A 72,089-nucleotide genomic window follows, 5' to 3' on the forward strand; every position below is an offset into this window, starting at 1 on the left:
CGGCGAGTGAAACTTTCCGCATCGCCAGCACATCACCGGGCTGCTCGTTCGCTGAGAACATCGCTGGAGAATAGTTGCTTTTCCCGGGCCTTCCTCAGAACTGGGCACTACGGATGCCATTTTGAATTTCGGTGCAGGGTGTCATCGACTGCACACATGTGGCCATCAGTGCACCCATCATAAACCAGGAGTGTTTGTCAACCGCAAGGGCTTCCATTCTCTCAATGTGCAGATGGTCTGTAACCATAGGAAAAATCATCATGCATGTGTGCACCAAATTTCCTGGTAGCCCCTGTCATGTATCCTACATGGTTACTGTTTGTACTATTACGAGGTGTGCCACCAGAGGGCACCGCAGTGGGAGACTTGTCAGTTACCTGTACAGGTGTGCCAGGCCTAGTATAAAAGGCAGGCTACCAGGTGTGATCCTCACTCTGGAGTTATCAATAAAGGACTAAGGTCACTACAGTTCAAATACAACACATTGCCTTGTAGAATCATTATCAGAGCATCTAAAGACATAACAATTCGCGACGAGATTACGGACCTTCATGCAAAAATGGCTACCCTTGGAACATTGCAGCAGTTCGCCGATGGTGATGATTGGGACGCCTTTGTGGAGAGGCTTGACCATTTCTTCACAGCAAACGACCTTGCAGGTGACAATCCGGCCACACTGGCTAGTGCAGAGTTATCCTGCTAACCAGTTGTGGGCCCACTGTCAATGGCAGCATCAGGGACTTGCTGGCACCAACGAAGACAATGACCAATACATACGAGGAGCTTGTAACGCTGATCCAAGAACAAATCAAAGCCCAAAGATAGCATCCTCACAGCCAGACACCAGTTTTACACACATCGACGGACCGAAGGCTCGGAAATCGCGAAATATGCTACAGACCTCAGGAGGCTGGCGGCACCGTGTGATTTTGGCGACCACCTCACCGAAGTGCTGCGGGATATCTTTGTCATTGGAATCGGCCATGAGGGCCTTCTTCATAAGCTACTGTCTGCGGACACCACAGTCACCCTGCAGAAGGCCATCTCCGTGAACCAGGCATTCATGACCTCGACCTGCGACTAGGCAGATGACTCATCCTCAGGACTGAAACCCGGCAAGTACTGTGCATAGAGTGGCGTCTTTTTGAGGCTGGACTGTAGAATGTGAATCTACTCAGGGAAGAGAGAACAGGCCCCCGAGTCCCTTAACTCAGAGTCCGCCGAGGGGGGCTAACCGAGTAGCTCCATGCTGGCATTGTGGAGGGAATCACAGGGCTCACCAGTGCCACTTTAAAGACTATGTGTGTAAAGGCTGCAGCACAAAGGGCCACTTCCAGCAAACATGTAAAATAAATATGACTCACTGTGTTGATCAACAGTCTGCAGATGGCCATGAATCCAGCGCGGATTATGAAACGATAGTCAGAGAGGCAGCTCAGCCCCACAATGAGGTATATGGCATGTTTACCTGCACCACCGAGCGTTCCCCATTGAGGATGGAAGTCGAGATAAATGGTGTTCCAGTCTTCATGGAAGTGGACACGGGGGCGAGCCAATCAGTAATGAATCAAGACGCCTTTGAGAGTCTATGGGACAATCAAGCTGAATGACCCAAGTTGGTCCTGGTTCAGGAAAAGCTGCGCATCTACACCAATAAACTGATCCAGTCATTGGTAGTGCAGATGTAAAGGTACTCCATGATGGCGCAGTGCACAAGTTACCTCTGTGGATTGTTGCAGGTGATGGACCAATGCTACTCGGAAGAAGGTGGATGGAGAAGATCCATTGGACCTGGGAAGATTTCATCCCTCCACCGATCAACGTCCTCCGTGCTCAGAAGCAAAGCAAGCCCTCACCTGAGGGTGGTCCCAGCACCAGAGAGCAGACCAGCACAGCACCCGAGGCACAGCATGACTGCGTGGAGATGATCCAGCTGAGATGACCCAAACGCACCTTTCAGGCTACAGTGGCAAGACTCCGGAGGAAGAAAATCGGATCCAAAGGTGACTTCCCAGCTTCGGTGGCAAAACCCAGGGAGAAGATAATCACCACAGTCGAAGTCGTGGATGGAGGAAAGTTGGCGCCCAAACCACGAGGTGATGCGCTGAAGAAAAAGCTGGCAGCAGCCAGACCCACTAAGTGCAGCGCTGACAGAGCAACACGTGGCACCAAACGGAGAGGAGAATTGGGGTAAAGATCGCAAGGCTCTCTAAAAGGAGGCCTACAACCCACCACACTTAAAGGGACAGTTCCACATTCTCAATCAATGTAAGAGCAACTGTGAGTTAGATGTAAAATGTGCAATTGATGATCAGAGTTGTGTACATGCAATAAGCAAAGAAAAGTTGTGCGATCGCGATCGGAGCTACAGGTTATTTACAATGAGTAATGAAAAGTTGTGCGATGTAGGATTTCAACTGCATACAGCCAATGCAGCAGGCAAACACCCATCGGGAGCACACATGTCCAGCAAGCTACCCGATGTAGTAACCTGCATCCCTAGGACCAAAGTTATGCACTATGGAGTGTGGCCACAGGCAGCCAATACATACAAGCTGCAGAGCAAGCGATCTCAGGAGGGCAACGGCACCAGTATCGATACCCTGCCCCTGATCGGCTCCACCTCTCAGGCACCCGATGGCACCAACCGCCACGAGCCTGAAAGAGCAAACTGTGCCAAGGCGCAGCCCCCAGACCCAAGGCCGTACCCGGGAAAAAAGGGTCACCTGCAACAGTTCTCCCAAATGGGACTGGGACTAGCCAGGATCCCAAACCAAATAACACCCAGGCAAGCGAGTCAGCAGTTCCCTGTGCACTGCTAGACGACTGCTCCTCAGGGAGCATAGAAACATAGAAACAGAGAAAATAGGTGCAGGAGTAGGCCATTCGGCCCTTCTAGCTTGCACCACCATTCAATGAGTTAATGGCTGAACATGCAACTTCAGTACCCCATTCCTGTTTTCTCGCCATAACCCTTGATCCCCCTAGTAGTAAGGACTTCATCTAACTCCTTTTTGAATATATTTAGTGAATTGGCCTCAACAACTTTCTGTGGTAGAGAATTCCACAGGTTCACCACTCTCTGGGTGAAGAAGTTTCTCCTCATCTCGGTCCTAAATGGCTTACCCCTTATCCTTAGACTGTGACCCCTGGTTCTGGACTTCCCCACATTGGGAACATTCTTCCTGCATCTAACCTGTCTGAACCCATCAGAATTTTAAACGTTTCTATGAGGCCCCCTCTCATTCTTCTGAACTCCAGTGAATACAAGCCCAGTTGATCCAGTCTTTCTTGATAGGTCAGTCCCGCCATCCCGGGAATCAGTCTGGTGAACCTTTGCTGCACTCCCTCAATAGCCAGAATGTCCTTCTTCAAGTTAGGAGACCAAAACTGTACACAATACTCCAGGTGTGGCCTCACCAATGCCCTGTACAACTGTAGCAACACCTCCCTGCCCCTGTACTCAAATCCCCTCGCTATGAAGGCCAACATGCCATTTGCTTTCTTAACCGCCTGCTGTACCTGCATGCCAACCTTCAATGACTGATGTACCATGACACCCAGGTCTTGTTGCACCTCCCCTTTTCCTAATCTGTCACCATTCAGATAATAGTCTGTCTCTCTGTTTTTACCACCAAAGTGGATAACCTCACATTTACCCACATTGTACTTCATCTGCCATGCATTTGCCCACTCACCTAATCTATCCAAGTCACTCTGCAGCCTCATAGCATCCTCCTCGCAGCTCACACTGCCACCCAACTTAGTGTCATCCGCAAATTTGGAGATACTACATTTAATCCCCTCGTCTAAATCATTAATGTACAGTGTAAACAGCTGGGGCCCCAGCACAGAACCTTGCGGTACCCCACTAGTCACTGCCTGCCATTCTGAAAAGTACCCATTTACTCCTACTCTTTGCTTCCTGTCTGACAACCAGTTCTCAATCCATGTCAGCACACTACCTCAAATCCCATGTGCTTTAACTTTGCACATTAATCTCTTGTGTGGGACCTTGTCGAAAGCCTTCTGAAAGTCCAAATATACCACATCAACTGGTTCTCCCTTGTCCACTCTACTGGAAACATCCTCAAAAAATTCCAGAAGATTTGTCAAGCATGATTTCCCTTTCACAAATCCATGCTGACTTGGACCTATCATGTCACCTCTTTCCAAATGCGCTGCTATGACATCCTTAATAATTGATTCCATCATTTAATCCACTACTGAGGTCAGGCTGACCGGTCTATAATTCCCTATTTTCTCTCTCCCTCCTTTTTTAAAAAGTGGGGTTACATTGGCTACCCTCCACTCGATAGGAACTGATCCAGAGTCAATGGAATGTTGGAAAATGACTGTCAATGCATCCGCTATTTCCAAGGCCACCTCCTTAAGTACTCTGGGATGCAGTCCATCAGGCCCTGGGGATTTATTGGCCTTCAATCCCATCAATTTTCCCAACATAATTTCCCGACTAATAAGTATTTCCCTCAGTTCCTTTTATATCCGGAAGGTTGTTTGTGTCCTCCTTAGTGAATACCGAACCAAAGTCAATTGGTCTGCCATTTCTTTGTTCCCTGTTATGACTTCCCCTGATTCTGACTGTAGAGGACCTACGTTTGTCTTTACTAACCTTTTTCTCTTTACATATCTATAGAAACTTTTGCAATCCGTCTTAATGTTCCCTGCAAGCTTCTTCTCGTACTCCATTTCCCCTGCCCTAATCAAACCCTTTGTCCTCCTCTGCTGAGTTCTAAATTTCTCCCAGTCCCCGGGTTCGCTGCTATTTCTGGCCAATTTGTATGCCACTTCCTTGGCTTTAATACTATCCCTGATTTCCCTAGATAGCCACGGAGCAGCAGCAACCCGGGGTGCAAAGAAAGGACAGGGAGGTCACAGGCATCTGTGAACCTGCCCGACACTAAAAGCCCTGAGAGCAGGCAACTTGAGCCAACCAGGTTCCCATTGCCAGCACTGGGCACCATGCCGCCACCAGACTACCTGGACACCATCCAGCAGTCCTGGCACTAGTTTGTCCTCTCGCACCGGCGCTGACCCCAGCACTGACTCCAAGAATATTTCAAGCATGTACCACTAATGCAACACTGTAAATGCAAATTTTTTGGGGGGGGCTTGAATGTATATGAATATAATGAGCTAACGGCACCATCTGTATGTCAGTGGGGGGCGGAGGGCGGGGGAGAGAATGGAGTGGTCATGGACACACAAACAGAAACCACCAGCACTCTACTGCTAACGAAACACCACCCACTCACCCAAGATGAAAAATGACTCGCCAAAGGTCAACCAGATAGAGCTAAGGCCAGAGCACAATCAATGTAGAGGCGATTTGCACTAAAGGCTTGGGGGAGAGTGATGTCATGGATCTTACACGGTTACTGTTTGTACTATTACAAGGTGTACCACCAAAGGGCACTGCAGTGGGAGACTTGTAGGTTACCTGTAGAGGTGTACCAGGCCTAGTATAAAAGGCAGGCCACCAGGTGTGATCCTCACTCTGGAGTTATCAATAAAGGACTAAGGTCACTACAGTTCAAGTGCAACACATTGTCTCGTGGAGTCATTATCAGAGCATCTAAAGACATAACAGCTCCCATGACTCTTTCGTCCTTTGCCAGTCCAGCCACCCTCAGCTCTTTGCACCTCCAAACAGATTTTCCAGCTAGCTGCTTGGAGGCAAGTGCTTTCCACTGAAGACATGGCTCATGACACTCTTGAGGAGGCCAAGTACTGAGACCAAGGAGATGAAAGCCACATCTCCATCAGATGTGTCATAGAGCAGACAATAGGCTTGCTCAAATTGCGCTTCAGATGCCTTGACAGATCTAGAGGAGCTCTTCAGTATGCACCAGCCAGAGTCTCCAGAATCATCATGGTCTGCTGCGCCCTGCACAACATAGCGCAGCAGCGAGGATTAGCGCTGCATGATGAGCAAGGTCTGAGCGCACAGCCTCTTCAGAGGAGGAGGAGCATCAGCTGGAAGACGAGGAGGAGCAGGAGCTGGAGGAACCTGCGATGCTGATAGCACCAGCACTCGAGCACATTGCTGCACAGGAGGCCGGGGATGGCCTCATCATGGCCATATTTACTTAACTTTACATAGTTCATCCTGGCTGCCACATGCTTCGACAGGTTGGCAACACCACATAGCCACACCATTAAACTTCCTTACAATGGCCAATCCATTCCTTTCAGTCACCACCATTGCTGGAAGTAACGCTATGTCTGACCTGTCACTCCAACTAACTAAGCCACCTCCAAAGGTGCACACAAATTTGTCCAAATCTGGAAAGTTTTGAAAATAAAGACATTTATGGTTCACATGAATTAACTCAAACTTCTCATTAACATTGAAGTGACTACCGTTGTGAATCTACTTGTGTGGCTCCTTCCTCTTTTGAGTGCTTCTACGAGGTGTTTTGTGGCTTCAGCAGAGGTAGAGGCAGTCTCCTCACTTCCCTGCAGCGACTGCATGAACACTTTTGGCAGTCATCCTCTGGATTTGGGAGCCTGTGATGACCCCGCCAAAGTCTGCTCCTCCTGCAACTGTGCTGGGGCAGACTCTGCCTTCGCTGTCCGGGGAGGCATCTGGGCTCTGACTGAGGGGTGGCAATGGGGGAGAAATGTGAGCGCTTGGAGAGGAGTCCCCACTTCCATGTCCCCTTTCACATTTATCCCTCTCGTGGGCCACACACACTTCCCTGCTGGCATGGACCTAGAGAGTGCCCTGCTGCACATCATAGAATCATAGAAAATTACGACTCAGAAGGACCCATTCGGCCCATCGTGTCTGTACCAGTCAGTGGGGCCATGAGAACCACTTCTACACTGACATCCTTCCTAGAGAGGAGTTCCATTAGCCTCTGCCATCTATTCTCCATAGATAGACACCTATCCTCCATAGATAGCCATCTATGTTCCATAGAGACCATGTACTCCTGTGAGTGACGCATTAGCTGCTCCATGCTGGTGGCCATCTTATCCATGGAGGAGACAACAGTCGCTATCACTTGCGACATGGTGGTGCTCATGTTGGAGATAGACTTCTCCATTCTTTGAACATTTGCATACATCGCACTCGCAAAACCTGTCAAAACCTCCTGCACTTGCTCCTGCAACTCCAGGATCGCCTTCTTCCTGGATGGCCTCCAAGGCTCAGCATCTAAATGCAGTTGAGCAGAGCTAGGAGCGTCCTGTGCCCTCCAATGAGGATTTCCACTGCTGCCCTTGTCTCCACCATCTGCTCTTACTCACTTGTGACTTGTGAGACAACAGGTGATAACACTATGTTATCTCACGAGTGACCCATTGAGGTGTGCATTTCTGCTACCACGGGCTGGGACTTGCCTGTGGGGGGATTGAGGCTGCAGCTCCAGCTCGGTCGGCGCTGCTCTCTGGGGACCCGGGACCTGGGTGCGCTTATGTCTGATGATGGTGCACCCTTAGAGGCTGGGCGCTCCTCTGAGGAGTCGTCTTCCTCTGGCTCTTAGACAGTGCCGGGGGTTCTTGATCGACCTGTGGGAGAGTAAAGAGATGAGTTAGAGATGTTATATGTAGATTGGGTACAGAAACCATTATACACATGATGACGATTGTGGTGTATGTAGCACACAATTCACTGACTCCACACGGTCTGGTGTAAGTCTAACTGCTGTGACCTTCGTCCTTTATTGTTCAGCTCCAGAGTGCCTCCCAGGTGTGGTGGTCAGCCTTATATAGCCCTTGTTACAGGTACTACCAGGGTGTCCCACCGCAGCGCCCTCTGTGGTGTGGCATAGTACTTACATTACATTTAAGGTACTGGGACGATACACACATCATTACATAACATCACCTTCCCCCCGCCCACCTGGACGCAGGACAACGATACACACATCATTACATAACATCACACTTGTCCAACGGAAGGCAGGTGGGTATAGACAGTGCGTTAGTATGGTACATATTATCTGGTACATTAACTGGTTATTGACCGGTAGCGGAACCTTGATTTCCTTGTTAGCTGTTATCATTAATTGTACTTCATCCATTATTTTACACAAATACAGTGGCCATTCAGCATAAAAAAAGTAATTCTTATTATAAATTCACTATCTCACATTAACATAGCTCATTTTAGATTCACTCTGCCAAACAGAAGTCCTTTGGGGACCACCTCTTTGTAAGGCCCTTTTAAGACTCCCGGGTGCATTTCCTCTTTAAGGCGCCATCTTTGATGCAGGAGGATGCCACGAGGCTTCTCCTTGGGCGCCGCCATCTTTGATGCTCTGCAGCTCCGACACGATGCCGCCGCCATCTTCTTCTCCGCCGCTCCGAATGCCCTCCGCCGTCACAGCCTCCGCTCCCCTCCGCTGCCACCTGACTTGCCGCCTCTCCTGCGGCCGCCTTGGCCTCTCCAGCGGCCGCACTTGCCGCGTCCCCCGTGGCCTCCCCTGCGGCTGCCATGGCCGCCGCCGCCCGACGCTACCAGCTCCTCGGCGGGGCCCGCCCAACGGCCTCTTCCTCTGCAGGGCCCTTCCGAACCGCCGGCCCCTGGATCCCTCGGCACCCCGCCCACTCACCCCCCCCCCCCCCCCCCCCCACTAGGCCCCTCTGTGCAGGGCTGCTTGCCTGTGGGGGGCTGAGGTTGCAGGATCTGTGTGTGAGGTCCGGGCCTAGGACTTGCCTGTGGGGATTAAGGCTGCAGGATCTGTGTGTGAGGTCCAGGCCTGGGACTTGCCTGTGGTGGGATTGAGGCTGCAGCTCCAGCTCGGTCGGTGCTGCTCTCTGGGGACCCGGGACACGGCAGCACCCCGGGGAGCAGCAGCCTGTGGAGGAATGAAGTCTTCCCAGCTCCCACGGACCTTCCCCATCCACCTCCGGTCGAGGAGTGTCGGCCCATCGCCTGCAACGACCCACAAAGGTAAAGTGTGCGTCTCGTCCCCGTGGGATACCTGCACCATCGCTCTGCCGAGAACCGGTATTAGTTCCCTGGTGTAGGTACGCAGCTTCGCCGTGACTGGGACCAGCTTGGGTCGTGCAGCTGGGTTAATCCACAGTTTATCAAAAGTTCACCGACTCATCAACGACGGACCCGAGCCCGTGTCCACCTCCATACTCACAGGGACTCCGTTGATTTTTACTTCACTTATCACTGGGGGCGAATCGTCGGTACACGTATACAGTCCAAGCACCTCATCTTCTTCGACCTGCTCCTCGCTGAACAGTGGATCATCCCCCATCTCCTCAGCCACACGGTGAGTCTGATTTCTTTTACACATACGCTGAAGGTGGCCTTTAACGTGACAGGTATTGCACGTGTATTCCGCAAACCTGCACCGGTGAGCCCCATGGCTTCCTCCACAGCGCCAGCATGGTGCTACTTGATTGACCCCCCTCAGCGGACTCTGAGCTCCAGGATCCCGAGGTCTGTGCTCTCTGCCCCGGGCAAAGCCACGTTCTGCAGTTTTGTCCGTGGTGGGCGCTACCCTGTGGACAGTGCCTGCCGGGTTCGAGACTGTGTGGATCATTTGCTTGGTGCTGCAAGTCGAGGTCATATATGCCCGGCTGATGGCGATGGCCTTTGTCAGAGTGACTGTGGGTTCCGTGGCCAGCAGCTTGTGAAGGAGGCCCTCGTGGCCAATCCCCATAACGAAAACGTCCCGCAAAGCCTCGTCAAGGTGTGCCCCAAAATCACACGGCGCCACGAGTCTCCTGAGGTCCGCAGTATATTTGGTGATATCCTGGCCCTCAGATCTGCAGTGATGGTAAAATTTGTATCTGGCCGTGAGGATACTCTCCTTCGGTTTCAACTGGTCACGAATGAGTTCAGTCAGCTCCTCGTATGACTTGTCCCTGGCGCTCCCAGGTGCCAGCAAATTCCTGACAAGACAGTAAACCTCATCTCCACAACTGGAGAGCAATATCGCCTTACGCTTCTCTCTCATTGCGTATGTGTCCTCCGTCAGGTCATTTGCTGTGAAGTAGTACTCGAGCCTTTCCATAAAGGCCTCCCAATCATTGCCCACGGTAAAATCCTTTAGCGAGTCCAGAGTAGCCATGGTTGCGTGGAGTTCGTCCGCTTCCTCGTTGCCAATGTGGTGTATGTAGCACACAAATCACTGACTCCACACGGTCTGGTGTAAGTCTAACTGCTGTGACCTTCGTCCTTTATTGTTCAGCTCCAGAGTGCCTCCCAGGTGTGGTGGTCAGCCTTATATAGCACCTGTTACAGGTACTGCCAGGGTTTCCCACCGCAGCGCCCTCTGTGGTGTGGCATAGTACTTACATTACATTTAAGGTACTGGGACGATACACACATCATTACATAACATCGATTCAGTAGATGCTGACATCAGTCCCCATGTAAGCGACTGCTGTATGCCATGTAGCTGTATGATATGTAATTCTGTCACCAGGTTGCTGAGATGTCCCCTCTCTCCGTTTCCCGCCTCCAGCTGCTCGACAACTTCCAACAGCTCCAATGCAGCTTCCTGATGGCATTCCACTGCCAGTTCTCTCCCTCTCCCTCTTATTGTGGGCTCTCTGTTCATGCAAGGAGGGAAAGAAGAGAAGGTTAAGTGAGAGTGATGGAATAATTGTAAGGAATGGATGGGTTACATCTGTAGAGGATGACTATGATGGAGTGGGGTGGCAATTCCAAGTAGCCTCCTTGGGTATTGTTAGTTGGTGTAATTGCACTAGGATGAGGTTGAGTGTGAGGGGTGGCTAGTGAGATGGGGATGTGATAATGCAGATAGAGAGAGGGATGGGTAGCAGTGCAAGGTATGTTGGTGTGAGTAAGGATGTGCAGGCATAGGGTTAGAAAGTCAGAGAGATGGGGATGTGATGAGAGGCACAGCAGCATGAAGGTGAGTGTGGCTTTGTACGAATGTTTTGTGATATCTAGTGAGATCATTGAAGCATTTGTGGCACTGCACCCAGGTCCTCCTGATGACATGCCTGCTATTGACCTCCTCTGCATGCTGTTTTGATCTGCTGGGGAGGTCTCTTCCGACCATCAGCAGGGAAGAGGACATCCTTGCATGCTCTGACGCCCTCCACAAGTAGATTGAGGGAATCATTAGAGAACCTGGGTGCAGCCCTCTGCCTCCATGCAGTCATCTTTGCTGGTCTGGGCAGCAGTGGAATTGTGCAGTGCACTGACTGCACACTCCGAGATGAACCTTTAAATGCAATGTAGCCCCTTTAAATATCCCGCTGAAAACGCATTATTGATGATGTCACCAGGCCCACATCATTTAATTGGGCTGGGTAATGCACAGGGAGAGCTTAATAGGCCCAATTAACGTAAAGTCACTCTGTGGAGGGGGATGGAATCGGCAATGGGCTCGCGATCTGTCATGGCGACCGCCCACACTGGACCTGCCCAGGTAGGTAAAATTCTGGCCTGTTTCTCTCTCCATAGTTGCTCCCGGACCTGCTGAGTATTTTCAACATTTTTCTGTCTTCTCAGAGGCCTTCCTTTACCATCCAAAGCCTTGCAAGCATTCAGCAGCACACCCTGCACACTTGAACTACTTTTTAAATGTATTGCACCAAACTACTACTTAACTAAAATATTTTTTTAAAGTACGATAGCTGAAATTCAACCTTACGCGAAAGATGTGCATGTCCCTTTAAGGAGCCCTGCCAGCGTCTCTGCAGGCATGTTCTTCTGTGGATGGGCCATTGTGTCCCGTGGCGGAAGTGAGGCAGATGCCATTTTTTTCAACATTTTTCAAAATTTTTTTAACGGCTGCTACTACAGCATGGAATTTCTAGGCCCTTGTCCTTGTGTGAAAAGTGCAATTTTAAAAAATTGCCGACAAATAAACTTTCTTTGGACCAAACTGTTAAAATATGTATGGCCCTGAAATTCGTCTCGAGTGGTGGCGCAAAGCAGGTGATATCTATTGGCCGCCCATTATACATAGCACCTGATATTCAGTTCCATCAACTGTAGGGAAATCAACAGATTTGTCAAACATTGAAATCTTTATTTTCAGGACTTTGCATTCTTGGACAGATTTGTGAGCACCTTTGGAAGTGGCTTAGTGAGTTGCAGTGAATGATGAGACATAAGGGTACCCCGCCCACACTGGTGATGAGCGTAAAAGGAATGGGTTGGACATTGCAGGGATGCTTAATGGAGCTGGTGCCAACCTCGCGCCTCATGTGGCAGTCAGGTTGTACAGCGTGAAGTGAAATAAATGTGGTCATGCTGAGACCATCACTGGCCCCCCAAGCAGCAATGTGCCCTGTGTACTGTGCAGCATCAGGTGATTGTGGAGCAGGTTGGTGTTGTTGGTGGTGATGCTGGGGTGTTTAGTGATGTTGGTGTTGGTGATCGTGGTGGGATTCTGAGGACCAAGGTGAGATATTTTCAAGGGTACCGATGCTGCTGGAATAGATGGCAGGTGAGGTTGAGATGACTGAAGCGCCCTGTCAATGGTGAAAGAGGTTGCTCCAAGGAGGTGACAGCGAATAGAGAGTTCACTGCAAACACTTCCAAAGTGCATACAGTCTCTTCCAAAACCTGAAGGCTTCAGTTTCTGACATTGGAAAGCGAACAACTGTGAAATGGAAACTTTTATACCACTTCTGAAGCTGTCAACTAGCCAAAGCAGTAGTGAGTCACTGAGAACCCCACAAACGTACCTGGCGTGAAACCCGAGGGATGGCAAAGCCATCAAAAGCTTGGTAAAATTGTAAGTGCCTGCTTTTAAGCCCCTTAACTAGCATTTAAGTACCTTTTAATGATATTAATTATCTGTCCCACCGCTTGCTGTCGGGTCTGCTATCCAAACATACATCTGACAGCTGAGAAACTCACACGGAGGCGGGTTCAGAGCGGGATCCGGACGCGCTGTCAATCAGGGCCATTTTGACAGCGGGCCCACCTCCAAACCCGAACTCACAGGGTTGCTAAAATTTGGCCCATGTGTGATTTTTTTTCCCCAAGTTGTGAGATTATAGTTAATTTCCTTATTAATTAATTCATTGATTTGCTTATTAATACTTACTTTATGCAAACACACATATGTAATTATAATTAGCTCAAAAAGCAAAGCAACCCATCATAAGCAGCTTAGCAGCAAGGTTGGGTGGGGAAATATGCTAACTTGGCTGACTTTAATAAAGAACACACACATCTTATCAGCATAGACAATTGAGCATTGATACTGAACAGTGTAGTGAGACCTTGGAAATCACGAGGCTATGAAAGTTTGAAAATAATAGGGCACAAATGGCTTGCTATTTGTACAGCAGCAGAAACCAGACTGATAGGGTAGCAAAACAGACAGATACGGAAGGGGTCTGAATATAACTTAAAAAATGAATGCTTTATACTTTGTTTTTAAAATAGCTCAGCTACTGTGGGAACCCACAAAAGAATTAACCTAGGCAAGGTCAGGTGACATATGAGACCCAATGGACAGAAAGAAGAAGGTTGAGTGTAAGTCAGTGATTGGTTCAGTAAGACTCCATGGGCTGGATTTTCGGTGTGTTGCTGCTTCTGTTTTCACCCCGGAGGGGCGGTAATAGCAGTGGAAAGCATTTCTGGGCTCGCGGCCAGCTTCCAGCGCCCTGCCGGAACATTTGATGCCGGGTTTGCGGGATCGTGAAGCAGTACCGCCCGGGAGAGGCAAACCGGTGTGCTACGCCCCTGTTTGCGACACCGGCTCGATATTTGGCTTGCGCCGATCCATAGCACCACATAGCGCACCCTCGTGGGACTGCCTGTGAAATCTGCCGGTCTGAGCTGTACTGGCCGCAATGAGTGAAGTAATGGCAATCTGAGGTAAGTGTGATTGTTTTTTATTTTTTTATTTTTACGATTGATGTTGATGTGGAGTCAGTAATGTATTGGGAATGTTTTTGATGTATTTCTTTCAGATTTTTTTTTCCACGGAAGTTTCTCTTAAGGCACTCTGAGGCCGACTGTTTAGCTCTGGATTTTCAGTTGCTCAGTCGGCCTAGCACCCTAAAAGAAGTGTGCAATGCCTCCCTTAGCGCTACGCTCCACACTCAGAGCCCAGCTGGTGAATTTTGCGGCTGGAGACGCAAACCATTTCCCGATGCAAAATGCCTGGATTAACGCCGCAACAGAGGCACAACCGAATTTCCAACCCCCGAAGATTTGGATGGAAAGAAAAGGAGGTCCCAGCAAGGGGCCTGACACCTACAGGTGAGAATAGCAGACCCAGAGGACAGTGTCAGAGGGTGTGAGACAACTCCTACCGTGACTTTTACCCAAGGTATAATGGGGTAGTATGACTATGCTTTATGCTTTGTTATGGCTGCTTAAGACATTGTAAGGGATGTTGATCCTTGCTTGTACTGAATAAAACCAAGAAATAAAGTTTTAATCTCTGCTACTAATTTGGGTCAATGTCAAATATTTTAGGATCAAAGATCTCACAAAGAGAATCTTACAAGGTTCCCCGCCAAGAAAGCCGGCCTGATTGACAGGCTTGGCTGCCTGTTGGGCAAGGAAGGCTTTGGAAACGACCGTAGCCGAGGAGCAGGTAAGTTTAGTGGTGGTGGGGAGGGGGGCATGCGTAGAGCGTTATTGGGGGGGGGGGGTCGGTGGAGATCGTGGGGGGGGGGGCGGTTTATGGAAGATCGAAGGGATCGATACTGGGCAGTTCGGGGGGGAGATTGCGGAGGGTGGTTTACAGGTTAGCTTGTTGGGCTAGGGGAAACACCTCTGCTCCTCCTGGCCCACAAGCTGTCCTGTAAAGGCACTTACCTTACGGATCCAGCACTTCCCACCTCCTATTACCTGCTGGGTTTCCCAAGGCCTGGGACACCTGGACGACAGCAGTAAAAAATACAAACCTTGTTAAAATGAAGGCAAACAGCCTCCTTAAAAGGTTTCACGACTGACCCGATTTCTGAGAGACTCCCGCCCCTTGTCCCGACTCTGTTATAACCGGAAGTAGGCAGGTTCCAGGTGGCTTGGGTTCCTGTTTGAAATTTTTTACATTTTTTACAGTTTTACTTCCCATCCAGCCATTTTTGGGATTAAAATTACCCCCAATGTTTCAGGGTCGATTCTGAGGAAAGGTCATCGACCTGAAATATTAATTCTGTTTTTCTCTCCACAGATGTGACCTGACCTGCTGAGTACATCCAGCATTTTCTGTTTTTATTTCACATTTCAGCCTTCTGCAGTATTTTGCTTTTGAGCTATTATTTGTGAACCTTGATGGTGAATGTCAGTGAGATAATCGACTGTGAGGAAACCTCCATGGTGCTCAGTCTTGTCCTCCCTTGCTGCTCACACACTCACACTTACCAGCAGAGTCATTGGGTTGTGATTAGGAACAGAAACACAGCTCAATTTTTTTTTCTTTCCCCACCACCTTCCCCCTCAATAACCAGGGGGCACTGAGCCCAACCTTAATGGCCATTTTGTTGCGCCCAATAAGATCAACTACCTTAGGATGGGCTGGTGATCAATTCCAGTACCTTCCTGAATTGTGTGCCTCAGCTACTGACTGGATCGCCTGGGCCACTGTAGGAGCTCACATTCTGTACAGTAAACAGGGCCGGTACTTGCCAGTCTGCCCCCTCAGAGCAGGACGCTGCGTAATTTGCACTGCACTAAGGTAGACGGGAGTTGCGAACAGATTTTTGTTGCATTCCAAATATGTGGCCAACAGCAATGAATCAGAAATGAATTGTTGTGGGCAATTTCACTGACCTGCATCATATGGGATAGAATTCTATTTACGAAAACATACGAACATATGAAAAATGATGGACAGGAAAAGACCATCTGGTCCATCAAGACTGTCCCACACAATTGTGATACCTTGTGTATCACAACATATACACTCCACCCCACCCGGAACCATGTGATCTCTTGGGAGAGGCAAAAAAATAGATAGAAAATCCAGGCCAATTTGGGAAAAAACATCTGCGAAATTCCTCTCCGACCCATCTAGGCCATCAAAATTAGTCCAGGAAATCACTCTGGCCATTAAGTTCCCTGCAGTACCTACCTTCTGTAAGAGGTAATCTCCGCCGCAGCCAGAAACATATCCAGTTTTTGCTTGAAGAAATTCAGTGAATCTGCATCCACCACATGAGAGGGCAGCTTGTTCCAGAGGTCTACTATTCTCTGAGAAAAGAACTACCTCCTGACATCTAATGTAGATCTAGCCTTATACAACTTAAATTTGTGCACCCCTGGTCCTGCCTAACCTATTTAATTGAAATAAACTGTCAGCTGGAACACTGTAAATTCCCTTCATTATCTTATAAACCTCAATCATTATCCCCCCTAAGTCTACGCTGCTCTAAGGTAAAGAGTTCCTACACTTTTAACCTATCTTGATAACTAATATATATGGCCGACCAATACTCCCGAGAATTTCGCACCGTTTCCAGTCATCAGACAACCGAGGTGAATCACCTGCAGGTTACGAACATTTTATTGGCACTACTATCCCTTTTATTAATGGTTATTTAAAGAGAAACAACTTTAAGTACAGAAAAATAAATGTCAATTTGCTTAAGAGTCAGAGTGACCTGAGTACATAACCAGAAACAATTGAGTAATTCATGAAAATTGATTTTGTTAATGGAGCTCAGTGCTCAGAACGGGCATATTTTATTCAAATAATGGGTAGAAAGTTAAAAATACATTTCAATACCAATTTACTCTGTCTACTGAAAAGGTATTTACTGTTTGTTAGTAATAAGTATTTTATAATCAACATAATCTGCATGTATAAATTGGACCTACTTAGTTTAATTCATCCATATTCTGCTTCACAGCAGAACAAATTAGCCTTCAACATTTTATTTAAACTGAATTATTAAATGTGATTAAGTGAGTGGGGAATAGCATTGTTATAATTTACATATTTATGTATGTAAAGCATACAAGGTAGCATAACTGAGTAATATATTAATCTTATTAGTAGAATAAATATTCAGTCCAAGCATGGAGGACAATTCTGAGTCATCAAAGAGACCAATTGAAGGCTCACAGAAAGTGTAATTGTGAATCGGAGCCTAAATCCAACCACAATGGTTTCTTGTGCAAATCTATAAATTTGTAGGTGTCAGTGTCTGGAATTAGAGGGAAATTGCTCATCCGAAACCTGGTTTTCTTCAGATGAATAGTTTTGGTTGCACTGTTGGCTGGGAGGGCAACATTATTTCCGAAAAAATATGTGTGCTGCCAAGTCCCACAAACAGTAATTAGTTGAACGACCAGTTAGTCTGTTTTGATGGGGTTGAAGGTTATGGCTCTGGAAGTGGGTCAAAGGCTGAGGTTGAGAGAGAAGAGATCTGTGTGCAGCAAATTGTGAAGATGTTGGATTGCAGGAGTAAGTTTTTTTCTGTGACATGTTTCTATTTAGAATTTTCCTCTTATTGTGCTTGGGTAGACAGGATTTCTTGGGGCACAGGGCTGCATATAATGACATTACAAGTCCCGGCCAGAATGGAGATGATTGGATAATTCACCTGTCAATCACTGCTGTAAGTAATTGGGGTTGATTTTACACACACAATTTGTATTATGTAACTATCCTTCACTGATTGCATTTTGTTGGAGAAATAATCCTGCTTTTATTGGGAGATGCATGAGAAGCAAGGCAAACATCGCCTCTTCAGAGGAGGAAGAAAGAGGAGGAGCAACAGCTGAAAGACGAGGAAGAGGAGCAGGAACCTGAGGTAGAGATGGCACCAGGCGACCATTGCTGCCCGGGAAGCCCAGGATGGCCTGATTTAACTTGCTCCAATCCACCAATATCGCTGCCACATGTTGTGCTAAGTCCTCTCTCCCAACATCGTAAAGCAACCCTACAATGACCAATCTATTCCTTTCACCCAAAACCCCATTGCTCAAGGTCATGTAATGTCTCACCATTCACTTCGTCACAAAGCCACTTCCAAGATAGCAGGCAAAAATGGGCAAAACTGGAAAGTAGTGAAAATAAAGACATTTATATGTGTTATAATAGTAACGGAACCTTAACAATAACCTTGCTTTTATACACCCATGTGCATGCACTTGTGCATCTAGGATTGTGTCATTTTTCATTTCCGAGTGCTTCTATGAGGTGCAACCTCTGTGGCTTCAGCAGAGGTAGAGGCTCATTTCCCTGCTGCGACTGCTTAGACACTTTTGACGGATGTCCTCTGGGCTTGAAGCCTGTGAGGGCCCCGCCAATGTCTGCTCCTCTTGTGCCTGTGCAGGGGAAGACTCGGCCATTGGGAACCGAGGCAGTATGTGGGGCTCTGACTGAGGGGGAATCAATGGGGGAGAAGTGAGTGTGCTTTGAGAGGAGCCCCCACTTCAATGTCCCCTCTCACCATCATCCCTCTCAAGGGCCACCCACATTTCCTTGCTAACAAGGAGCTGGAGAGCACCTTGCTGCATGACAGTGGGGCCATGAGGACCCAAGTCTACGTTTAGATCTCTCCTAGAGAGGAGGTCTATCAGCCTCTGCCATCTGTTCTCCATGGCAAGCTTGTGCTCATGTGAGTGTCGCATTAGCTGCTCCATGCAAGTGGCCATCCTTTCCATGGAACAGCACATCGTCACCATCGCCTGCGACATGGTGGTGCTCATGTTGGAGATGGACTCCTCTATTCTCCGCACATTTGCAGACATCGCAGTTGCAAAACCTGCCAGAGTCTCCTGCATTTCTTGCTGCCTCCAAGATCTTTCTCTGTGGCACCCGAGGCTCAGCGTCTGCATGCAGCTGAACAGAGTTTGGAGCGTCCTGCGCCCTCCAGCGAGGAGTCTCCACTGCTGTCCCTGTCAACACCATTTGCTCTTGCTCACTTGTGAAGTGTGAGACACCAGGTGACAACACTACTTTATCTCTCACAGGACCCACTGAGGTGTGTGTATCTGCGCTGGTACTGGTTGTGCTTGGGCCTGGTGACGGTGTACCCTCAGAGGCTGGAGACTCCTCTGAGGAGTTGTGTTCCTCCTCTGGCTGGGCAGTGGAAGGGGGTCTCTTGATGGACCTGTGGGAGAGTAAAAAGATGATTTAGAAGTGTTATATTAAGAATGGGTAATGATACCATTATGCACATGATGAATATTCACTGGCTGTTGACATCAGTTACCATATGAGTGACTGCTGTATGCCATGTGGCTGTATGAGATGTCATTCTGTCACCAGGTGGCTGGGATGTCCCCCTTTCTCCATCTCCCACCGTCAGCAGCTCTGCCACTCCTGAGATCTCCAGGGCCTCCTCCTCTGCTGCAGTTAGTTGGGAGAAGAACGGAGGGCCACCTTTGGTTCTCTCCCTGTCCCTCTTATTGTGGAATATTTTCTCCTGCAAGGGGGAGAAAGAAGAGAAGTTTGAGTGAGAGTGATGGAATGAGTATAAGGAATGGATGGGTTACATTTGCAGAGGATGACTATGAGGGAGTGGGGTGCCAATGCCAAATGACCTCCTTCTGCGGTGTTACTTGCTTTAGGATGAGGGTGAGTGTGAGGGATGGTTAGTCGGATAGGGATGTAAGTACATAGAGAGAGAGGGATGGGTGGACTTGGAAGGTATGTTGGTGTGAGGAATGATGTGAAGGAGTAGGGTTGGGAAGGCTGAGTGATGGGGATGTGATGGCATGAACATCAGAGTGAAGGTGAGGATGGCATTGCACTCACCTTTCCTGACTTCATCAGATCATTGAATTTCTTCCAGCACTGTATCCAGGTCTCTCTCACAACCTCCCTGCTGCTGACCTCCTCCGCTATTTCGAGCCAGGCCCGTTTTGTCTCTTCGGGCGGTCTTTTGCGCCCATCTGCTGGGAAGAGGACCTCTCTGCGAGCTCATACTGCCTCCACCAGATTATGCAGCGAGGCATCTGTAAACTGGGATGCAGCCCTCTACCTTTGGGTATTCATGTTTTTATATTTGCAAAATAAATCCAAACTCTACAATGATGGCTACACACTCCTTTATCAAGCTTCAAATGACTTAGAATGGTTACAGCATGGAAGGAAGTCATTCACCTGTTCGAGACAGTGCCGGCTCTCTGCAGGAGCACTTCATCTAGACCCACTCCCCCGCCCTTTCCCTGAAGCTCTGCAATTCTTTTTCCTTTAAGTACTTATCCAATTCCCTTTTGAAAGCCACAATTGAATTTGCCTTCACCACCCTTTCAGGCAGTGCATTCCAGATCCTGACCACTCGCTGCGTAAACAAGTTTTCCCTCATGTCGCCTTTGGTTCTTCTGCCAATCACCTTAAATCTGTGTCCTCTGGTTCTCGACCCGTCCGCCAATGGGAACAGTTTCTCTCTATCTATTCTGTCTAGACCCCTCCATGATTTTGAACACCTCTATCAAATCTCCTCTCAACCTTCTCTGCTCTAAGGAGAACAACTCCAACTTCTCCAGTCTATCCACATAACTGAAGTCCCATCTCCCTGTTACCATTCTTGTAAATCTTTTCTGCATATGATCCTCCCTGCCTGAGTGCTGTGCTGTACCCAGGCAATCCTTTCGCCCAATGCAACAAAAGGAAAATCTCCCCTTTATGTTTATTTTGTTATGAGTTTTTCCAGCATTTTATACTGTTATTTTAGATTTACAGCATCCGCTCTCACAATGAAGAAGAAGATAAATAAGAGGAAGAAACAGAAGCGGGAGAAGCCGAGGATGAGGAAGCAGAAGAGGAGGAAGCAGAAGGAAGGATGCAACTCACTCAACACCTTTCTGGTCGGGATATCCGGGATGGAATCGTCCGCCTCCGGTCCCAGTGATCACAATCCTAGTTCCCCTTTCAACGTTAGTCTCATACCTTACCTTCCCTCTGTTACTGACAAATTCAGTATCCTCTTGGCCACCATGTTGAAATAAAAGCCACCACAAAGCAAACTTTCCAATCCAACTTTATACATTTATCCATCCAATATGATATCACAATATCAACTCTTCACCCTTATGCATTCCCTTAGTGACTGGGAACTAAATATTCCAGGATATTTAAGTTTTAGAAGAGATAGAAAATGAGGAGGAGTAGCCCTAATAATAAAGGATGAGATAAAGACAATACAGAGAAAGGATCTTAGCTCCAAAAATCAAGAAGTAGAATCAGTTTGGGTGGAGCTAAGAAACAGTAAGGGGCAGAAAACATTGGTGGGAGTTGTTTATATGCCCCCAAACAGTAGTGGTAATGTAGGGCACTGTATAAATCAGGAAATTAGAGGTGCATGTAACAAGGGTAATACAGTAATCATGGGGGACTTTAATCTACATATGGATTGGGCAAAACAAATTTGCACTAAGTGTGAAGGATGAATTCATGGAATGTATACAAGATGGTTTTCTAGATCAGTATGTTGAGGAACCAACTAGAGAACAGGCTATTTTAGATCTAGTATTGTGCAATGAGAAAGGGTTAATTAACAACCTTTTAGTAAAGAGTGACCATATATGATAAAATTTTATATTAAGTTTGAAAGTGATTTAGTTAAATCCAAAACTAGGGTCTTAAATCTAAACAAAGCAAACTACGTTGGTATGAGGGGAGAGTTGGCTAAGGTAGATTGGGAAACTATGTTAAAAGGTATGATGGCGAACATTTAAAGAATTAATACATAATTTACAACAAACATACATTCCTTTAAGGTGCAAAAACCCCAGAGGAAAAGTGGTCCAACCGTGGCAAACAAGAGAAGTTAAAGATACCATTAGATCAAAAGAAAAGGTTTATAATGCTGTCAAAAAGAGCAGTAACCCTGAGGATTGGGAAGAGTTCAGAATTCAGCAAAGGAGGACCAAGAAATTGATAAAGAAAGGGAAAATATGTGAGTAAACTAGCGAGAAACATAAAAACAGATTGTAAAAGCTTACTTATAGGTATGTAAAAAGAATAAGATTAACAAAATTAAATGTGGGTCCCTTACAGGCTGAGATAGGAGAAGTTATAATGGGGAATAAGGAAATGGCAGAGAAATTAAACAAATACTTTGTGTCTGTATTCATGGAAGAAGACACGGAAACCATCCTGGAAGTGATGGAGAACCAAGGGTCCAGCGAGAATGAGGACCTGAAAGAAATTAGTATTAGTAAAAAAGTAGTACTGGAGAAATTAATGGGACTGAAAACCGATAAATCCCCTGGAACTGATGGCCTATGTCCTAGGGTTTTGAAAGAGGTGGCTATAGAGATAGTGGATGCATTGGTTGTCATCTTCCAAAATTCCATAGATTCTAGAATGGTTCCTGCGGACCAGTTAGCCTGACATCAGTAGTAGGGAAAATGCTAGAATATTATTAAGGACGTGGTAACAGGGAACTTAGAAAATAATAACAGGATTGGGTAAAGTCAACACGGATTTATGAAAGGGAAATTGTGTTTGATAAATCTGTCAGTGATTTTTGAGGTTGTAACTAGCAGAATCGATAAGGGGAACCAGTGGATATAATGTATTTGGATTTTCAGAAGGCATTCGATAAGGTGCCACACAAGAGGTTATTAAATTAGGACTCATGGGATTGCGGGTAATAGACTAGTATGGATTGAGGATTGGTTAACGGACAGAAAATAGAGAGTAGGAATAAACGGGTAATTTTTGGGTTGGCAGGCTGTAACTAGTGGGGGACCGCAAGTGCTTGGGCCTCAGCTATTCACAATCTATATCAATGATTTGGATGAGAGAGCCAAATGTAATATATCCAAAGCTAGGTGGGACTGTAAATTGTGGGGAGGATGCAAAGGGACTTCAAGGGGATATAGACAGGCTAAGTGAGTGGGCAAGAACATGGCAAATAGAATATAATGTGGAGAACTGTAAAGTTATCTACTATCATCGGAAAAATAGAAAAGCAAAGTACTTTTTAAATGGTGAGAGATTGGGAAAAGTTGGTGTTCAGAGGGACCTGGGTGTCCTTGTATATGAATCACTGAAAGGTAACATGTAGGTACTGCAAGCAATTAAGAAAGCAAATGGTATGTTGGCCTTTATTACAAGACGATTTGAGAATAAGAGTAAAGGGGGCCGAAATTGTCCCTTTCCTTAAGGCCTGTTACCACTGGAAATCAGCAGCCACGCTGCGGAATGGAATGGCCGCAGATTTTTCGTGGAATGGCCGGCGATCGTCCAATTGCCCTGCTGCGATTTCCTAGCACTACTGGCCAACACTCCTAAGTGCGTCATCAGAGCGCGCACCGCCGAGGTCCTGGGCCGGAAGCCACATTCTGCTCAAAAACTTTTGCGACCACTCGACGGTGCCAAGGTTAGGTTCTTTTGGTCGGTGCCTAGTTCCTGATACACACAAGCAGTGTTCCTTAAAGGTGTATTGGTTTTTGCTGCATTTGTGTCGGCGACTGTTTGAGAACCAGTGCGAGCATACTATGTATACTGTGCGATTGCTTGTGAGTGCTGTAGGTGCCTCTACCTGCAGAACAGGGAACCGACATCGAGGAGGCTGGGCTTGGGCTGGGCAGTGCTGGCAGGCCAATGCCTCCTGCACATTGTGCTTGCCACCGAGGCATGCAGGAGAAGGCAGCGCCGGGTCCAATGACAGCAGAGGCAGCGGGCAAGGGCCGCAGCAATCATAGCGGCCCAGCATGGCGAGAGCCAGGGAGATGGCGACAGAGGTGAGGCCAGAGAGCTGCCACAGGAGGGTCCTCAGCAATGGCATCCCCTAAGGAGGAGAGTGAAGTATGTGGACCACACACCAGATACTGGGCCAGCAGGCCAGGAGACAGCCTGCAGCGGAGGCAGATTCTGTACAGCAGCAGCCTGCAGAAGCAGAGGACCCAGCAGACCAGCAGGGAGAAGCCAATGAGGTACAAGACACAGCAGGATGGCTGCACAGACGTAGGGGCAGAAGGTCAAAGGGTGTTCCATCATCAATTCTTCTACAGGAACCTAAATGATGATCAAGGCCTGAGCAGACTACAATTCCTCAAGGGCATAGTCATGGAGCTCTGCAATCTCCTGCAGACTTGGAGTCACAAACACGGGTGAGGACAGTCCTGAGCGTGGCATCTAAGATTACAATCGCCCTGAACGTTTATGCCACTGGGTCCTTCCAAGCTGCCACTGCAGACATCTCCAGCATCTCGCAGTTTGCAGCCTGCACATCCATACGGGAAGTCACAAATGCTCTGTATAGGAGGAGGGCCGATTACATCCCCTTCCCTATGAGCAGGGACAAGCAGTTGGTGCAGCAGACTAGATTCCTGTGCATTGCGGGCTTCCCCAAGGTCCAGGGGGTCAATGATTGCACCCATATCGGTCTGAGGGCACTCAAACACACTCCCGAACTATTCCGAAACCGCAAGGGATTTCACTCCCTCAATGTTCAACGGGTATGCGATCACAACCACAAAATTATGTAAATGGATACCCAGTTTCCTGGCAGCAGCCACGATTCATTCATACTGCTGCAGATCGGTGTGCCAGGCCTCTTCACTGATCCGAATCAAGAATGTGGCTGGCTCCTCGGTGACAATGGCAATACACTGAGCACTTGGCTCATGACTCCTCTGCGCAACCCTAGAACTGCTGCGCAGCTCACATACAATGAAAGTCTGATGGCCACCAGGGCCATCATCGAACACTTAATTGGGATTCTGAAGCAGAGGTTCCGTTGTCTGGACCATTCAGGCGGTGTGCTGCAATACTCGCCTGAGCATGTCTCCATATTCGTGATGGTGTGCTGCATGCTCCATAACCTGGCCATCATGAGGGCGCAGCCATTGGAGGCCGAGGCAGCAGTGGCACCTGCGGAGGAGGAGGAGGAGCAGGAGGCACATGAGGAGGAGGAGGAGGAGGAGCAAGGTGCGGGTGGGCAACCACACAGGAGGCGGTGTCGCCATTGTGACCCTGCAAGAGAAGCACAAAACCATCTCACATCTGCATGGTTCACATAACTGAAAGCCCAGTTGAGTCTGCAACCTATGACCCCTCTCACACATCATTCCCGCACATTTAAATGAGAGACCTATTCAAAAATTTCCAAAACAAAATAAAGATTTATTACACCTCAAACAATGGGTGCACTAAGCATCAACATTATCAATTATCACCCTTGTGCAACTCCTTATTACCGCTCTTACGCAGACCTATCGTTACACTACGCCGTAGTGTCTCCCCTGTGGCTGCCTCACGGCTTTGGGAAGGCAGCTGTGTGTCTGTAGAGGAAGCTACAGATGTCCTTCTCGGATGCCCTCGACCAGCTCTGGCCCTGGAAGGGTTGGCTGCAGACTGGGCCTTCAGTCAGAAATGGCTGGGGCGATTCCATGCTTGGTAGTGATGGAGTAGTGACAGGTCTCGGCTCAGGGCTGCTGGGAATCTGAGAGCCCACATCAGTATCCTGGTCGGTGCCACTCCCCCGCGGCAGCACCCCACCTCCCCCACCAAGCTGCTGGAACACAGGTCGGTGGAGTGGGGTGGCACCGTTAGGCCCCCAGTGGACCCTAGTGGACCCAGCCATGATGGCAGCAGTCAGATCTCGTGTTGCCTCCAGCTGAGAGCAGTCACACTCTTGAAACTACTAGAGATGGCAGCAGTCAGACGCTCCATCTGTGGCCCAGGGCAGCGGCTATCCTCTCCAAAGAAACACAGCCACACTCGTTCCCTCGTGCCTGTGCTGCAATGGCAGCTGTCACCTCGCCCAAGAGATGCGTCCTCGCAGCTGGATCCGCATGGTCACTCTGGGAGTCCACTATCGTCTGCACACTGGCAATGATGGTCCCCATGGTGCGCACAGAGTTTTCCACAATGCGGGAGGCGGACTCCTCCACGCTCCTGACCACTTGTGACAGCCTCTCAGGCACCCCTTGCGTTGCTGCCAAGAGCTCCAATTGCATGGCCTCCACCCTTTGTTCATAAGTCCCAACATCGATGGGTGCGTCTGAGTCCTCCTCAGCAGGACAGGGCTGCACACTCTCCCCCTGAAGAGATGGCACCCGAGGTTCCCTTTTCCCATCACCCAGTGCAGACCCATCTCCTAAATCTATACCCGACTGCGTACTTCCAGTATCTGAGCTGGCGCGCATGACTGTATGAAGCAGTGACGCGATGGTACAGGCACAGCTCTCCCCCTCTCCATCTCCCTTATCGGACATACCACCAAAATCATCCAGGGCCTCATGTGTGTCCTCCTGACTCTGGCTGCCAGTCGTGATAAGGGTGTCTGTCTCGCTTTGGCTGACATTCGGGCTCTCATCTGCAATGATAAATGTGTGCCGTGAGGGTGAGGTGGTGCATTGCACCATGCAGCAAGCAGCTTGCACACAAGCATAAACAATTGCCAGGTAGCCGATTGTACGGTCAGGGAGAGATGGCATTGTACAAAGGCCTTCACTTACCCATGCTGCCCCCAGAGGCATCAGAATGACCAGCAGCCACAGGGAATCCAACATGTGCGCCCACTAGCAGCTGCACCCTCTCCTCCAGATCAGTCAGCTTGACATTTTCGGACTCACCCCACCAGTGTCTTGTTGCTGGGCACGGTTCTGCGCCACCTTGGCCTGCAAAACAAAGAAGGGTTGGTAACTTGGAGTTTACTGAGGCCTCGGCAATTAGTGCAAGTGTGGGTCCATTACATGCAGCTGTGAATCTCACATGCAAAGGAGCTTCCATTGTGAGTGTGCACACATACATGCCTTAGCAATCAAATGCTGCTTCAGCTGCTATATAGTGTTGGTGAGAAAGATGTTAAGGTGAAGGAGAGTCTTGCAGATGTAAGGTGAGGAGTTAGGGGAACCTGTGCTCACTTTCATCAGTTTAATAAGGTCGGTGAGCCTTTACCTGCATTGGGTTGTGGTGCGCTGGTGAATGGAGGTCCCTGAAACCTCCTCTGCAATCTCCCTCCAGGCATTTAGGAAGACACTCCTCATTGGTCGTCCACCAGTATCTGGGAAGAGTAGCCGCCTCCTTCCCTCCACAGCTTGCATCAGGCTTTCCAGCTCAGCACCGTGGAAGCGGCTGGCCCTCCTCAAAGGTCCCCCTTGCAACCATCTCCTCTGAAGCAACTAAGACCAAAGTCAAGACACAGCCGAGCTTTAAGAAGGCCAGAAGCAGCTGCATCGTTAGGATTAAGTGGTTAGACGGGATTTCGCGGTGCAAACGTCACTCCGCTGTCACACCGCTGAAACCAGCCCATTACCCCAGTCATTACCACTCCGCTCCGTTTAGCTGCCGAAAAAGCAGAATTTCGCTCTTAACACCGCCGCATCCATATCGGCGGTAAGGGATGCTAAAATGCGGTAGGTGCGCCCCGTTTCCAGGAGAGGGCAATTTCAGCCTCAAGATATCTTACTACAATTATATAGGGCCCTGGTGAGATCACACTGGGAGTATTGTGTACAGTTTTGGTCTCCTTACCTAAGGAAGTATATACTTGCCATAGAGGGAGTGCAACGAAGGTTCACCAGACTGATTCCTGGGATAGGGGGATTGTCCTATAAGGAGAGATTGAGTGGACTAGGCCTATATTCACTAGAGTTTAGAAGAATGAGGGGTGATCTCATTGAAACATACACAATTTTTACAGGGCTTGACAGGGTAGATGCAGGGAGGATGTTTCCTCTGGCTGGGGAGTTTAGAACCAAGGGTCACAGTCTCAGAATAATGGGTCGGCCATTTAGGACTGAGGTGAGGAGTAATTTCTTCACTCAGAGGGTTGTGAATCTTTGGGGAATTCTCTACCCCAGAGGGCTGTGGAGGCTCAGTTGTTGAATATATTCAAGACAGTGATCGATAGATTTTTGGATATTAAGAAAATCAATCAGGGATATGGGAACAGTGCAGGAAAGTGGGGTTGATGTAGAAGATCAGCCATTATCTTACTGAATGGCCTACTCCTGCTCCTATTTCTTATGTTCTTATGAAACATTTCCTTTAATTGGGGAATTAAAAGTGAACCTCTGTTTAAACAACAGATCACGAAAACTGCAGTGCTTTATGGCCTATCCTACTAATGTCACACAGTGCTACCCCAGTGGCTGCAGCATGGTTGATGGAAGGCTGCTGACATTCAGAGGAGGACATTGCAAATGGCCTTGCTGGTCCACCTTGAGGAGCTGGTGACTGGGAGTGTCAAATAAATCTGCTTCTTCTTCTTCACTCTTCTATCCCTCTTCTTGGCCAACCACTGGCTGAACAGACTGCATTTCTTGGGTGTGTGAAATGAGAAAGGCACAAGGGTGGAGCTGTGGGGAGGGGAGGGTGTGAAAGCAAGAGGTACATGCCAAAAGGAGGATAACATATGAGGATATCAGCATCTTGTATCCTTTCTGACCCGCTATTGGCTAGGGACTCAGCCATGCCCCTGCCAAGAATGGCCTGCATCGTCTCCTCCAAGGGCATGAGGTGAGGCTAGGAATGGGAGTTGTGCCTCATGATTGATACAGATTTTTGATAGGTGAGTGATTGTAGGGGGGCGGAGGGCAGTCGAGCATTGAGCAGTGTGTGAGGCTAGTGGTGCAGTTAGGGGACGGCTCATGGTCTGAGGTCATGCAGCTTCTTTGGGCACTGGAGCCAGGTGGTGGGGGCAACACTGCTGGCAGTGACGACCTCAGTGATGTGGTCCCACATTGTTCTTTCTGGAGGGCCAGTCTTGCAGTGTTGACCCCCTGCACAAAGCTGGAGTGCTGTGTGCGAGACCTTGTGTGCCCCTTCCCTGGCTTGCTGAGCCATTTGTGTTAGTGCTGAAGCACTTTCCGTGCAGAAGTCAATTCAGCTTTAAGAGCTGAAGACTCCCATTTGGGAATTTTTAATTTTTACATGTTTTTTGCAAGTCAGTAAGGGCTGAAAAATGAATTTTTCCACTTGATTTTAATTGTTATTGTTTCTGAACACATTTCTCCTTTAATTCATAGCCCTTTTAATTGCCCACAATTCCTTGCGAACTCCACAGCCTCACTCCCAGAGGCTGTAAGAAGCTGTAACGCCGCTCTTGGATGGGAACTTGGAGTCAGATGCCTCCACTAACGTCAGTAAGAGGGCGTTACACTATAAGTTTATGCTGCACTATAAATCTCCAACCCCCCGCACGAATTATTTCCAGATAGCGCTGCGACCATTTTCAGCGGCTGTAAATCCAAGGTCATGGTGAGGTCGACAGGTTTCTGTCGATGTCCAAATTTTCCCCTTTGTGTCCTCCTCACAGCTTACTGTCCTATCTAGCTTTGTATCGTCGGTAAATTTGGATACGTTACATCAACCAGTCTGCAAGACACGCTTACATTAAGCAAGTAACTGATGCCATGTTTGCTGAAACAAATACTTCCATCACATTCCCCCTGAACAAGCAGAAACAACAGGATAGGGGTCTAGGGTTGGCCCAGATTGCAAGCTTGCTCCAGGTTCAGGGCCTCATTGAAACAGGCTCCTTCTGATAAACCCGCTGCTTTTATGAATTGAAAAGGCGTCCATTCTTTTAATATGCTACTGGTATGTGATCGCCATCAGTGCATCATGCAGGTCTTTGCCCATTTTCCTGGCAGCTGCCATGACACATTTCTATTGCTGCATTCTCCATCCCCTCACTCTTTTCCCCTGCAAAGGAAGTGAGAGGTTGACTGTTTGGGTACATGAACTTCTGGGGTCAAACTTCAGGGTCTGGATCAGGCCAGTTACCACGGTTTTGCGGCAGCCATGCGGTGGAATCGAGTGGCCGCCGCATTGCAGTCAATTGGCCGCCGCGACCCATATTTAGCGCAGGGTTTTTGGGGCGGTGTCCACTTCTGTCCCAAACCCCAGATTTCCGCTGCTGTATGGGGCTTGCAGCCGTAATGACGTCATTAAAGTGCGCACTGCTGCGGCTCCACCACGCCACCTATTTTCAGTATAAAAACCCCAGCTTTTTTCCTGACAGTGGCCCCGCCAGCTTTTTGAATCGGTGCACTTTGCCGGGTTGCTCAAGAGCACCAGAGGAGGAGAATGGAGGTTTTGCGTGATCGGGTATTTTTTCTGCAAACTTTTCAGATTTCTCTGTAGGAATTTACTACACCTGCAGTGGACTTTTGAGAACTTTTTGAGGGCCTCATTCTCTGCTCCACACAGGCCTGCTTGTGAAGGTCGAGCCTGCAGACAGAATGGGCTCAGTATTAGCAGGGGAACACCTGTGCACACTGCGAGAGGCAGGGCGGGCACGCAGGAGAAGGCAGCGCCATCAGCAACTAGTACAGAGGCAGCGGACAAGGGAAGAAATAGCTATGGCTGCCCAACATCCAGAAAGGCCTGCAGAGGGGCGCCGACCTGCACGTGGAGAGGGTGGCCAGGAGGGAAGTGGCGTGAGGAGGAGGGTCAGGTACGCTGACCCCCATACCAGAAGTTTTGCTAGCAGCAGCTCCCAAACATCAGTAAGAACAGGGAGAAGGTGATCAGCCACCTGCCATCGGAGGTGCCTAGCACAGACCCAGGGGAAGGAGGCCCTACCGTCAAATGGTGTACTGACGACAGGTTTCCTTCCTGGAGCTCAGTGATGAGCAATGTTTGCGAAGGCTCAGATTTAGAAAGGACATACTGAGGGAGCTGTGCAGCCAGATCTGCAGCCTCACCTAAGGCTCAGGACAGCTCTCACTGTTGAGACCAAGGTCACCATAGCTCTCAAATTTTATGCGACGGGCTCATTCCAGTCTGCAACAGACCTATCGAACATCTCCCAATTCTTCGCCCATCATTCCATCTGGTAGATGACCGATGCACGGTATAGGAGAAGAGTCGAATATAACTCCTTCCCAATGACCAGGGAGAAGCAGGTGGAGCGACAGGCCGGATTTGTCAGGGTTGCAGGGTGCAGGGTGCAGGGTGCCATCGACTGTACAAATGTTGGCCTGAGGGCGCCACTGAATAATCCCAATCTCTTTATGAACAGAAAGGGATTCCACTCCCTGAATGTGCAGCTGGTGTGTGACCACCAGCGTAGGATCTGTGCAGTTGATGCCAGGTATCCAGGTAGCAGCCATGATTCATTCATTCTGCGCCAGAGCAGTGTGCCTGCCTTCTTCACCGGGCCAAACCACAATTGTGAATGGCTGCTTGGGGACGAGAGATATCCCCTGTCCCCTTGGCTGCTGACTCCCCTTTGGAATCCCAGGACAGCGGCCGAGCATGCCTACAACGACACTCATTCTGGCACCAGGCGCATCATCGAGCACTGCAACGGGATCCTCTCAAGAAAGATATATTCCAGTGAGGGGGAAAGGGTGTAAAAGAAAAAATAGAGGTGGCTAACTAAAGAAATAAAGGACGGTATCCAATTAAAAACAAGGGCATACAAAGTGGCTAAAACTAGTGGGAGGACAGAAGATTGGGAAGCTTTTAAAAGCCAGCAAAGAATGACTAAAAAAATGATTAAAAAAGGGAAGAAAGACTACGAAAGTAAACTTGCACGAAATATAAAAACAGGTAGCAAGAGTTTCTACAGGTATATAAAGAGAAAAAAAGTGGCTAAAGTAAATGTTGGTCCTTTAGAGGGGAATTAGTGATGGGGAACATGGATGTGGCAGAAACTCTGAACTAATATTTTGCATCAGTTTTTGTGGTAGAGGATACTAAAAATAACCCAACAGTGGATAGTCAAGGGGCTATGTGGGGGAGGAACTTACCACAATCACAATCACAAAGGACTCAGTAAGATAATGGGACTAAAGGTGGATAAATCCCCTGGACCTGATGGCTTGCATCCTAGGGTCTTAAGAGAAGTAGCGGCAGGGATAGTGGATGCACTGGTTGTCATTTACCAAAATTCCCTGGATTCTGGGGAAGTCCCAGCAGATTGGAAAACTGCAAATGTAATGCCCCTATTTAAAAAAGGAGGCAGATAAAAAGCAGGAAACCATAGACCAGTTAGCCTAACATCTGTGGTTGGGAAGCTGTTGGAGTCCATTATTAAAGAAGCAGTGAAGCAGTAGCAGGACATTTGGAAAAGCATAATTCAGTCAGGCAGAGTCAGTTTATGAAGGGGAAGTCATGTTTGACAAATTTGCTGAAATTCTTTGAGGATGTAACGAACAGGGTGGATAAAGGGGAACCAGTGGATGTGGTGTATTTGGACTTCCGGAAGGCATTTAACAAGGTGCCACATAAAAGGTTACTGCACAAGATAAAAGTTCACGGGGTTGGGGGTAATATATTAGCATGGATAGAGGATTAGCTGACTAACAGAAAACACAGAGTCGGGATAAATGGTTCATTCTTGGGTTGGTAATCAGTAACTAGTGGGGTGCTGCAGGGATCAGTGCTGGGACCCCAATTATTTACAATCTATATTAACAACTTGGATGAAGGGACCGAGTGTAACATAGCTAAGTTTGCTGATGATACAAAGATGGGAGGAAAAGCAATGTGTGAGGACACAAAAAACTTGCAAAAGGAAATAGACAGGCTAATTGAGTGGGCAAAAATTTGGCAGATGGAGTATACTGTTGGAAAGTGTGAGGTTATGCACTTTGGTGAAAAAAAATCGAAGAGCAAGTTATTATTGAGAAAAATTGCAAAGTGCCGCAGTACAGCGGGACCTGGGGATACTTGTGCATGAAACACAAAAGGTTAGTATGCAGGTACAACAAGTGATCAGGAAGGCCAATGGAATCTTGGCCTTTATTGCAAAGGGGATGGAGTATAAAAGCAGGGAAGTCTTGCTACAGTTATACAGGATATTAGTGAGGTCACACCTGGAATACTGTGTACAGTTTTGGTATCCATATTTAAGAAAGGATCTACTTGCTTTGGAGGCAGTTCAGAGAAGGTTCACTAGGTTGATTCCGGAAATGAAGGGTATGACTTATGAGGAAAGTTTGAGAAGGTTGGGCTCTACTCATTGGAATTCAGAAGAATGAGAGGTGACCTTATCGAAATGTATAAGTTTATGAGGGGGCTTGACATGGTGGATGCTGAGAGGATGTTTTCACTGATAGAGGAGACTAGAACTAGGGGGCATAATCTTAGAATAAGGGGCCGCCCATTTAAACTGAGATGAGGAGGAATTTCTTCTCTCAGAGGTTTGTAAATCTATGGAATTCTCTGCCCCAGAGAGCTGTGGATGCTGGGTCATTGAATATATTTAAGACGGAGATAGACAGATTTTTGAGTGATAAGGGAGTAAAGGGTTATGGGGAGCGGGAAGGGTGTCATGTATGTACATTCTGTTTGTAGCCACCAGATGGTGTCATTGTTGGAGGCCACTGAGCAGCATGCACATGGTGCTGCTCAGGTATAAAAGGTCAGCCATTTTGGAGAGTCAGGCACTTTGGGCCTAAATAAAGCAGAACCAAGGTTGTACTTTGCTTAGTTAAACAGTACTCAGTCTGAACCTTTATTGCATACATAACACAGGGAAGTGGACCTGAATCCATGATCGGATCAGCCATGATCATATTAAATAGTGGAGCAGTCTCAAGGGGCCGTATGGCCTACTCCTGCTCCTATTTCTTATATTCTTATGTTCTTATGTTCTCCATCAGAGGTTCCGTTGCCTGGAAAGCTCTGGTGGTGCTTTGCAGTACTCTCCTGAACGGGTCTCCATATTCGTGTGGTCTGCTGCATGCTGCACAACCTGGCTCACATGAGGGGCCAACTGCTGGAGGTTGAGCCAGCAGTACCACCTGAGGAGGAGGCACAGCAGCAGGAGGAGGAGGATCCCCAGCACCCAGGAGGCGTCGTCACCATCCCAACCCTGCAAGGGAGGAGCAGAGATATCTGATTGCTGCTTGATCCAGATAATTTAATCCCCACACAACCCTTCAGCTTCTATTTTCCATGGCTATCCCAATGAATGCCTTCACACATAATTGCCCACTCTCAAATGATATACCTGCCCAGATAAAGATGCAAAAAATAAAGATTTATGATATCATCCAAATCAGTGCAAAAAACTAATAGTACAAGAAAAATCCAGAAAACTTACACAAAAACATAATTTCTGACCCTTGTGCATTTCCTTATAATCCCTCTTACGCATGCCTCAGTATCTCCCCTGTGGCTGCCTCATGGGTCTGGGAAGGCTGCTGTGTTTCCTGTGTGGAAGCTGCAGATATCCTTTAAGGATGCCCTCGACCAGTTTTAGGCCTAGAAGGGCTGGGTGCAGACTGGTCAACACCCTCCTGGGAGTGTTCAGTCTGGCTTGGCTCGGGTGAGGCCATGCGTGGAGGCACTGGTGGTATGATAGGTCTGGGGCCAGGATTGCTGTGATCCTGAGGGAGCGCATCATCCATATCCTGGTCGGAAGAGACTGAGTCGCTCACCGGGGGCGGCACTTTACCACCTACACAAACCGGAGAGAGCTCAGGTCGGGGCTGTGGCACCACACCTGAAGGTCCCCCGTGGCCCGTGGTGGACCCAGCCACGAAGGAAACACTAAGGTGTCGGGTGGCATTGAGCTGAGACTGTATGCGAGCAGCCAGAGTCTCAAAGCCAGCAGATATGGCAGCAATAAGACGCTCCGTGGCCTGTTGCCCAAAGTGCATAAGAGCATTCATAGCTTCCAGGGCCAAGGCCATCCTCTCTAAAGTAGCACCGATGTGTTCGTTCCCTCGCCTCTGTGCTGCAATGGCAGCTGCCACATCACCTACAAGTTGCTGCATCACAACTGGATTCGTATGGACAATCTGGGAGTCTACCATCACCTGCTCACTGGCAATGATGGGCTCCATGGTGTGCGCAGAGCTGTCGACTATACGGGAGGCGGACTCCTCAACACTCCTGACCACTTGCAACAGCCTCTCTGGCATCCTTGCCACTGCCATCAACATCTGGGAATACATGGCCTCCACCCTTCTCTCGTAAGCCGCAACGTCGATGAGCTCATCTGAGTCCTCCTCAGCAGAACTCCGGTGCAGACTCGCCCCCCCCAGAGAGATGGCACCTCAGGTTGCCTAGCCCCGTCACCATGCTGCAGCCCGCTAGGCCCCGGTGCAACACCCAGTGCAAACCCCTGCACTATTTGAACTAGATCAGACCGTATACTCCCAGTATCTGAGCTGGCGCGTGAGGATGGAAGCAATGATGCCGGCAGTGTCCCCCTCGTCCTCTGCCTCATCACTGAGGTCCCCAAAAGATGGAGTGCGCTCCAGGGTGTTAGCAAGGCAGGCGCCTTCAATGCTGTCATAAGGTATTTCAGTAGTGATGTCCTCAAGGATCTCATCGAGGCCTGGCACTGGTCTGACAGGTTGTGCCTCTCCCTCTCCTCTGCTGCCACTCAGTCTTGGGGTTGTCTGCAGGCCCGGCACTGGTGTCACAGGTTGTGTCTCTCTGTGTCCTCAGCTGCCACTCGGCCTCTCACCTGCAAGCATAAATGGGAGAAGGGCCGCCATGAGGGGAAAGGAGGGGATTGACGCATGGAGGCTGCAACTAGCACACTTTTAGAAGGAAAGACTGAGTAGGTGCTGGCGCATTCAGGGAGAGAGATCATTAAAAGAGGGCCTTCACTTACCTACTTTCAGGGAGAGATAGCTTTAAAGGAGGTCCTCACTTACCCATGCTGCCTACAACGGCATTGCCAGTACCGGTTGCCACAGCTAAGGCAGCATTTCTGCCAACGAGCACCTCGATCCTCTTCTCCAACGGTGTGAGGATTTGGATGTCGGGCTCGCCACCACCAGTCCTCCTTTGCTCCATCTTGTTGTGTGCAATTTTGGTCTGCAAAACATAGAATGGTTTGTGAGTACCACTGTGATGATGCATCAGAAATGAGTGCACAAGTGTGTCCCTGAAATGCAGGTGTAACTGTGAGATGAGAGGGAGCCTCCATTGTGCAAACCCACACATATATATAAAAGCCTCAACAGTGAAATGCTGCTTCAGCGACTATACAGTGAAAGTGAGAAATAAGAGAAGGATGAAGGAGAGACTCGCAGATGTAAGATCAGCAGTTGTTAGTGTTATAGATGTAAACTTGTATTTACTCTGTACAGCCACCACAGGGCTCATCCCCTGGAGTCCCAAGGGATCCCATAATCCCTTGGGAGCACAGGTATTTAAGGAGGCTTCACAGGTTGGAGAGGCACTCTGGAGACCTGCAATAAAAGACTAAGGTCACATTTTACTTTGAGTTCACAGTGTTCAGTCTGACTCTTTCTCCATACACAACAACTGGCGACAAGACAGATGGCGAACCCAAAGATGCAGAGAACAGTGGGCATCCTATAGAAATTCTCTGAGGGAGATGATTGGGAAACTTTTGTCGAGCGACTCGACCAATACTGCGTAGCCAACGAGCTAGATGGGGAAGAAAGCGTTTTCAAACGAAGGGCGATCCTCCTCACCGTCTTTGGGGCACCAACGTATGGCCTCATGAAGAATCTGCTCACTCCAGCGAAACTCACGGAAAAATCATACGCGATTTGTGCACACTGGTCCAAGAGCATTTGAACCTGAAGGAAAGCGTTCTGATGGCGAGGTACCGGTTCTACACCTACAAAAGGTCTGAAGGCCAGGAAGTGGCAAGTTATGTCACCGAGCTAAGACGTCTTGCAAGACATTGCGAATTTGAAGGACATTTGGAGCACATGCTCAGAGACTTTTTCGTACTTGGCATTGGCTACGAAACCATACTTCGCAAACTTTTGACTGTTGAGACCCCAAACTTGAGTAAGGCCATAGCGATAGCCCAGGCGTTCATTGCCATCAGTGACAATACGAAGCAAATCTCTCAGCACACAAATGCTGCAACAAGTACAGTGAACAAAGTGATGTTGTTTTTAAATTGTAACGTATAGAGCAGGTCACACATACCTGCAGCTACACGTCCGCAGATGTCACAGAGTCCACCATCAAGGGTGATGAATGCAAGGCCATTAACACCTTGTTGGCACTGCGGCGATGATTATCATTTCCATTCATGCCGATTCAAAGGATACGTTTGCAAGGGCTGTGGAACAATGGGATACCTCCAACGAATGTGCAGACGAGCTGCAAAGCCTGTTAAACCTGCAAACCACCATGTTGCAGAGGAGGACAGATCCACGGAGGATCACGACGAACCAGAGCCTCAGATCGAGGAGGCAGAGGTACATGGGATACACACATTCACCATGAATTGTCCCCCGATAATGCTGAATGTTGAAATAAATGGACTCCCGATGTCAAGGGAGCTGGACACGGGTGCGAGCCAGTCCATCATGGGCAAAAAGACTTTCGAAATGTTGTGGTGCAACAAGGCCTCAAGGCCAGTCTTAACTCCAGTTCGCACGAAACTAAGAACTTTACACGAAAGAAGTGATTCCTGTAATCGGCTGTGCTACTGTAAAGGTCTCCTACAATAGAGCGGTGCACAAGTTACACTCTGGGTGGTACCCGGCGATGGTCCCACGCTGCTTGGCAGGAGCTGGCTGGGAAAGATACTTTGGAACTGGGACGACGTCCGAGCGCTATTGCCTGCTGACGACACTTCGTGTGCCCAGGTCTTAAGTAAATTTCCTTCACTGGTCGAACCCGGTATCGGGAAATTCCAAGGAGCAAAAGTGCAGATCCACCTAATTCCGGGGGCGCGACCCATCCATCACAAGGCGAGAGCAGTACCATACATGATGAGAGAAAGGGTAGAGATCGAGTTAGACCGGCTGCAAAGAGAGGGCATCATTTCCCCGATCGAGTTCAATGAGTGGGCCAGTCCTATCATCCCAGTCCTCAAGGGAGATGGCACCGTCAGAATCTATGGCGATTACAAAGTAACTATCAATCATTTCTCCCTGCAGGACCAATACCCATTTCCAAAAGCCGATGACCTCTTTGCAACGCTGGCGGGAGGAAAGACGTTCATGAAGCTGGATCTGACTTCAGCCTACACGACGCAGGAACCGGAGGAATCATCGAAGGCCCTCATCTGCAGCAACACAGTGTTTTTGTTTATAACAGATGCCCGTGTGGAATCCGATAACGGCGGCGATATTCCAGAGAAACATGGAAAGCTTATGGAAGTCGGTCGCGCACACCGTGGTCTTCTAGGGCGACATCTTGGTCACAGGTCAGAACACAGTCGAGCATCTGCAGAACCTGGAGGAGGTTCTTAGTCAGCTCAACTGTGTGGGGTTCAGGTTAAAATGCTCGAAGTACGTTTTCCTGGTGCCTGAAGTGGAGTTCCTGGGAAGGAGGATTGCGGCGGACGGCATCAGGCCCACCACTGTGAAGACGGAGGCAATCGAGAACGCACCGAGGCCACAGAACGTGACGGAGCTGAGGTCGTTTCTGGGACTCCTGAACTACTTTGGTAACTTCTTACTGTTAGAACCACTGCATGTCTTACTATGAAAAGGGGATGAATGGGTTTGTGGCAAAAGCCAAGAAAATGCATTTAAAAAGCGAGAAAATTGTTATGCTCAAACAAATTGCTTGTGTTGTATAGAAACATAGGAACATAGAAAAATAGGTGCAGGAGTAGGCCATTCGGCCCTTCGAGCCTGCACCGCTATTCAATAAGATCATGTCTGATCATTCCTTCAGTACCCCTTTCCTGCTTTCTCTCCATACCCTTTGATCCCCTTAACCATAAGAGCCATATCTAACTCCCTCTTGAATATATCCAGTGAACGGGCATCAACAACTCTCTGTGGCAGGGAATTCCACAAGTTAACAACTCTCTGAGTGAAGAAGTTTCTCCTCATCTCAGTCCTAAATGGTCTACCCCTTATCCTAAGACGATGTCCCCTGGTTCTGGACTTCCCCAACATCGGGAACATTCTTCCTGCACCTAACCTGTCCAGTCCCGTCAGAATCTTATATGTTTCTATGAGATCCCCTCTCATCCTTCTAAACTCCAGTGAACAAAGGCCCAGTTGATCCAGTCTCTCCTCATATGACAGCCCAGCCATCCCTGGAATCAGTCTGGTGAACCTTCGCTGCACTCCCTCAATAGCAAGAACGTCCTTCCTCAGACTAGGAGAACAAAACTATACACAATATTCCAAATGAGGCCTCACTAAGGCCCTGTACAACTGCAGTAAGACCTCCCTGCTTCTATATTCAAATCCCCTAGCTATGAATCCATGTAAGTGTTTGGTACTAGCATGTCATGCATCGTCATATGGCGTCGGGTGTGTATTGCAACAAGCTAATGATTTCGGGAAACTGAAACCGGTTGCTTATGCATCCAGGAGTCTGTCCAAGGCAGAGAGAGCCTACAGCATGATTGAAAAAGAAGCGTTAGCGTGTGTCTATGGGGTAAAGAAAATGCAACAATACCTGTTTGGGCTAAAATTTGAATTGGAAACTGACCATAAGCCACTTATATCCCTGTTCTCTGAGAGTAAAAGGATAAATACCAACGCATCGGCCAGCATCCAGAGATGGGCGCTCACGTTGTCCGCATACAACTATAGCATCCGCCACAGGCCAGGCACAGAAAACTGCGCCGATGCTCTCAGTAGGCTGCCATTGCCCACCACGGGGGTGGAAATGGTGCAGCCCGCAGATTTAGCCATGGTTATGGAAGCATTTGAGAGTGAGCAATCACCCGTCACTTCCCGGCAGATCAAAACCTGGACAAGCCAGGACCCATTATTATCTCTAGTCAAAAGCTGTGTGCTTCACGGGAGCTGGTCCAGTGTCCTAGTGGAAATGCAGGAAGAGATAAAGCCGTTCCAGCGGCGCAAAGATGAAATGTCTATACAGGCAGACTGCTTCTGTGGGGAATTGAGTAGTGGTCCCCAAGAAGGGCAGAGACACCTTCATCAATGACCTCCACAGTACCCATCCAGGCATCGTAATGATGAAAGCGATAGCCAGATCCCACGTGTGGTGGCCTGGTATCGATGCGGACTTAGAGTCCTGCGTTCACAGATGTAATACATGCTCGCAGTGAAGCGATGCACCCAGGGAGGCGCCACTAAGTTTATGGTCTTTGCCCTCCAAACCGTGGTTTAGGGTACACGTCGACTATGCAGGTCCGTTCTTGGGTAAAATGTTCCTTGTGGTTGTAGACGCGTACTCCAAGTGGATTGAATGTGAGATAATGTCGGCTAGCACGTCCGCTGCCACTACTGAAAGCCTGTAACGGGGTCAACCATGTCACATCTGCCCCGTTTAAACCAGCGTCCAATGGTCAGGCAGAGAGAGCAGTGCAAACTATCAAGCAAGGCTTAAATAGGGTAACAGAAGACTCACTGCAGACTCGCCTGTCCCGAGTCCTGCTTAGCTACCGCACTCACTCACTGGGATCCCACCTGCTGAACTGCTCATGAAAAGTGCACTCAAGACAAGGCTCTCGTTAGTTCATCCTGATCTACATGAACAGGTAGAGAGCAGGCGGCTTCAAAAAGTGCATACCATGATTGCGCAAATGTGTCAAGCGAGATTGAAATCAATGATCCTGTATTTGCATTAAATTATGGACAAGGTCCCAAGTGGCTTCCCGGCACTGTCGTGGCCAAAGAGGGGAGCAGGGTGTTTCGGGTCAAACTTTCAAATGGACTCATTCACCAGAAACACTTTGACCAAATCAAACTCAGATTCACGGACTATCCTGAGCAACCCACCTTGGATCCTACCTTTTTTAATCCCCCAACATACACACCAGTGGCAACCAGCACCACGGTTGACCACGAAGCAGAACCCATCATCCACAGCAGCCCAGCAGGGCCCAACACACCAGGCAGCCCAGCAAGGCCAGCTGCACAGCAGCCCATCGAGGGCCCAACAAATGATTCAACAACACCAGCTTTCACACCGAGACGATCAACCAGGGCAAGAAGGGCCCCAGATCAACTCACATTGTAAATAGTTACACTAAATGACTTTGCGGGGGGAGTGTTGTTTTATATGTAAACTTGTATTTACTCTGTACAGCCACCAGAGGGCTCATCCCCTGGAGTCCCAAGGGATACCATAATCCCTTGTGAGCACAGATATTGAAAGAGGCTTCACAGGTTGGAGAGGCACTCTGGAGACCTGCAATAAAAGACTAAGGTCACACTTTACTTTGAGCTCACAGTGTTCAGTCTGACTCTTTCTCCATACACTACAGTTGGAACAGGTACTCACTTTCAGCAGCCGGATGATGTAGTTAAGTCACTTTCTGCACTGCGTGGCTCCACAGCAATCTCCCTCCAGGCATTGGTAAACACCTCACGACTGGGTCTCCCTGCATCTGGGTATAGGATTCGTTTCCTTCCCTCAACATCCTGCATCAGGGTCTCCAACTTCGGTTTCCGAAAATCGGCTTGCCGTTCTTGGTCCAGCCATCCTTGAACACAGCTCCTTCCTTCCTCAGGGCCTAGCTGCAAACCCTGGCCTTTTAGAAAGCCAGGGGGCAGCTGGCTCATTGCTGCACATGACCAGAAGGGTGAATTTCCCTGTGGTTTTCCCACTCCAAGCAACCCACTCACGTCGCTGCAAACTCCCCATTTCAGCCATTCATTACCGCCGGACACCATTTTTTCAAAAAAATCACTGAATATGGACCGAGTGGCCACCGCAAACATAGCAGCGGTAATGGCACCAAAAAAAAGTAGGTGCGGCAGGTTTGTGGCGCGCCTGAATTTCGGCCCCTATGACTCCTCTCAGGAACCCATGCCCGTGGTTGAAATGTGCAACAAACAGATCCATGGGTCACCTCGAGCCCTTTATCGTTGGGAATAGATTTACAGGAAAAGCTATGGGAAAGAGCAGAGGATTTAGACTCATTAGCTAGCACTACCATAGGCACGATGGTTTGAATGGCCTCCTTCGGTGCTGTAACGTTCTATGATTCTATGTGAAACTATAGTTATGATGAGAGACTTGAGATACTGGAGCTATTTCCACTGGAGTGGAAAAGACCAAGAGTAAATATAATAGAGCTTTTTAAAAGTTTTGAAGAGTTTTGATAGAGTGAATTAAGAAAGACTATTTCCTCTGCTGGATGAGTCAGTGGCGAGAGGTCATTAATTTAGAATGACCACTAAGGGAATGAGGAGAGAAGTTAGTAGAATTTCTTAACACACAGGACTGTTGGAGCACATAATTTTTTGCCACAGGGAGTAGTTGAGGCAGGAGACCATTGCATCCTTTAAGGAAAAATTAGATAAATATTTGAAGCAAAAGAAGTACTCTCTCAAAAAGCCAGTACAGACACAATGGGGTAGAAATTGGTCAGTACCCAATGGTGCTAGAACGGAGAATGTTGTGAACCATCCTAAATTCCCATTTAAATGCAGCTCGTTGGTCGGGGCCTAACCAATTTCAGTCGGTGCTGTGACTCACAGTGAAGTCTGGAAGTGGGGGCGGGCATTTGCACGGGCACGGCCAGCAGCGACCTGCATCTGGGTTGTGCAGCCATTCCAATTCCACAAATAACAACATTTCTCAAAGTTAGCAAGCCTTTTTTTGAGCGGCCTCCAGTGATCCCTTTAAGGACAAACGTAAATTAAGTGACTTTGAATTTATATATGTGGTTTTCCTCCTGATAACTTTAACTTTAAATCCTGTAGGTAACTCACCAGAACAGTTTTATAAAAGCATTCTAGCTTATTCAGTGTAATTATGCACTCAATTCCAACTATCTCCAAATCTGATCCATTTGATTATTTCTGTCACCACAGGCAAAGTAAAAACTGTTTCATCTTCACCCAGAACTACAACACTTACATACATGAATACAGTGATGAAATGGTGATGTAAGTTTCTAGCCATGCACTTACAATGTTCACAGGTACATTGGAATAATGATAAGTAAAGTCATCAGCGATCCAGGAGCAGGGGAGAGAGGAGGAGCGGTGGGGCGGGGGAGGCAGATGACATCAGAGCACTGGAGTTGCATGGGAGGGTGGAGGCCTCATGGGGGCAATCTGAGGCCTAGGTGATTGGATGCCTCGTAGAGTGGGGGGGGCTCCGATCACGGGGGGTTGGTTAGAAAGGGATGTTGAATCCAAGAGGTAAGTATAAAAGCACATACCTCCTGTATCCAGCAGTCCTCGCCTTACTTTAGCTGATGGGTTTCACGAGGCATGCAAAACCCGACCAGCTACAGTTAAATTTAAAATGCTGGTTAAATCTGAGGCATGCCAGCCTCATTATAATACAGTATTGAAATGACTCGCCTCCTGGGAGTGGGTTGGCTGCTGTGTCCCATCTCTGTTAAAACTGGAAGTGGCAGATTGGAGTCAGGTTCTGGTCAGGATTTAGATTTTTAACACTTTAACTTCCCACACGATCCCAAACACCCTTTTCTTTGGGTTAAAATTCATCCCCATATGGTGGTAACTAAATTTTCTAAAAAGTATTTTAAATTATATAAAAATGTTCTCTTTTGCATTACAGGTATTAACATGCAACACTAAGAATTACTGACTAATATTTCTCCATTATATTTAAATATAGGCACAATTGGATTGCATGTATTGATTGTGTACTGTAACAGCAGACCATTTCCCAGGGAAACGGATAGAAGAGAGGTTTGTTCTGTGCCTTTGTTTTGTTTCCAAATTGCTGCAATATTCAGCACCATGGCTTCTCAGATGATCATTTCTGAATATGTAAAGAAAAGCTTAATTGTTTATCATAAAGAAAATCAATTCTCCAATCTTCAGTCAAATGATTAATTAACAGCTTCTCATTTCTCTATTAAAACACAGCAATCTAAAATACAAATTAACATAACGTGTGTAAGATGATGAGCACGACATGTTAGAGTCTAATGAGGTTATCTTGGGACAAGCAGTCCTCTTGATGGTTTCTGAATATACATTGCCATAGTAACCATTCTCTTCTGTTCTTCACTTCATTTCATCTGTTTTGATCATTTTCTTCCCTCGTTTGTCCTTCTGCATTAGAATGTTTGGAACAGGCTTCAGTGGATGACATATTTAAAAAATAAATATGCTAATCCAGCCCCTTTCTCCAACCTGCTTCTCGTCCCGCTCTGTTGCCACTTCGCTCTCCCAGGAAAAATTCCTAGTGCTACACAGGAAGACACTGTTTGTGAGCACTCAAACCTCCATCCCCGTCCCCTCCCAATCCTCCCAGGGTGTTACGAACGATGTGTGGAGGACCAGAAAATTACTTAAATGAGTTGAACTCGTGTTATCACTCACTTGTGTGCCTGAGCACATAATGGGCAGCAGTCCCGGCAGTGCTTTTAAATTTTAAATCTCAGATCAATAGATTTTTGCGAGTCAAATGTATAAAAGCATATGGAGCTAGGGCAGGTGGATGGAGTTAAGATACAGATCAGCCATTATCACACTAAATGATGGAACAGGCTTGAGAGGCTGAATAGCATAGTCCTGTTGTTATGGTCCTATGTGCTGGCCTTGCATTATTGACCCATGAGAGAGACAATCTAGGAAAGCAAAAATGTGTATCAAAGACGAAGAGGAAAAAGCAATTGACATGACTAAAAAGAAACAAAGACTAGAAAGAGATTCCAGATAATCAAAAAAAAAGACAAATGTGATTGTCACCATGACAATATTATTGGATGGATTTAAAGAAAGAAAAATCTTGTATTAGCTTCATCATATCTGTCAGCAATGTCTCAAGCAATTCACATAGAATGATTTGGGTTGAAGTGCTATCACTGTTGTTATGCTGGTGAATGTGGCAGCTATTTTGCATACAGCAAAATTCCACACACTGCAATGTACCACAGAGAGCAAGTAAATATATTACTAGTTAATCTGTTTCTGCCGATGTTGTTTGAAGAAAGCATCTTGGCTTTGATAACAGGATAAGTCATTCTGCTCTTTGACGATAGTGCCATGGGATCTTTAATACCCACCTGAACGGATAGATGGCGCCTTAGCATCAACTCTCATCTGACGGATGGCACCTCTGACAATGCAGCAATCCCTTATTACTGCATTGGAATGGCAGCCTAAATATATGCTGAGTCCTAATTTAATATTAATTTTAATATTAACATTGGAAAAAATTATTACTATATATAAACTTTGTTGGGCAAGAATTTGAATAGCGCTGGCAAAGGGCACTAATGAGGCCTTTGCTTATCGCCCGGCGCAGTGATATTAGTGCCGCTCGCCAACTTGAATAGTGTTTTAGCGACGGCACAAAAACTTAGCGCCAGGGAATGCTGCACCAATGAGACCGTGATGTTAGTGAGTGTGCAACGCCTCGCTAGCGCCCCGATCACAATATTGATTGTTTTCGCTGCATTTACCGCTTGCGCTAATCACGCCAGCAAAACCAAGTGCTCACAAATGGTATTGGCCCGCAGCGATATATAAGACAATGAGCAACCGGGTCATTGGGAGGTCAGATTGATTGCTACCTTCCCAGAGATCGTTCTGAATGCTTTCAGATTGTGAACATAGTTGCTTTGTTTCTGGTGTTACAGTTTGTTCATTAGCATTTCTCTCAACTTTTGGAACTGCTGCTTTCACTCAGTCATGGGGGCTGTCCTGGCAATGCACCTTGGCATCCAGCATCTACTTTTAAGGTGGCGGCTCCAGAGACATACCATGCCAAATGGGCCCAGAGGCAGGGGGAGGGCCTGCAGATGTCGCAACAGAAGGCCTTACCCTCCCAGGGTTTTCCGGGAGCAGTTCTTGTACGTTTACCTGTCAAAAGAGCAGTGCCTTAGAAGGCTACACTTCAGCAAGGAGGTGGTCACATTTGTGTCACCTGCTGCACCATGACTTCGAGACTCGTATCAGGAGGACCACTTCGCTATCAGTGGCAGTCACTGTAGCTCTCAATTTCTATGCTGGCGGCTTCTTCCAGGCTACAGCAGGGGATTTGGCAAATGTTTCACAGTTGCATTGCCATATCCGGGATGTAACAGACGTGCTGTGCAAATGTAGAGCCCCCTGGATGTCAATGGTCATACAGGGTAGGATAAAGAAAAAAAAGGAGGCTTCTGTAAGATACCGAGGGCTCAATACTCATACGTGGGTATGGTTCTTAGTGAATACTTTGCATCTGTTTTCACAAAAGAGAGGGGTGATGCAGACATTGCAATCAGGGAGGAGGATTGTGAAATATTAGATGAAATAAATATAGTGAGAGAGGAAGTATTAAGGGGTTTAACAGCTTTGAAAGTGGATAAATCCCCAGGCCCAAATGAAATCTATCCCAGGCTGTTGAGAGAAGCAAACGAGGAAATAGCAGATGCTCTGACCATCATTTTCCAACCCTCTCTGGCTACAGGTGTGGTGCCAGAGGACTGGAGGCCTGCGAACATTGTACCTTTGTTTAAAAAGGGAGAAAGGGATAGACCAAGTAATTACAGACCAGTCAGCCTAACCTCGGTGGTAGGAGAATTATTGGAAAAAATTCTGAGGGACAGGGTAATTCTTCATTTAGACAGACATAGTTTAATCAAAGACAGTCAGCATGGATTTGTTAAGGGACGATCATGTCTGACTAACTTGATTGCATTTTTTGAGGAGGTAACAGGGAGGGTCGATGAGGGTAGTGTATTTGACACAGTGTATATGGATTTTAGCAAGGCTTTTGATAAGGTTCCACATGGCAGACTGGTCATGAAAGTAAAAGCCCATGGGATCCAAGGGAAAGTGGCAAGCTGGATCCAAAATTGGCTCAGAGACAGGAAGCAAAGGGTAATGGTTGATAGATGTTTTTGTGACTGGAAGACTGTTTCCAGTGGGGTTCCGCAGGGCTCAGTACTAGGTCCCTTGCTTTTTGTGATACATATCAATGATTTCGACTTGCATGTAGGGCTTATGATTAAGGTTTTCAGATGATACTAAAATCGGCTGTGTGGTTGATAATAAAGAAAAAGGTTGTAGACTGCAGGAAGATATTAATGAACTGGTCAGGTGGGCAGAACAGTGGCAAATGAAATTAAATCTGGAGAAGTGTGAGGTAATGCACTCGGGGAGGGCGAATAATGTGACGGAATAGACATTAAATGGTGGAAACATAGAAACATAGAAAATAGGTGCAGAAGCAGGTCATTCGGCCTCTCGAGCCTGCACCACCATTCAATAAGATCATGGCTGATCATTCACCTCAGTACCCCTTTCCTGCTTTCCCTCCATAACCCTTGCTCCCTTTAGCCGTAAGGGCCATATCTAACTCCCTCTTCAATATATCCAATGAACTGGCATCAACAACTCTCTGTGGTAGAGAATTCCACAGGTTAACAACTCTCTGAGTGAAGAAGTTTCTCCTCATCTTAGGCCTAAATGGCTTACCCCTTATCCTTAGACTGTGTCCCCTGGTTCTAGACTTCCCCAACATCAGGAACATTCTTCCTACATCTAACTTGTCCAGTCCCGTCAGAATTTTATATGTTTCTATGAGATCCCCTCTCATCCTTCTAAACTTCAGTGAATACAGGCCCAGTCGATCCAATCTCTCCTCATATGTCATCCCGGGAATCAGTCTGGTGAACCTTCGCTGCACTCCCTCAATAGCAAGAATGCCCTTCTTCAGATTAGGAGACCAAAACTGAACACAATATTCCAGATGAGGCCTCACCAGGGCCCTGTACAACTGCAGTAAGACTTCCCTGCTCCTATACTCAAAACCCCTAGCTATGAAGGCCAACATACCATTTGCCTTCTTCACCGCCTGCTGTACCTGCATGCCAACTTTCAATGACTGATGTACCATGACGCCCAGGTCACATTGCACTTCCCCTTTTCCTAATCTGCCGCCATTCAGATAATATTCTGCCTTCATGTTTTTGCCATCAAAGTGGATAACCTCACATTTATCCACATTATACTGCATCTGCCATGCATTTGTCCACTCACCTAACCTGTCCAAGTCACCCTGCAGTCTCTTAGCGTCCTCCTCACAGCTCACACTGCCACCCAGCTTAGTGTCATCTGCAAACTTGGAGATATTACACTCAATTCCTTCATCCAAATCATTGATATATATTGTAAATAGCTGGGGTCCCAGCACTGAGCCCTGCGGCACCCCACTAGTCACTGCCTGCCATTCTGAAAAGGACCCATTTATCCCGACTCTCTGCTTCCTGTCTGCCAACCAGTTCTCTATCCACATCAGTAGATTACCCCCAATACCATGTGCTTTAATTTTGCACACCAATCTCTTGTGTGCGACCTTGTCAAAAGCCTTTTGAAAGTCCAAATACACCACATCCACTGGTTCTCCCCTGTCTACTCTACTAGTTACATCCTCAAAAAATTCTAGAAGATTTGTCAAGCATGATTTTTCTCCTTCATAAATCCATGCTGACTTGGACCGGGGCCTGTCACTGCTTTTCAATGCGCTGCTATTTCATCTTTAATAATTGATTCCAACATTTTCCCCACTGCTGATGTCAGGCTAACCAATCTATAATTACCCATTTTCTCTCTCCCTCCTTTTTTAAAAAGTGGTGTTACATTAGCTACCCTCCAGTCCATAGGAACTGATCCAGAGTCGATAGACTGTTAGAAAATGATCACCAATGCATCCACTATTTCTAGGGCCACTTCCTTAAATACTCGGGGATGCAAACTATCAGGCCCCTGAGATTTATCGGCCTTCAATCCCATCAATTTCCCTAACACAATTTCCTGCCTAATAAGGATTTCCTTAAGTTCTTCCTTCTCACTAGACTCTCGGTCCCCTAGTACATTCGGAAGGATATTTGTGTCTTCCTTCGTGAAGACAGAACCAAAGTATTTGTTCAATTGGTCTGCCATTTCTTTAATCCCCAATTATAAATTCACCTGATTCTGACTGCAAGGGACCTACGTTTGTCTTCACTAATCTTTTTCTCTTCACATATCTATAGAAGCTTTTGCAGTCAGTTTTTATATTCCCAGCAAGCTTCCTCTCATACTCTATTTTCCTCCTCCTAATTAAGCGGCAGTTGGTGAGATGTGGGAGCAGCGTCGGAGCGACCTATAAAAGGCCCAGCGGGAGCTCGAGAGTCAGCGGCAGTTGGCGAGAGGTGGGAGCAGCGTCGGAGCGGCCTATAAAAGGCCCAGCGGGAGCTCGAGAGTTAGCGGCAGTTGGCGAGAGGTGGGAGCAGCGTCGGAGCGGCCTATAAAAGGCCCAGCGGGAGCTCGAGAGTCAGCGGCAGTTGGCGAGAGGTGGGAGCAGCATCGGAGCGGCCTATAAAAGGCCCAGCGGGAGCTCGAGAGTCAGCGGCAGTTTGTGAGAGGTGGGAGCAGCGTCGGAGCGGCCTTTAAAAGGCGTACCGGTGCAGTTACAGTGGGAGAGAAAGCAAAAAAGATGTAGAAAGGAATCAAAAGGTGACGTCACAGCCAATGGGATAAGTGATTGGCTGGTGATTGGTGAGTAGCTTTTCTTTTTATTTTTATATCAGTAAATAAACTGTAACATTGTTATTACCTATCTAAGGGTTAAGGCATGGCAGGAGAGATCGGTCACGTGATATGCTCCTCCTGTGCCATGTGGGAACTCAGGGACGCTTCCGTTGTCCCTTACGACTATATGTGTAAGAAGTGTATCCACCTCCATCTCCTGATGGACCATGTTGCGGAATTGGAGCTGAGGGTGGATTCACTCTGGAGCATCCACGATGCTGAGAATGACATAAGTGGCATGTGTAGTGAGTTGGTCTTACCGCATGAGAAGGAACCACAGCCAGCTAGGGAATGGAAGACCAGCAGGAAGAGTAGTACAAAGAAGGTAGTGCAGGGGTCCCCTGTGGTCATCCCCCTGCAAAACAGATACACTGTTTTGAGTGCTGTTGAGGGAGATGACTCATTAGGGGAGAGCAACAGCAGCCAAGTTCATGGCACCGTGGCTGGCTCTGTTGTACAGGAGGGCATAAAAAAGAGTGGGAGAGCGATAGTGATAGGGGATTTAATCATAAGGGGAATAGATAGGCATTTCTGCGGCCGCAATCGAGAGTCCAGGATGGCATGTTGCCTCCCTGGTGGAAGGGTCAAGGATGTCTCCAAGCGAGTGCAGGACATTCTGAAAAGGGAGGGAGAACAGCCAGTTGTCGTGGTGCACATTGGTACCAACGACATAGGTAAAAAAAGAAATAAGGTCCTATGAGACGAATTTAAGGAGCTAGGAGTTAAATTAAAAAGTAGGACCTCAAAAGTAGTAATCTCAGGATTGCTACCAGTGCCACGTGCTAGTCAGAGTAAGAATTGCAGGATAGCACAGATGAATACGTGGCTTGAGCAGTGGTGCAGCAGGGAGGGATTCAAATTCGTGGGGCATTGGAACAGGTTCTGGGGGAGGTGGGACCAGTACAAACCGACGGTCTGCACTTGGGCAGGAACGGAACCAATGTCCTAGGGGGAGTGTTTGCTAGTGCTGTTGGTGAGGAGTTAAACTAATATGGCAGGGGGATGGGAACCAATACAGGGAGACAGAGGGAAACAAAAAGGAGACAAAAACAAAAGACAGAAAAGAGATGAGTAAAAGTGGAGGGCAGAGAAACCAAAGGCAAGAAACAAAAAGGACCACTGAATATAAAAGGGCTGCAGGGGGGGTAAAAACTAAAAATCATGGTTTAAAAACTAGGATGAAAACACTCTACCTAAATGCACACAGCATTAGAAATAAAGTAAATGAGTTGATGGCACAAATCATTACAAATGGGTATGATTTGGTGGCCATTACAGAGACATGGTTGCAAGGTGGCCAGGACTGGGAATTAAACGTACAGGGGTATCTGACGATTCGGAAAGATAGGCAGGAAGGGAAGGGAGGTGGGGTAGCTCTGTTAATAAGGGATGATATCAGGGCAGTTGTGAGGGATGATATTGGCTCCAATGAACAAAATGTTGAATCATTGTGGGTGGAGATTAGAGATAGTAAGGGGAAAAAGTCACTGGTCGGCGTAGTTTATAGGCCTCCAAATAATAACTTCATGGTGGGGCGGGCAATAATCAAGGGAATAATGGAGACATGTGAAAAAGGAACGGCAGTAGTTATGGGGGATTTTAACCTACATATCGATTGGTCAAATCAAATCGCAGGGGGTAGCCTGGAGGAGGAATTCATAGAATGCATACGGGATTGTTTCTTAGAAGAGTATGTAACAGAGCCTACAAGGGAGCAAGCCATTTTGGATCTGGTCCTGTGTAACGAGACAGGAAAAATAAACGATCTCCTCATAAAAGATCCTCTCGGAATGAGTGATCACAATATGGTTGAATTTGTAACACAGATTGAGGATGAGGAAGTTGTGCCAGAAACGAGAGTACTATGCTTAAACAAAGGGGACTACAGTGGGATGAGGGCAGAGTTGGATAAAGTAGACTGGAAACAAGGACTAAACGGTGGCACAATTGAGGAACAGTGGAGGACTTTTAAGGAGCTCTTTCATAATGTGCAACAAAAATATATTCCAGTGAAAAAGAAGGGCGGCAAGAAAAGAGATAACCAGCCGTGGATAACCAAGGAAATAAAGGATAGTATCAAATCAAAGACCAATGCGTATAAGGTGGCCAAGGTTAGTGGGAAACTAGAGGATTGGGAAGATTTTAAGCAACAGCAAAGAATGACTAAAAAAGCAATAAAGAAAGGGAAGATAGATTACGAAGGTAAACTTGCGCAAAACATAAAAACAGATAGTAAAAGCTTTTACAGATATATAAAACGGAAAAGAGTGACGAAAGTAAATGTTGGTCCCTTAGAAGATGAAAAGGGGGATTTAATAATGGGAAATGTGGAAATGGCTGAGACCTTAAACAATTATTTTGCTTCGGTCTTCACAGTGGAAGACACAAAGACCATGCCAAAAATTGCTGGTCATAGGAATGTGGGAAGGGAGGACCTTGAGATGATCACTATCACTAGGGAGGTAGTGCTGGACAGACTAATGGGATTGAAGGTAGACAAGTCCCCTGGTCCTGATGAAATGCATCCCAGGGTATTAAAAGAGATGGCGAAAGTTATAGCAGATGCATTTGTTATAATCTACCAAAATTCTCTGGACTCTGGGGAGGTACCAGCGGATTGGAGAGCAGCTAATGTAACGCCTCTGTTTAAAAAAAGGGGGCAGGCAAAAGGCAGGTAACTATAGGCCGGTTAGCTTAACATCTGTAGTGGGGAAAATGCTTGAAACTATCATTAAGGAAGAAATAGCGGGACATCTGGATAGGAATAGTGCAATCAAGCAGATGCAGCATGGATTCATGAAAGGGAAATCATGTTTAACTAACTTACTGGAATTCTTTGAGGATATAACGAGCATGGTGGATAGAGGTGTACCGATGGATGTGGTGTATTTAGATTTCCAAAAGGCATTCGATAAGGTGCCACACAAAAGGTTACTGCAGAAGATAAAGGTACGCGGAGTCAGAGGAAATGTATTAGCATGGATAGAGAATTGGCTGGCGAACAGAAAGCAGAGAGTCGGGATAAATGGGTCCTTTTCCGGTTGGAAATCAGTGGTTCGTGGTGTGCCACAGGGATCAGTGCTGGGACCACAATATACAGTTTACAATATACATAGATGACCTAGAGGAGGGGACAGAGTGTAGTGCAACAAAATTTGCAGATGACACTAAGATTAGTGGGAAAGCGGGTTGTGTAGAGGACTCAGAGAGGCTACAAGGAGATTTGGATAGGTTAAGCGAACGGGCTAAGGTTAGGCAGATGGAATACAATGTCGGAAAGTGTGAGGTCATCCACCTTGGGAAAAAAACAGTAAAATGGAATATTATTTGAATGGGGAGAAATTACAACATGCTGTGGAGCAGAGGGACCTGGGGGTCCTTGTGCATGAAACTCTTTTAGAGTTTATCTGTAAAACAAAACATTAAACCGTGCCACCCGAACTGGGTGACACACCAGACATTTACAAGGCCCTTTTTTTCCTTTTTTTTTGTGTTTTTCTTTTTTTTTTTTTGGGCACTAAAATCACAATTTTTCCCCAGTGCCCCCTATAAAGGGAAGGGGGACACTAAAAGCACCGGCAATTAAAACAAATTAAACTTTAAAACGTAAAATCAAATTAAAATTTGGTTGCCGGGCGTGATGATGCACTCCAGTCCCTCCGGTGCCCACCTCTCGCGGAAGGCCGCGAGCGTACCGGTGGACACCGCGTGCTCCATCTCCAAGGACACCCTGGACCGGATGTAAGAGCGGAAGAGAGGCAGGCAGTCAGGTTGAACGACCCCCTCGACCGCCCGCTGCCTGGACCGGCTGATGGCACCCGTGGCCGTGCCCAGAAGCAGTCCTACGAGGAGGCCCTCGGACCTACCCGCTCCCCTCCGCACAGGGTGCCCAAAGATCAGGAGAGTGGAACTGAAGTGCAGCCAGAATTTCAGGAGCAGCCCCTTCAAATAATAAAACAGGGGCTGCAACCTTGTGCATTCCATAAAAACATGGAACACGGACTCTTCCAGACCGCAGAAATTGCAGGCGGCCTAGGAGTCCGTGAACCGGCTTAAAAATTTGTTGCATGGCACTGCTCCGTGCACCACCCTCCAGGCCAAGTCCCCGATGAATAGTGGGAGGACCCCTGCGTAGAGTGCCCTCCATCGGGGACCCCCGCCTCCTCCGGACGGCAAGATGGTACGACATGGCGTGTCCGGACGGCCGGCGAGGATGGCAAAGTTGAGAGTGTGCAGGAGCAACCCGTACAGGAAACCCCTCCGCGCGGAACTGAAAGGCACGGAGGGGATTTCCCCGAGGTGGCTCAAGTTGTGAGGCGCCGGCCCCCGAGGGAGGTTCCGGGGTTTGGCGCCGATGAGGAATTCCGTCCGGACGGGGGTCAGTTCGGACGGGATCTCCCCACGTGCTTGAGCCTCCTCGATGCACCTAACGGAGTCAGGGCCCAGAGCTGTTTTTAGCGACTCGATGGCATTGGCCGCGTGGCGGACGTTGGCAGAATTTAGGCGCCGCGCCAGCGTGTCTGGTGCCATCCAGCCCGCTCCTCCGCCATCGAGCAGGTCCCTGACCCTGGTCACCTCACCAGCCACAGACCTCTCTTCCGACCGCCACATAAAACCTCGGTCGTGGAGGTACGGATTCCCGAGCAGCGGCTCCTGCAGGACGGCCGCCACTCCAGCCGGCGGAGAGCTGCGCTTGGTGGAGACTTTGTTCCAGACCCTGATGAGTTCCTTGTAAAAGACAAGCAGCTCCCGGAGGGCGGTCCTGACACCCCCCAAGTTCACAAACAGGAGCTGCGTGTCATAATTGAGGTCGCGCTGCTGGCGGAAGAAATACGTCGCCAGAGCACACCACCTAGGAGGGGGCTCGACGTAAAGGTATCTCTGCAGGGTCTGAAGACGGAAAGTCGCGAGCTGGGCGCTGACGCACACCAACGACTGACCGCCCTCCTCAAGCGGGAGACTCAAGACCGCAGCAGAGACCCAGTGCTTCCTGTTGTTCCAGAAGAAGTCCACCAGCTTCTTCTGTATCTTGGCGACAAACGCAGGGGGAGGGGTCAAAGTGACCAGCCGGTACCACAACATTGCGGCCACCAGCTGGTTTATGACTAGCGCTCGACCCCTGTAGGACAGCACTCGGAGCAGTCCTGTCCAGCGCCCTAGGCGAGCGGCGACCTTGGCCTCCAGCTCCTGCCAGTTCGCCGGCCAGGCTCCCTCGTCGGGGCTAAGGTAGACTCCCAGATAGAGGAGATGGGTCGTGCTCCAGGCAAAAGGCCTGAGCTCCTCCGGCAGGGAGTCCATCCGCCACTGACCCACCAGGAGTCCGGAACATTTCTCCCAGTTGATCCTGGCGGAGGATGCGGTCGAGTAAATCTCCTGGCACTCACGCATCCTCCGCAGGTCAGCGGGATCCTCTACCGCGAGGAGCACGTCATCGGCGTAAGCCGAGAGGACGACCCCCACGCCCGGCCCTTGCAAAGCCAGTCCCGTCAACCTCGTCCGCAAGAGGCGCAGAAAAGGCTCCACGCAAACGGCGTATAACTGGCCGGACATGGGGCATCCCTGGCGCACCCCTCTCCTAAAGCGAAGGGGCGCCGTCAAGGACCCGTTAACCTTAATCAGACACTCCGCGGCGGCGTACAAAAGTCGGATCCGGGCGACGAAATGCGTCCCGAACCCGAAAGCGCGCAGAGTTCCGAGCAGATAGTCGTGATCCACCCTGTCGAACGCCTTCTCTTGGTCGAGGGATAGGAAGGCGACCGACAGACCAGCCTCCTGGGAACAATGGATGAGGTCCCGGACCAGATGGATGTTATCGTGGATTGTCCGGCCCGGGACCGTGTAGGACTGGTCGGGGTGGTTCATGTGGTCCAGCACGGCACCAAGGCGAGCAGACATCGCCCTGGCGAAGATTTTGTAGTCCGTGCTGAGGAGGGAGACCGGGCGATGTTCTTAAGGAGGCAGAGATCGCCCTTCTTAGGCAGCAGGACGATGACTGCCCTGCGCCAAGAGAGGGGCATCTCCCCGGTCGCCAGACTTTCCCCCAGGACCCACGCGTAGTCGCTCCCCAGGACGTCCCAGAACGCCCTGTGGAACTCCACGGTCAGCCCGTCCAGCCCCGGGGATTTTCCCCTCGAGAGCCGGTCGAGGGCACCAGTCAGCTCCGCCAGGCTTAGCGGAGCTTCCAGATTTTCGGCGCCCTCCAGGCTGACCTTCGGCAGGTCCTCCCACAAAACTCTACGCGCTTCCTCGCTGGACGGATCCGGAGAGAACAGAGCCCCATAATATTCACGGGCCCTGTTGTTGACGCCCTCCGGATCCGAGACGAGAGAGCCGTCGTCGGCCAGCAGCGTCAAGAGCTGCTTACGGACACTCTGCCTTTTTTCCAGCGAGTAGAAGAAGGGGGAGCTGCGGTCCAGATCCCGCAGGAACCGGATCCGCGACCTCACGAACGCGCCTCGGGACCCGACGAGCTGCAGGTCCTTCAGCGCGGCCTTCTTCGCTTCGTACACCGTCAGCAGGGCCGGGTCCTGGACGACTTGACCGAGACGGGCTTCCAGGTCGAGCACCTCTTTTTCTAGGCGCCCGACTCTGGCCGCCCGCCTCTTGGTCGACCCCCTCGCGTACTCTTGACAGAAGACGCGGACGTGAGCCTTGCCCACGTCCCACCATAGCCTCAAGGAGGGGAAGCCCCCCTGCTTCCTTCTCCAGTCGGACCAGAATCGACGGAACGAGTCCTGGAACCGCACGTCCTCCAGCAGCCGGTTGTTAAAGTGCCAGTACGCGGACCCCATCCTCGCGCGGAGCGAAGCGAGCTCCGCCCACACCAGGTGGTGGTCCGAACACGGCACCGGCCGCATGGAGGCCGCCGGGACGCAGGAAATGTACGCCCGAGACACGTAAAGGCGGTCGACTCTGGACCATCCTACTCCAGGCCTCACCCAAGTAAAGGCGCTGGAGTCGGGGTGGAGATTTCGCCAGACGTCCACCAAGTCGAAGGACCCGACCAGGTCCCTCAACTTCTCCATCGCCGTCATGCACTGCGGGGCACCGGAGCGGTCCCTCGCCTTGAGGGTGCAGTTAAAATCCCCCCCAAGGACAATGCAGTCGCCGACGTCGACGGAGCCAAGAAGAGCGGACACCTCTTCAAAGAAGCGCGTTTGCTGCGGGCCGGGCTGAGGGGCGTACACGTTCACGAGATGGAGCGGCACGTCCTCCAGGCGAACCGTTACGTGCAGCAAGCGGCCTGGCTCGGGCTCCTCGACCCCCAAGATCTCCGGCTGAAAATGCGGGCCCAGCAAGATGGCCACCCCACTAGAAATGGCGGTGAGGTGGCTCATGCGGACCTCTCCTTGCCATTCCAGTAGCCACGTGGCTTCGTCTCCCGGAACGGTGTGGGTTTCTTGCAGGAAGCACACTGCATATTTCCCCTCCCGCAGGAGCGAAAAATTGTCAAATCTACGGCGTGCCCCTCTGCCGCCGTTGATGTTGAGGCTGGCTATGGTTATCTTCATGGCAAAAGCATTGTGCAACTTCTACCTTAACCTATTGTGGGGGAGAGAGCGGAGTCTTTTGTTGAACTCCACTCCCTCCGCAGCCCAGCGAGGAGTCCCTCGAGCTCGCGCAGCTCAAGGTGTTGCGCCTTTGTCAAGGGCCCGCCCGCGGCCAAGGTTTTAGCGGCGGCGCCGACGGACCCCTTGATCAGCTCTGGCTCGGACCATTTTTCCAGGGCCAGTCGGGCTTGGTTGCAGCGACCCCGGCTCTGGGCCAAAAAGTCCCGGAGTTCCTTTGCAGGAATGAGGATGGTGTCGGCGGCGGCCGCGAGCAGATCCACCGCCTCGCTGGCGGTGGTCTCTAGATTTTCCCCCGCGTCCCCCACCGAGTCCCCGTCCTCCTCCGGGAGGTGGCCGCCAGCAGCCGGCCCATCGACCGCACAAGGTACGGCAAATGAACCGGCCGCTCCAACCGGCCCTGGCTCTGCCCCGATCCCACCCCCAGGATCGTCGGCAGAGGAGTCCCCACTGGGCTCTTTTAAAAATGGTGCTGGGTCGGGAAATGACAGCGGAAGGGGTTCCCCCTCCGCCCCAGGAACCGGGGAACAAGGAGAGACCCGGCCATAGGAAATCCCCAGGCTCCCCAAGTGCTCCAGCTCCAAAGTAAGGGGCGAGGGTGGGTGTTCCTCCCCCTCCCCGCTGCCACCCCCCGGCCCAGCATGTACAGTTTCATTAAATTTGTTCATTTGTGTTTCTGCCGGGTCGAGCAAACACCGGGGGAAGTTCGATATTGGCTGGGCGGGCTCAGGTTCGGCCTTTTCGGCCCCGCCCGCCTCAGTCCCCGGGACGCCCGGCCCGGCGGCAATGCTTTCCTCCGCGATCCCCACGCCCCCCACGACAGGCAGATCCTCCACGCCATCCCCGGGAGGCAGAGGCTGGGCAGCCTCGACTGTCTCACCCTCCCCGGGGACAGACTCCTCCCGCCTACGGCGCTGCTTGGGGGCGCTGGTGGGGGACGCGGGACACGCGGCGGGCACCGCCTCCTCCGCGGAGGGATGTTGTTCCCCCTCCGCCTCAACGGAGCGGCGCCTCCTTTTGTTGCTGGAGGTGCGCTGAGGCAGGGAGACCTCCATGTCTGCCGAGGCCTCCCGCTCCGCCCCCCCCTTTTCCTTATCTTGCCCTCGCCCGAGCCCCTCTGCGGTATTGGTCAAGGGCTCGGGCACGGGCTCAGGGCACCCCGCGCTCGCCGGTGACTGGGTTGGGCTGAGCGCGGTGGTCAAACTTTCCGGCGCACTGAGGGGACCCGCCTCTAGATGTCTCGTCTTCTTCCGCGCCTTCTTTTCGATCGGACGCTCTCCCTCCCCCCCGCCGGAGGCCGTGAAAACAAAGGCCCCCGACGATGCCCGCGCACCTACGGCTCCCGGCACGCGGACGCAACTAGGGGGAGGGGTGGCGGTGGCGCCAGCCTTGGCCGCCCTCGGTGGTTTGGCGGCCTTGGAGGCGGGGCAGTTCTTACGAACATGCCCCACCTCCCTACAGGCATGGCACCGCACGCCGTCCGACGTCCAGAAGACGCGGTAGGCAGTCCCCTCGTGCACCACATTGAAACTTCCCTCCGTCGTCTCCTCCCGCGCCAGCCGGACAAAGAGCTGGCGGCGGAAGGAGAACACGTGGCGCAGGCTGTTCTCCCTGAGGCCGAGCGGTATGGGGTTGATCCCCGACCTTACCTCCCCCAGTTGGTGTAGGTGAGGGAGGAGGAGCTCAGCGGGAACAAAGGGCGGGACGTTTGAAATGATGACCCTCTGCGCGGTGGCCTCGAGAGGGTCCACCGGCAGGAACGTCCCGCCCACCGTGAGCCCCTTTTCAAGGGCCAGGGACACCGCCCGCTCCGACCCCAGGAAGAACACGGCCTTCCCAGACATCTTGGAGGCTGCGACAATGGCCGAGGGGCCGACTACCCCAGCCATCGCCCGCACGCACTCCTCGATGCTCATTGTGGGGTGAGTGTAGCTCTTGACCCCGTGTTTTTTTGTGATAAGTCTGAAAGGTGGCAGGGCAGCGGGTGGCGCAGGAGGTGCCGTGGAAGCGGTTGCCACCTGCGCATATGTCTTCGCTGGCCCTGCCACCGGCGTGGATGGGGTCGCCATCACGGGGTCCCTTTAAGGGCTACACCCACCCCAAAGTCACAGGCCTTAATGGTCTTAATTGGCCTCTTATAGTAAGACTGAGCAGAGGAGCTCTTAACGAGGCACACCTCTCCTCTAGTTGGCAATTGGGGAGGGGCCTTGCTCCCTCTGCTCAGTTGTCTCAATTGTTTTTTCTCAATTGATTTGGGAGAAAAAGGGCTCTCAGAGAGAGAGGGGAGAAACAGAGAATAACAGAGAAAGTGAGAGGGAGGTGGGAGAGGGGGGTGGGAAGGGGGGGGGGGGGAACTGCGAGGGCAGGTCTCCCCTCGCAGCTGTGGGTGGGTGCAATCCCCAGATGGCAAAACACACAATAGTCTTTGGGGTGGTCTTCGGGTGAGGGGAGAAGATGTCTTCACCTGGGGCAGCTAGAGCTACCAGGCACATACTCCTAACGATGTTTAAAGAGGTGGTAAAATAAAATCTTCAGCCTGGTAGCTCCAGCTATCCCAGGCTAGGCAATTGGGGGGGGGTTCAATTGTATGTGAGGCCTAGTTGTAAGCAAGGCCCCCACACACACTTCCACACACACACACACCCCCCGCGATGTTCCGGCCCTCAGTGGTCTTCTTTCCTCCCCCCACCGATACAGCAAAGTCTTTACGGGGAAATGCACCAACACCCACCTGTAGAATGTTGTAGACTCTCCCTCCTTCCACACAGGTTGTTGTTTTTTCCCCCTCTCTCCAACTCTCTGTAGTTGTAATAAATGTTAAAATTGTTTCTGTGCTCCACCTCTCCCTCCGGATGTTGAATGGGTAGCAAGCTAGCCCTTTCCTCCTCTTCCTGGGCTGGTCTCAGGGCTCACTCCAGGCCTTCCAAACAGGAGCTAAGGTTGGTAGCTGCTCCTCTCTCAGCAGCAGGGCTCCAATTGAATAGGCCACGCCTCCACTGCTCTACCATTGGTTCCTTGTGCATGAAACTCTTTTTGGAGTTTATCTGCAAAACAAAAAACATTAAACCGTGCCACCCGACTGGGTGACACACCAGACATTTACAAGGCCCTTTTTCTTCCTTTTTTTGGTTTTTTTTTTTGTGTGTTTTTCTTTCTTTTTTTTGTTTTTTTTTTGGGCACTAAAATCACAATTTTCCCAGTGCCCCCTATAAAAGGGAAGGGGGACACTAAAAGCACCGGCAATTAAAACAAATTAAACTTTAAAACGTAAAATCAAATTAAAATTTGGTTGCCGGGCGTGATGATGCACTCCAGTCCCTCCGGTGCCCACCTCTCGCGGAAGGCCGCAAGCGTACCGGTGGACACCGCGTGCTCCATCTCCAAGGACACCCTGGACCGGATGTAAGAGCGGAAGAGAGGCAGGCAGTCAGGTTGAACGACCCCCTCGACCGCCCGCTGCCTGGACCGGCTGATGGCACCCTTGGCCGTGCCCAGGAGCAGTCCTACGAGGAGGCCTTCGGACCTACCCGCTCCCCTCCGCACAGGGTGCCCAAAGATCAGGAGAGTGGGACTGAAGTGCAGCCAGAATTTCAGGAGCAGCCCCTTCAAATAATGGAACAGGGGCTGCAACCTTGTGCACTCAATAAAAACATGGAACACGGACTCCTCCAGACCGCAGAAATTGCAGGCGGCCTGGGAGTCCGTGAAGCGGCTTAAAAATTTATTGCACGGCACTGCTCCGTGCACCACCCTCCAGGCCAAGTCCCCGATGAATAGTGGGAGGACCCCTGCGTAGAGTGCCCTCCATCGGGGACCCCCGCCTCCTCTGGACGGCAGGATGGTACGCCATGGCGTGTCCGGACGGCAGGCGAGGATGGCAAAGTTGAGAGTGTGCAGGAGCAGCACGTACAGGAAACCCCTCCGCGCGGAACTGAAAGGCACGGAGGGGATTTCCCCGAGGCGGCTCAAGTTGTGAGGCGCCGGCCCCCGAGGGAGGTTCCGGGGTTTGGCGCCGATGAGGAATTCCGTCCGGACGGGGGTCAGTTCGGACGGGATCTCCCCACGTGCTTGAGCCTCCTCGATGCACCTAACGGAGTCAGGGCCCAGAGCTGTTTTTAGCGACTCGATGGCATCGGCCGCGTGGCGGACGTTGGCAGAATTTAGGCGCCGCGCCAACGTGTCTGGCACCATCCAGCCCGCTCCTCCGCCATCGAGCAGGTCCCTGACCCTGGTCACCTCACCAGCCACAGCCCTCTCTTCCGACCGCCACATAAAACCTCGGTCGTGGAGGTACGGATTCCCGAGCAGCGGCTCCTGCAGGACGGCCGCCACTCCAGCCGGCGGAGAGCTGCGCTTGGTGGAGACTTTGTTCCAGACCCTGATGAGTTCCCTGTAAAAGACAGGCAGCTCCCGGAGGGCGGTCCTGACACCCCCCAAGTTCACAAACAGGAGCTGCGTGTCATAATTGAGGTCGCGCTGCTGGCGGAAGAAATACGTCGCCAGAGCACACCACCTAGGAGGGGCCTCGACGTAAATGTATCTCTGCAGGGTCTGAAGACGGAAAGTCGCGAGCTGGGCGCTGACGCACACCAACGACTGACCGCCCTCCTCAAGCGGGAGACTCAAGACCGCAGCAGAGACCCAGTGCTTCCTGTTGTTCCAGAAGAAGTCCACCAGCTTCTTCTGTATCTTGGCGACAAACGCAGGGGGAGGGGTCAAAGTGACCAGCCGGTACCACAACATTGCGGCCACCAGCTGGTTTATGACTAGCGCTCGACCCCTGTAGGACAGCACTCGGAGCAGTCCTGTCCAGCGCCCTAGGCGAGCGGCGACCTTGGCCTCCAGCTCCTGCCAGTTCGCCGGCCAGGCTCCCTCGTCGGGGCTAAGGTAGACTCCCAGATAGAGGAGATGGGTCGTGCTCCAGGCAAAAGGCCTGAGCTCCTCCGGCAGGGAGTCCACCCGCCACTGACCCACCAGGAGTCCGGAACATTTCTCCCAGTTGATCCTGGCGGAGGACGCGGCCGAGTAAATCTCCTGGCACTCACGCATCCTCCGCAGGTCAGCGGGATCCTCTACCGCGAGGAGCACGTCATCGGCGTAAGCCGAGAGGACGACCCCCACGCCCGGCCCTTGCAGAGCCAGTCCCGTCAACCTCGTCCGCAAGAGGCGCAGGAAAGGCTCCACGCAAACGGCGTATAACTGGCCGGACATGGGGCATCCCTGGCGCACCCCTCTCCTAAAGCGAAGGGGCGCCGTCAAGGACCCGTTAACCTTAAACAGACACTCTGCGGCGGCGTACAAAAGTCGGATCCGGGCGACGAAATGCGTCCCGAACCCGAAAGTGCGCAGAGTTCCGAGCAGATAGTCGTGATCCACCCTGTCGAACGCCTTCTCTTGGTCGAGGGATAGGAAGGCGACCGACAGACCAGCCTCCTGGGAACAATGGATGAGGTCCCAGACCAGATGGATGTTATCATGGATTGTCCGGCCCGGGACCGTGTAGGACTGGTCGGGGTGGATCATGTGGTCCAGCACGGCACCAAGGCGAGCAGACATCGCCCTGGCGAAGATTTTGTAGTCCGTGCTGAGGAAGGAGACCGGGCGCCAGTTCTTAAGGAGGCGGAGATCGCCCTTCTTAGGCAGCAGGACGGTGACTGCCCTGCGCCAAGAGAGGGGCATCTCCCCGGTCGCCAGACTTTCCCCCAGGACCCGCGCGTAGTCGCCCCCCAGGACGTCCCAGAACGCCCTGTGGAACTCCACGGTCAGCCCGTCCAGCCCCGGGGATTTTCCCCTCGAGAGCCGGTCGAGGGCACCGGTCAGCTCCACCAGGCTTAGCGGAGCTTCCAGATTTTCGGCGCCCTCCAGGCTGACCTTCGGCAGGTCCTCCCACAAAACTCTACGCGCTTCCTCGCTGGACGGATCCGGAGAGAACAGAGCCCTGTAATATTCACGGGCCCTGTTGTTGACGCCCTCCGGATCCGAGACGAGAGAGCCGTCGTCGGCCAGCAGCGTCAAGAGCTGCTTACGGACACTCTGCCTTTTTTCCAGCGAGTAGAAGAAGGGGGAGCCGCGGTCCAGATCCCGCAGGAACCGGATCCGCGACCTCACGAACGCACCTCGGGACCCGATGACCTGCAGGTCCTTCAGCGCGGCCTTCTTCGCTTCGTACACCATCCGCAGGGCCGGGTCCTGGACAACTTGACCGAGACTGGATTCCAGGTCGAGCACCTCTTTTTCTAGGCGCCCGACTCTGGCCGCCCGCCTCTTGGTCGACCCCCTCGCGTACTCTTGACAGAAGACGCGAACGTGAGCCTTGCCCACGTCCCACCATAGCCTCAAGGAGGGGAAGCCCCCCTGCTTCCTTCTCCAGTCGGACCAGAATCGACGGAACGAGTCCTGAAACCGCACGTCCTCCAGCAGCCGGTTGTTAAAGTGCCAGTACGCGGACCCCGTCCTCGCGCGGAGCGAAGCGAGCTCCGCCCACATCAGGTGGTGGTCCGAACACGGCACCGGCCGCATGGAGGCCGCCGGGACACAGGAAATGTACGCCCGAGACACGTAAAGGCGGTCGACTCTGGACCATCCTGCTCCAGGCCTCACCCAAGTAAAGGCGCTGGAGTCGGGGTGGAGATTTCGCCAGACGTCCACCAAGTCGAAGGACCCGACCAGGTCCCTCAACTTCTCCATCGCCGTCATGCACTGCGGGGCACCGGAGCGGTCCCTCGTCTCGAGGGTGCAGTTAAAATCCCCCCCGAGGACAATGCAGTCGCCGACGTCGACGGAGCCAAGAAGAGCGGACACCTCTTCAAAGAAGCGCGTTTGCTGCGGGCCGGGCTGAGGGGCGTACACGTTCACGAGATGGAGCGGCACATCCCCCAGGTGAACCGTTACGTGCAGCAAGCGGCCTGGCACGGGCTCCTCGACCCCCAAGATCTCCGGCTGAAAATGCGGGCCCAGCAAGATGGCCACCCCACTAGAAATGGCGGTGAGGTGGCTCATGCGGACCACTCCTTGCCATTCCAGGAGCCACGTGGCTTCGTCTCCAGGAACGGTGTGTGTTTTTTGCAGGAAGCACACCGCATATTTCCCCTCCCGCAGGAGCGAAAAATTGTCAAATCTACGGCGTGCCCCTCTGCCGCCGTTGATGTTGAGGCTGGCTATGGTTATCTTCATGGCAAAAGCATAGTGCACCCTCTACCTTAACCTATTGTGGGGGAGGGAGTGGAGTCTTTTGTTGAACTCCACTCCCTCCGCAGCCCAGCGAGGAGTCCCTCGAGCTCGCGCAGCTCAAGGTGTTGCGCCTTTGTCAAGGGCCCGCCCGCGGCCAAGGTTTTAACGGCGGCGCGGACGGACCCCTTGATCAGCTCTGGCTCGGACCATTTTCCAGGGCCAGTCGGGCTTGGTTGCAGCGACCCCGGCTCTGGGCCAAAAAGTCCCGGAGTTCCTTTGCAGGAATGAGGATGGTCTCGGCGGCGGCCGCGAGCAGATCCACCGCCTCGCTGGCGGTGGTCTCTAGATTTTCACCCGCGTCCCCCACCGAGTCCCCGTCCTCCTCCGGGAGGTGGCCGCCAGCAGCCGGCCCATCGACCGCACATGGTACGGCAAATGACCCGGCCGCTCCAACCGGCCCTGGCTCTGCCCCGATCCCACCCCCAGGATCGTCGGCAGAGGAGTCCCCACTGGGCTCTTTTAAAAATGGTGCTGGGTCGGGAAATGACAGCGGAAGGGGTTCCCCCTCCACCCCAGGAACCGGGGAACAAGGAGAGACCCGGCCATAGGAAATCCCCAGGCTCCCCAAGTGCTCCAGCTCCAAAGTAGGGGGCGAGGGTGGGTGTTCCTCCCCCTCCCCGTTGGCACCCCCCGGCCCAGCATCTACAGTGTCATAAAAACCATTCATTTCATTTTCTGCCGGGTCGAGCGACTCCCGGGGGAAGTTGGGTATTGGCTGGGCGTGCTCAGGTTCGGTCTTTTCGGCCCCGCCCGCCTCAGTCCCCGGGACGCCCGGCCCGGCGGCAATGCATTCCTCCGCGGTCCCCATGCCCCCCACGACAGGCAGATCTTCCACGCCATCCCCGGGAAGCAGAGGCTGGGCAGCCTCGACTGTCTCACCCTCCCCGGGGACAGACTCCTCCCGCCTACGGCGCTGCTTGGGGGCGCTGGTGGGGGACGCGGGACACGCGGCGGGCACCGCCTCCTCCGCGGAGGGATGATGTTCCCCCTCCGCCTCAACGGAGCGGCGCCTCCTTTTGTTGCTGGAGGTGCGCTGAGGCAGGGAGACCTCCATGTCTGCCGAGGTCTCCCGCTCCGCCCCCCCCCTTTTCCTTATCTTGCCCTCGCCCGAGCCCCTCTGCGGTATTGGTCAAGGGCTCGGGCACGGGCTCAGGGCACCCCGCGCTCGCCGGTGACTGGGTTGGGCTGAGCGCGGTGGTCAAACTTTCCGGCGCACTGAGGGGACCCGCCTCTAGATGTCTCGTCTTCTTCCGCGCCTTCTTTTCGATCGGACGCTCTCCCTCCCCCCCGCCGGAGGCCGTGAAAACAAAGGCCCCCGACGATGCCCGCGCACCTACGGCTCCCGGCACGCGGACGCAACTAGGGGGAGGGGTGGCGGCGGCGCCAGCCTTGGCCGCCCTCGGTGGTTTGGCGGCCTTGGAGGCGGGGCAGTTCTTACGAACATGCCCCACCTCCCTACAGGCATGGCACCGCACGCCGTCCGACGTCCAGAAGACGCGGTAGGCAGTCCCCTCATGCACCACATTGAAACTTCCCTCCGTCGTCTCCTCCCGCGCCAGCCGGACAAAGAGCTGGCGGCGGAAGGAGAACACGTGGCGCAGGCTGTTCTCCCTGAGGCCGAGCGGTATGGGGTTGATCCCCGACCTTACCTCCCCCAGTTGGTGTAGGTGAGGGAGGAGGAGCTCAGCGGGAACAAAGGGCGGGACGTTTGAAATGATGACCCTCTGCGCAGTGGCCTCGAGAGGGTCCACCGGCAGGAACGTCCTGCCCACCGTGAGCCCCTTTTCAAGGGCCAGGGACACCGCCCTCTCCAACCCCAGGAAGAACACGGCCTTTCCAGACATCTTGGAGGCTGCGACAATGGCCGAGGGGCCGACTACCCCAGCCATCGCCCGCACGCACTCCTCGATGCTCATTGTGGGGTGAGTGTAGCTCTTGACCCCGTGTTTTTTTGTAATAAGTCTGAATGGTGGCAGGGCAGCGGGTGGCGCAGGAGGTGCCGTGGAAGCGGTTGCCACCTGCGCATATGTCTTCGCTGGCCCTGCCACCGGCGTGGATGGGGTCGCCATCACAGGGTCCCTTTAAGGGCTACACCCACCCCAAAGTCACAGGCCTTAATGGTCTTAATTGGCCTCTTATAGTAAGACTGAGCAGAGGAGCTCTTAACGAGGCACACCTCTCCCCTAGTTGGCAATTGGGGAGGGGCCTTGCTCCCTCTGCTCAGTTGTCTCAATTGTTTTTTCTCAATTAATTTGGGAGAAAAAGGGCTCTCAGAGAGAGAGGGGAGAAACAGAGAGTAATAGAGAAAGATAGAGCGGGGTGGGAAGGGGGGGACTGCGAGGGCAGGTCTCCCCTCGCAGCTGTGGGTGGGTGCAATCCCCAGATGGCAAAACACACAATAGTCTTTGGGGTGGTCTTCGGGTGAGGGGAGAAGATGTCTTCACCTGGGGCAGCTAGAGCCACCAGGCACACACTCCTAACGATGTTTAAAGAGGTGGTAAATAAAATCTTCAGCCTGGTAGCTCCAGCTATCCCAGGCTAGGCAATTGGGAGGGTGGGTCAATTGTGTGTGGGGCCTAGTTGTAAGCAAGGCCCCCACACACACTTCCACCCACACACACCCCCCGCGATGTTCCGGCCCTCAGTGGTCTTCTTTCCTCCCCCCACCGATACAGCAAAGTCTTTACGGGGAAATGCACCAACACCCACCTGTAGAATGTTGTAGACTCTCCCTCCTTCCACACAGGTTGTTGTTTTTTCCCCCTCTCTCCAACTCTCTGTAGTTGTATTAAATGTTAAATTGTTTCTGTGCTCCTGCTCTCCCTCCGGATGTTGAATGGGTAGCAAGCTAGCCCTTTCCTCCTCTTCCTGGGCTGGTCTCAGGGCTCACTCCAGGCCTTCCAAACAGGAGCTAAGGTTGGTAGCTGCTCCTCTCTCAGCAGCAGGGCTCCAATTGAATAGGACACGCCTCCACTGCTCTACCATTGGTTCCTTGTGCATGAAACTCTTTTTGGAGTTTATCTGTAAAACAAAACATTAAACCGTGCCACCCGAACTGGGTGACACACCAGACATTTACAAGGCCCTTTTTTTCCTTTTTTTTTTTGTATTTTTCTTTGTTTTATGTTTTTTTTTTGGGCACTAAAATCACAATTTTTCCCCAGTGCCCCCTATAAAAGAGAAGGGGAACACTAAAAGCACCGGCAATTAAAACAAATTAAACTTTAAAACGTAAAATCAAATTAAAATTTGGTTGCCGGGCGTGATGATGCACTCCAGTCCCTCCGGTGCCCACCTCTCGCGGAAGGCCGTGAGCGTACCGGTGGACACCGCGTGCTCCATCTCCAAAGACACCCTGGACCGGATGTAAGAGCGGAAGAGAGGCAGGCAGTCAGGTTGAATGACCCCCTCGACCGCCCGCTGCCTGGACCGGCTGATGGCACCCTTGGCCGTGCCCAGGAGCAGTCTACGAGGAGGCCTTCGGACCTACCCGCTCCCCTCCGCACAGGGTGCCCAAAGATCAGGAGAGTGGGACTGAAGTGCAGCCAGAATTTCAGGAGCAGCCCCTTCAAATAATAAAACAGGGGCTGCAACCTTGTGCATTCCATAAAAAAATGGAACACGGACTCTTCCAGACCGCAGAAATTGCAGGCGGCCTGGGAGTCCGTGAACCGGCTTAAAAATTTGTTGCATCGCACTGCTCCGTGCATCACCCTCCAGGCCAAGTCCCCGATGAATAGTGGGAGGACCCCTGCATAGAGTGCCCTCCATCGGGGACCCCCGCCTCCTCCGGACGGCAAGATGGTACGCCATGGCGTGTCCGGACGGCCGGCGAGGATGGCAAAGTTGAGAGTGTGCAGGAGCAACCCGTACAGGAAACCCCTCCGCGCGGAACTGAAAGGCACGGAGGGGATTTCCCCGAGGCGGCTCAAGTTGTGAGGCGCCGGCCCCCGAGGGAGGTTCCGGGGTTTGGCGCCGATGAGGAATTCCATCCGGACGGGGGTCAGTTCGGACGGGATCTCCCCACGTGCCTGAGCCTCCTCGATGCACCTAACAGAGTCAGGGCCCAAAGCTGTTTTTAGCGACTCGATGGCTTCGGCCGCGTGGCGGACGTCGGCTGAATTTAGGCGCCGCGCCAGCGTGTCTGGCACCATCCAGCCCGCTCCTCCACCATCGAGCAGGTCCCTGACCCTGGTCACCTCACCAGCCACAGCCCTCTCTTCCGACCGCCACATAAAACCTCGGTCGTGGAGGTACGGATTCCCGAGCAGCGGTTCCTGCAGGACAGCCGCCACTCCAGCCGGCGGAGAGCTGCGCTTGGTGGAGACTTTGTTCCAGACCCTGATGAGTTCCCTGTAAAAGACAGGCAGCTCCCGGAGGGCGGTCCTGACACCCCCCAAGTTCACAAACAGGAGCTGCGTGTCGTAATTGAGGTCGCGCTGCTGGCGGAAGAAATACGTCGCCAGAGCACACCACCTAGGAGGGGGCTCGACGTAAAGGTATCTCTGCAGGGTCTGAAGACGGAAAGTCGCGAGCTGGGCGCTGACGCACACCAACGACTGACCGCCCTCCTCAAGCGGGAGACTCAAGACCGCAGCAGAGACCCAGTGCTTCCTGTTGTTCCAGAAGAAGTCCACCAGCTTCTTCTGTATCTTGGCGACAAACGCAGGGGGAGGGGTCAAAGTGACCAGCCGGTACCACAACATTGCGGCCACCAGCTGGTTTATGACTAGCGCTCAACCCCTGTAGGACAGCACTCGGAGCAGTCTTGTCCAGCGCCCTAGACGAGCGGCGACCTTGGCCTCCAGCTCCTGCCAGTTCGTCGGCCAGGCTCCCTCGTCGGGGCTAAGGTAGACTCCCAGATAGAGGAGATGGGTCGTGCTCCAGGCAAAAGGCCTGAGCTCCTCCGGCAGGGAGTTCACCCGCCACTGACCCACCAGGAGTCCGGAACATTTCTCCCAGTTGATCCTGGCGGAGGATGCGGCCGAGTAAATCTCCTGGCACTCACGCATCCTCCGCAGGTCAGCGGGATCCTCTACCGCGAGGAGCACGTCATCGGCGTAAGCCGAGAGGACGACCCCCACGCCCGGCCCTTGCAAAGCCAGTCCCGTCAACCTCGTCCGCAAGAGGCGCAGGAAAGGCTCCACGCAAACGGCGTTTAACTGGCCGGACATGGGGCATCCCTGCCGCACCCCTCTCCTAAAGCGAAGGGGCGCCGTCAAGGACCCGTTAACCTTAATCAGACACTCCGCAGCGGCGTACAAAAGTCGGATCCGGGCGACGAAATGCGTCCCGAACCCGAAAGCGCGCAGAGTTCCGAGCAGATAGTCGTGATCCACCCTGTCGAACGCCTTCTCTTGGTCGAGGGATAGGAAGGTGACCGACAGACCAGCCTCCTGGGAACAATGGATGAGGTCCCGGACCAGATGGATGTTATCGTGGATTGTCCGGCCCGGGACAGTGTAGGACTGGTCGGGGTGGATCATGTGGTCCAGCACGGCACCAAGGCGAGCAGACATCGCCCTGGCGAAGATTTTGTAGTCCGTGCTGAGGAGGGAGACCGGGCGCCAGTTCTTAAGGAGGCGGAGATCGCCCTTCTTAGGCAGCAGGACGATGACTGCCCTGCGCCAAGAGAGGGGCATCTCCCCGGTCGCCAGACTTTCCCCCAGGACCCGCGCGTAGTCGCTCCCCAGGACGTCCCAGAACGCCCTGTGGAACTCCACGGTCAGCCCGTCCAGCCCCGGGGATTTTCCCCTCGAGAGCCGGTCGAGGGCACCGGTCAGCTCCGCCAGGCTTAGCGGAGCTTCCAGATTTTCGGCGCCCTCCGGGCTGACCTTCGGCAGGTCCTCCCACAAAACTCTACGCGCTTCCTCGCTGGACGGATCCGGAGAGAACAGAGCCCCATAATATTCACGGGCCCTGTTGTTGACGCCCTCCGGATCCGAGACGAGAGAGCCGTTGTCGGCCAGCAGCATCAAGAGCTGCTTACGGACACTCTGCCTTTTTTCCAGCGAGTAGAAGGAGGGGGAGCCGCGGTCCAGATTCTGCAGGAACCGGATCCGCGACCTCACGAACGCGCCTCGGGACCCAACGAGCTGCAGGTCCTTCAGCGCGGCCTTCTTCGCTTCGTACACCGTCCGCAGGGCCGGGTCCTGGACGACTTGACCGAGACGGGCTTCCAGGTCGAGCACCTCTTTGTCTAGGCGCCCGACTCTGGCCGCCCGCCTCTTGGTCGACCCCCTCGCGTACTCTTGACAGAAGACGCGGACGTGAGCCTTGCCCACGTCCCACCATAGCCTCAAGGAGGGGAAGCCCCCCTGCTTCCTTCTCCAGTCGGACCAGAATCGACGGAACGAGTCCTGGAACCGCACGTCCTCCAGCAGCCGGTTGTTAAAGTGCCAGTACGCGGACCCCGTCCTCGCGCGGAGCGAAGCGAGCTCCGCCCACACCAGGTGGTGGTCCGAACACGGCACCGGCCGCATGGAGGCCGCCGGGACGCAGGAAACGTACGCCCGAGACACGTAAAGGCGGTCGACTCTAGACCATCCTACTCCAGGCCTCACCCAAGTAAAGGCGCTGGAGTCGGGGTGGAGATTTCGCCAGACGTCCACCAAGTTGAAGGACCCGACCAGGTCCCTCAACTTCTCCATCGCCGTCATGCACTGCGGGGCACCGGAGCTGTCCCTCGCCTCGAGGGTGCAGTTAAAATCCCCCCCGAGGACAATGCAGTCGCCGACGTCGACGGAGCCAAGAAGAGCGGACACCTCTTCAAAGAAGCGCGTTTGCTGCGGGCCGGGCTGAGGGGCGTACACGTTCACGAGATGGAGCGGCACGTCCCCCAGGCGAACCGTTACGTGCAGCAAGCGGCCTGGCACGGGCTCCTCGACCCCCAAGATCTCCGGCTGAAAATGCGGGCCCAGCAAGATGGCCACCCCACTAGAAATGGCGGTGAGGTGGCTCATGCGGACCTCTCCTTGCCATTCCAGGAGCCATGTGGCTTCGTCTCCCGGACCGGTGTGGGTTTCTTGCAGGAAGCACACCGCATATTTCTCCTCCCGCAGGAGCGAAAAATTGTCAAATCTACGGCGTGCCCCTCTGCCGCCGTTGATGTTGAGGCTGGCTATGGTTATCTTCGTGGCAAAAGCATAGTGCAACCTCTACCTTAACCTATTGTGGGGGAGGGAGCGGAGTCTTTTGTTGAACTCAGCTCCCTCCGCAGCCCAGCGAGGAGTCCCTCGAGCTCGCGCAGCTCAAGGTGTTGCTCCTTTGTCAAGGGCCCGCCCGCGGCCAAGGTTTTAGCGGCGGCGCGGACGGACCCCTTGATCAGCTCTGGCTCGGACCATTTTTCCAGGGCCAGTCGGGCCAAAAAGTCCCGGAGTTCCTTTGCAGGAATGAGGAGGGCCTCAGCGGCGGCCGCGAGCAGATCCACTGCCTCCCTGGCGGTGGTCTCTAGTTCTTCTCCCGCGTCACCCACCGAGTCCCCGTCCTCCTCCGGGAGGTGGCCGCCAGCAGCCGGCCCATCGACCGCACAAGGTACGGCAAATGACCCGGCCGCTCCAACCGGCCCTGGCTCTGCCCCGATCCCACTCCCAGGATCGTCGGCAGAGGAGTCCCCACTGGGCTCTTTTAAAAACGGTGCTGGGTCGGGAAACGACAGCGGAAGGGGTTCCCCCTCCGCCCCAGGAACCGGGGAACAAGGAGAGACCCGGCCATAGGAAATCCCCAGGCTCCCCAAGTGCTCCAGCTCCAAAGTAAGGGGCGAGGGTGGGTGTTCCTCCCCCTCCCCGCTGCCACCCGCCGGCCCAGCATTTACAGTGTCATTAAAATCCTGAATTTCATTTTCTGCCGGGTCGAGGGACTCCCGGGGGAAGTTGATTAATAGCTGGGCGGGCTCAGGTTCGGCCTTTTCGGCCCCGCCCGCCTCAGTCCCCGGGACGCCCGGCCCGGCGGCAATGCATTCCTCCGCTGGCCCCACGCCCCCCACGACAGTCAGATCTTCCACGCCATCCCCGGGAGGAAGAGGCTGGGCAGCCTCGACTGTCTCACCCTCCCCGGGGACAGACTCCTCTCGCCTACAGCGCAGCTTGGGGGCGCTGGTTGGGGACGCGGGACACGCGGCGGGCACCGACTCCTCCGTGGAGGGATGTTGTTCCCCC

General features: G+C 51.3%; 1 long non-coding RNA gene across 1 annotated transcript; it reads left to right on the plus strand.

The window, feature by feature from the left end:
• Window positions 1–13,451: 13,451 nt before the first annotated feature.
• LOC139262276 (uncharacterized) lies at window positions 13,452–17,496 on the plus strand. The gene is made up of 3 exons (XR_011592936.1): window positions 13,452–13,804; window positions 13,900–14,191; window positions 17,409–17,496. It is a non-coding gene; the product is annotated as an uncharacterized lncRNA (long non-coding RNA).
• Window positions 17,497–72,089: the final 54,593 nt, after the last annotated feature.

The sequence above is a fragment of the Pristiophorus japonicus genome, chromosome 4 (genome assembly GCF_044704955.1).
Source record: "Pristiophorus japonicus isolate sPriJap1 chromosome 4, sPriJap1.hap1, whole genome shotgun sequence".
Lineage (NCBI taxonomy): Eukaryota > Metazoa > Chordata > Chondrichthyes > Pristiophoridae > Pristiophorus > Pristiophorus japonicus.